This window comes from Bos indicus x Bos taurus, chromosome 28 (genome assembly GCF_003369695.1).
Source record: "Bos indicus x Bos taurus breed Angus x Brahman F1 hybrid chromosome 28, Bos_hybrid_MaternalHap_v2.0, whole genome shotgun sequence".
NCBI lineage: Eukaryota > Metazoa > Chordata > Mammalia > Artiodactyla > Bovidae > Bos > Bos indicus x Bos taurus.
In genome coordinates, this window is record NC_040103.1 from 419,862 (window position 1) to 491,950 (window position 72,089).

The 72,089-nt window shown below is 39.5% G+C and overlaps 4 pseudogenes; 3 read left to right on the forward strand and 1 right to left on the reverse strand.

Annotated features, from left to right (window-relative positions):
• The first annotated feature begins 9,218 nt into the window (after positions 1–9,218).
• On the forward strand, positions 9,219–10,131 carry LOC113885194 (annotated as a pseudogene).
• Positions 10,132–24,208: 14,077 nt separating this feature from the next.
• Positions 24,209–30,484, reverse strand: LOC113885195 (annotated as a pseudogene).
• Positions 30,485–32,450: 1,966 nt separating this feature from the next.
• On the forward strand, positions 32,451–36,141 carry LOC113885196 (annotated as a pseudogene).
• Positions 36,142–41,571: 5,430 nt separating this feature from the next.
• On the forward strand, positions 41,572–42,503 carry LOC113885158 (annotated as a pseudogene).
• The last annotated feature ends 29,586 nt before the right edge of the window (positions 42,504–72,089 follow it).

A 72,089-nucleotide genomic window follows, 5' to 3' on the forward strand; every position in this document is an offset into this window, starting at 1 on the left:
GTAGTCCAAGGGACTCTCAAGAGTCTTCTCCACCACAGTTCAAAAGCATCATTTCTTCAGTGCTCAGCTTTCTTTTAGTCCAACTCTCACATCCTTTATTTTAGTCCAACTCTCACATCCATAAATGACCACTGGAAAAACCATAGCCTTGACTAGACGGACCTTTGTTGGCAAAGTAATGTCTCTGCTTTTCAATATGCTATCTAGGTTGGTCATAATTTTCCTTCCAAGGAGTAAGCATCTTTTAAATTCATGGCTGCAATTACCATCTGCAGTGATTTTGGACTCCCCCCAAAATAAATTCTGACACTGTTTCCACTGTTTCCCCAACTATTTCACATGAAGTGATGGGACCAGATGCCATGATCTTCGTTTTCTGAATGTTGAGCTTTAAGCCAGGTTTTCACTCTCCTCTTTCCCTTTCATCAAGAGGCTTTTTAGTTCCTCTTCACTTCCTGCCATAAGGGTGGTGTCATCTGCATATATGAGGTTATTGTTATTTCTCCTGGCAATCTTGATTCCAGCTTGTGTTTCTTCCAGGCCAACATTTCTCATGATGTACTCTGCATATAAGTTAAATAAGCAGGGTAACAATATGCAGTCTTGACGTACTCCTTTTCCTATTTGGAACCAGTCTGTTGTTCCATGTCCAGTTCTAACTGTTGCTTCCTGACCTGCATACAGGTTTCTCAAGAGGCAGGTCAGGTGGTCTGGTATTCCCATTTCTTTCAGAATTTTCCACAATTGATTGTGATCCACACAGTCAAAGGCTTTGGCATAGTCAATAAAGCAGAAATATATGTTTTTCTGGAACTCTCTTGCTTTTTCAATGATCCAGTGGATGTTGGCAATTTGATCTCTGGTTCCTCTGCCTTTTCTAAAACCAGCTTGAACATCTAGAAGTTCACGGTTTTGAGCATTACTTTACTAGCATTTGAGATGAGTGCAATTGTGCAGTACTTTGAACATTCTTTAGCATTGCCTTTCTTTGGGATTGGAATGAAAACTGACCTTTTCCAGTCCTGTGGCCACTGCTGAGTTTTCCAAATTTGCTGGCATATTGAGTGCAACACTTTCACAGCATCATCTTGCAGGATTTGAAATAGCTCAACTGGAATGCCATCACCTCCACTAGCTTTGTTCGTAGTGATGCTTTCTAAGGCCCACTTGACTTCACATTCCAGGATGTCTGGCTCTAGGTGAGTAATCACACCATCGTGATTATCTGGGTCATGAAGATCTTTTTTGTACAGTTCTTCTGTGTATTCTTTTTTTTTTTTAATTTTATTTTTAAACTTTACAATATTGTATTAGTTTTGCCAAATATAGAAATGAATCCACCACAGGTATACCTGTGTTCCCCATCCTGAACCCTCCTCCTTCCTCCCTCCCCATACCCTCCCTCTGGGTCATCCCAGTGCACCAGCCCCAAGCATTCAGTATCATGCATCGAACCTGGACTGGCGACTCATTTCATACATGTTATTATACATGTTTCAATGCCATTCTCCCAAATCTCCCCACCCTCTCCCTCTCCCTCTCCCACAGAGTCCATAAGACTGATCTATACATCAGTGTCTCTTTTGCTGTCTCGTACACAGGGTTATTGTTACCATCTTCCTAAATTCCATATATATGCGTTTGTATACTGTATTGGTGTTTTTCTTTCTGGCTTACTTCACTCTGTATAATAGGTTCCAGTTTCATCCACCTCATTAGAACTGATTCAAATGTATTCTTTTTAATGGCTGAGTAATACTCCATTGTGTATATGTACCACTGCTTTCTTATCCATTCATCTGCTGATGGGCATCTAGGTTGCTTCCATGTCCTGGCTATTATAAACAGTGCTGCGATGAACATTGGGGTACACGTGTCTCTTTCCCTTCTGATTTCCTCAGTGTGTATGCCCAGCAGTGGGATTGCTGGATCATAAGGCAGTTCTATTTCCAGTTTTTTAAGGAATCTCCACACTGTTCTCCATAGTGGCTGTACTAGTTTGCATTCCCACCAACAATGTAAGAGAGTTCCCTTTTCTCCACACCCTCTCCAGCATGCATTTATTGCTTGTAGACTTATGGATTGCAGCCATTCTGACTGGCGTGAAATAGTACCTCATAGTGGTTTTGATTTGCATTTCTCTGATAATGAGTGATGTTAAGCATCTTTTCATGTGTTTGTTAGCCATCTGTATGTCTTCTTTGGAGAAATGTCTATTTAGGTCTTTGGCCCATTTTTTGATTGGGTCATTTATTTTTCTGGAGTTGAGCTGTAGGAGTTGCTTGTATATTTTTGAGATTAGTTGTTTGTCCGTTGCTTCATTTGCTATTATTTTCTCCCATTCTGAAGGCTGCCTTTTCACCTTGCTAATAGTTTCCTTTGTTGTGCAGAAGCTTTTAAGTTTAATTAGGTCCCATTTGTTTATTTTTTCTTTTATTTCCAATATTCTGGGAGGTGGGTCATAGAGGATCCTGCTGTGATGTATGTCGGAGAATGTTTTGCCTATGTTCTCCTCTAGGAGTTTTCTAGTTTCTGGTCTTACGTTGAGATCTTTAATCCATTTTGAGTTTATTTTTGTGTATGGTGTTAGAAAGTGTTCTAGTTTCATTCTTTTACAAGTGGTTGACCAGTTTTCCCAGCACCACTTGTTAAAGAGATTGTCTTTAATCCATTGTATATTCTTGCCTCCTTTGTCAAAGATAAGGTGCCCATATACACATGTGATTTTAGTGTAATGCATAATTCCACAGAGTATCTCTGTGCAGTATTCATTTTCATGTTATTAGAAATGCTGCCTTGCTTATACAAAAACACTGTCTGTATTCACACACTGACTCACCCAGTCATTCTCTTAGCTGCTGCTGCTGCTAAGTCGCTTCAGTCGTGTCCGACTCTGTGCCATCCCATGGACTGTAGCCCACCAGGCTCCGCCATCCCTGGGGTTCTCCAGGCAAGAAGACTGAAGTGGGTTGTCATTTTCGTCTCCAATGCATGAAAGTGAAAAGTGAAAGTGAAGTCACTCAGTCGTGTCTGACTCTTAGCGACCCCATGGACTGCAGCCCACCAGACTCCTCCGTCCATGGGATTTTCCAGGCAAGAGTACTGGAGTGGGTTGCCATTGCCCTCTCCATCTCTTAGCTGCAGTGAGACATAATGTATTTAGTACTGTATCAGCCAATGAATTCTGTGTCATAGTACTCTAGGTTTGAGGGACAGAAACTATATTCTGAAAAAAGTAATTTCCTCCTCAGTACACATTTGCCAATAGAGAACTCTCTTAATGTTACCAGGAGTACCAGGAAAACCCTAGAGACTTTTTCCCACTTGCTTATATATGAGGAAGACATTTTCTTCTAAAAGACATGCTTTTCAATTATTTAAGATCTCCATTTAAAATGAAACACAAATCCCATTGGGAGATATTTTATGTTATCCAATATAAAATAATAACTTATCTACCCAAACTCAGGTTTAAATTGCTGGGTGAGAGTAGATTGAAAAGTGTTAGTCAACATGGTCTTGATAACAGCACTGTTAAAAATCTAAAGCTGGGTTCTGGATGAATGAAGTACAACAGAAGGGATTTTTCCCAGAAGACAAGAATGTAGCTGAGGGGAAAATTAAAATGCATTGGAATAGAATGAGATGACTAAAACAATTCTATATATACCATATGTGTGACAGTGAAGTAAATAATGATAATAAAACTCTTTTGTAATACAAATGCATCAGTTTCTTGATTTTAGTGAGAAATGATTAACAGTTATGTGGTTTGATCTTTGCCTCAAAAATATCTCCATAGAGTACTGTACTTGATACCTTAGTATTGATGTAATTTGGCTTCACTAGTGGCTCTGTGGTAAAGAATCTGCCTGCTAATTCAGGATACACATGTTTTATCCCTGGGAGAAGATTCCCTGGAGAAGAAAAAGGCAATCCACGTCAGTATTCTTGCTTGGGAAATCCCACGTACAGAGGAGCTTGGTGGGCTACAGTCCATGGGGCCACAAAAGAGTCAGACTTGACTTAATGACAAAAGTAATAAACAACAGTTGGGATTATTATACCAAGAATGAGAATAAGAATTTAAAAAGCAACACAATTTTTCACTAGATATCTTTTCCTCCAAATTAAAAATGGACTAATTAAATGCAGTTTAACCTGATGAATTTTGTAGTTTTAGAGAAAATAACATAGATGAGAGCAAGAAACAAATAAAAGAAACAGTTAGAAAAGGAACCCAAACATTTGTGATTCTGTTTCTGTTTTGTAAAAAAGTTAGCTTGTACCATATTCTAGATTTCACATATAAGTGCTATTTTATGATATGTATCTTTCTCTGTCTGACTTGCTTCTCTCAATATGAAAATCTTTGGGTCCATTCATGGACCTATGCTGCAAAAGGCATTATATCTCTGTCAGATAAATATATGGTTTTCAAAGATTTTCTTCACTCATATATATATATATATATATATATATATATATATATATATATATGTGTGTGTGTGTGTGTGTGTGTGTATACATATATATATACATAATTATATATTTATATAATTTCCCTGGTAGCTCAGATAGTAAAGAATCTGCCTGCCCTGCAGGAGACCCTGGTTCAATGCCTGGGTGGGAAGATCCCCTGGAGAAGGGAATGACTACCAACTCCCATATTCTTACCTGGAGAATTCCATGGACAGAGGAGTCTGGCGGGCTATAGTCCATGGGGTCACAGAGAGTCAGACATGACTGAGTGACTAAGCATAGCACAACACACTTAAAATTTGTTTCTCTCTGATTTATTTCCCCACACAGTTCCTGTTATCTCTTACTACATACAACTGTATTTCAAACCTAAATAACTTAAAAGATTGACCATTGATTCATTATCTTTTTTTTTTTTTCTCATGTTAACTGAGGATACATGAAATATTCATGGAAAGAAGGGTTAGACTGCAAGGTCTTTCATAAATGCACAGGATGTAAATGACTATCAAGATAGACTCAAATTCTCCTCTTCCTAGTCCATGTTATCTTGGAACTTGTCAAATCTGTTATTCAGATGATTTGTTGGGTGTTCTGTACTGTAGGTCATGACTTTTAGATACTGCCTTTTAAAGGCTAGACTCAGAAGTGACTTACAATATTTCTGACCATTTTTGTTCATCAAAGCAGGTAGAGTATGGCAAAAATTCAAAAGAAAGATAAACAAGTACTCTATCTCTAAGGAAAATATGGGAAAAGTGTACAATTTGCTTTATTCTTCCCAAACTATCAATGAGTTCATTGTAGAACTCTGTTAATTTCTAAGTCCCAATTTGCTTATTAATAGGTTTTTTAAATGTTATTGTTATTAAATCTGTAATCAGGTGTGCAGTCTCTTCTTAATTTTGTTGTGCATATATGTACACAAAAGTGACTTTATGAAGCACTTCTTAAACAACACACATATAGAGGGTGAGTGACTGACATTTTGGTAATTCAGGTCATTTTGAAAAGAGAACTAGTTCTGGGATGCTGGAAAATAGTCCAGTAACATCAGAGATACCAAGATGTTAGATCAAATTTTAGATTCTTTATCATCTGAGCCCCCAGGGAACACATTATTTTAGGAATAAAATGGAACTCTGATGATTTAGAAAAATTATCATACCTTCAATTTTCTAAATGTGTCGTCTTTGCACATATTAGCCATATCAGTATTAAAATCCTCCAAACTGGTATATTTTATTTATTTTATATCACTTTGATAATAATAAATACTTAATAATAAGTGTTTAGAAAGCCCTACTTTTCATCTTCTTGTACCAGGGAGCTTAGGAAATTCAAAATAAGCTTTGATCATATTTCTGAGGTCTTAATTGTAGTAGAGAGATTCTCAAATGAACAAAATAAACATAATTCAAAAAAGAGTGCACAATTTAGAGAATGTGAGAGAGTCACAAAAATCAATGAAATATCCCTGGATGATACGTGGTTAGAGAATGAGAATAAGATGATATTTGGTGATGAGGGCTGCCTTGAAAGGTAGCATTGGCAAGAATGTTTATAGCGTCATTATTCACAACTAAATAGAAATAACCCAATGATCATCTAACTGAACAAAGGGTCAATAAAATGTGTTATAGCCTGAAAATGAATTATTATTGTATCACTTAATGAAACAAACTTATATGTTCAAGAACATAGATGAATATTGAACACAGTATACTGAAGAAAAGAAGCCTGACAGGATAAAAACACATACTACATGATTCTGTTTATATGCAAGGTCAAGAATAGGAAACCATGCCCTATCAGAAAGGAGTGGTTTCCAGGGCTCAGGGAAGGAAGAAAGGGGAATGACAGCTAATAAGCTGTGGTTTCCTATAGGAGTGATGAAAATGTTCTGAAGTAGATAGGTGATAACTGAACAATCTTGAAAATATACTAAAAGATAAGAACAGTATACATTAAAAAGGTGAACTTTATTTTATGTGCATTATAATTTAATAAAAAAGGTAATGCAAAGTATAATAATACTCCAAAATAAGATAGTAAAGGATAGTGTTTCAGAAGCAAAATGAACAATCAAAAGGAGCCAGAAATGATGGAGGGAGAATTTTTTTTGAGTTTCATTAGGTTTCCTCTTTGACTAGAGAAGGAGATAGTTTCCGGATAACTGTGAAGCACACCACAAAGACCATTTGCAGTTTTCATTCTACCATGAATCAATTTGTTGACAATAGTGAAGCAAAAATGCTTAGCCTTTGCTAAATTGTTCCTGAATTCATGTGGGGATATACAGAAGCAGAAATGTAGTTAAGAAAATATTTGAATAACATCAAAACCAAAGGGCAGTGGCACAGGGATTTAAATCCCAATGAATCTGGTTAAATAAAAAGCCATCTGCCTATTGTTTAGCTAACCAAGACCTGTTTATTTCAGGTAAGTTCCTAGACCCTATCTTAAGAAATATAAGAGAAAATACTTAACTTTTTGATAAAAAATGAGGCAAAACTAATACAATTATGTAAAGTTTAAAAATAAAATTAAAAAAAAAGAAAAAAGAGAAAGAAAAAAAAGAAAAATATATATGTAAATGAAGCATTGTATGCTTTGTTACTCACTAAAATCTGGGTCTAATGGCTAGAAATAGTGTTTTCTTCTCATAATTGAAAGGATCTGAGCTTGTTAATATCCATGATACAACATTTTATCTTATTTTGTTGTTGGTTCACACAAAAGCCTTTACTTTCTTTAGCATTGAGCAATGTATATATGAACTTAAGATATGTTTTGTTGTATTGAAAAATAGTGTAGGTGCCCGAATAAAAATAAAAATAGGTGCAAATGTATCCCCATGTGAACACATGCCATGTTAACTTAGGTCTAAAGAAAAAGTCCATAACTTGTACTCTTTCTCCATATACCTAAATGTATACATATGTTCACACATAAATACAAATGTATAACAGAGAGAGAAATCTATGTATTTTAGAAGTATGTATCGTCCCTAATCTCATTTTCAGTTTATTATATAAAAAGCCATTTAGAATATAAAGCGACACAAATGTGTGTGGTAAATTCTGTTGCTATGACAAACCTAGACAGTGTCTTAAAAAGCAAACTCATCATTTTGCTGACAAAGGTCTGTATAGTCAAAGTTACGGTTTTTCCAGCAGTCACATATGGCTGTCCGATCTGGACCATAAAGAAGGCAGAGTGCCAAAGAATTGATGCTTTTTTTTTTTAATTTAATTTATTTTTATTTTTTAACTTTACAATACTGTATTGGTTTTGCCATATATCAACATGCATCCACCACAGGTCTACACGTGTTCCCCATCCTGAACCCTCCTCCCTCCTCCGTCCCCATACCATCCCTCTGGGTTGTCCCAGTGCACCAGCCCCAAGCATCCAGTATCGTGCATCAAACCTGGACTGGCAACTCGTTTCATATATGATATTATACATATTTCAATGCCATTCTCCCAAATCATCCCACCATCTCCCTCTCCCACAGAGTCCAAAAGACTGTTCTATACATCAGTGTCTCTTTTGCTGTTGTAAGTGTCTTGGACAGCAAGGAGATCAAACCAGTCAGTCTTAAAGGAAATCAACCCCTAATACACCCTGGAAGGACTGTTGTTGGAGCTGAAACTCCGATACTTTGGCCACCTGATGCGAACAGACAACTCATTGGGAAAAACCCTGATGCTGGCAAAGATTGAAGGCAGAAGGAGAAGAGGGCGACAGAGGATGAGATGGTTGGATGGCAACCTGAACACATGTTTAAGCAAACTCCGGGAGATGGTGAGGGACAGGGAAGTGTGGCTTGCTGCAGTCCATAGGGTCGTGAAGAGTCAGACAAGACATGGCAACTCAACAATGAACAACATTGTCCCTCCTATCATTTCCATCATTTAGAATCTAAAGTGATGCAAATATGTGTGATTAATTTTGTTGCTTTCACTTCTTCTTAGCTCTTTTCTTCCACTGGTAGAAAGATTCATCCTTTGACAACAACCACTCCACAAAGAGATAATGAGCATTGTGGGAAAGCAATAGCAAATTTCTAGAAAACAGTTCAGTAATAATTATTTCATGTCTCACCAAAGGCTAAACACAGCATGAATTAAAATAAGTAACATATTTTTGTTGTTGTTGTTGCTGTTGTTGTTATTAGTCATTGATATACTCACCCTGTAGGGAACTAAGTCAAAAACTCTTAAACCAATCATGTTTTGTTTTTTTTGTTTTTTTTTGAGAAACACAAAAATTGTAATCATATGTTTTTTACCCAAGTGAATATTTTCAAGCATTGAAAATACTTAATACTAAGTGTTAGAGACTAGCCTCTCTATCATTGGAGTCTCTTTCATATGGTTTTCAAGAGGGGAAAAAAAGGTATATTACTCTAGATCTACTCCCTAAGCTTAAAAAAAATGTAAGGCTCAGAAAAGAGCTGGTAAAAAATGACAAAACTTGTGGATGGCATCTAGATTTACATCAATCTTTCAAAAAGGTTTTTCTCAAATTCATTTTATTCTTGCAGAATAGAGGGCTATGCCTCTTTAATTTGTGTGTGTGCATATTTTTCTGAATATAAAAACACAATTGCAGAAGAAAAAAAAAACATGTTCTGCCTTATGAATTTTACAGATGCGTAGAAGTGTTACACATGAATGTGCCATTTTTTTAAATCAATTTCTCAAGTGTTTATACAAGATCTAAAAATAATGGAAGGAGAGAATTGCTCCTTTGTGACTGAATTCATTTTCTTGGGAATTACTAATAACACTTTGAACAAAGTGACCCTATTTATCATATTCCTACTTGTTTATCTCATCAATCTTCTGGCAAACCTTGGAATGATAACCCTGAATAGGATGGATCCCTAGCTGCACACACCCATGTACTTTTTCCTCAGCCACCTCTCCTTCTGTGACCTCTGCAATTCCACAGGCATTGGCCCCAAGATGCTGGTGGACCTATTTTCCAAGAAAAAGTCAATCTCTATGACTGTGCCCTGCAATTTTTGGTCTTCTGTATCTTTGCTGATTCTGAGTGTCTCCTGCTGGCAGTGATGGCCTATGAGCAGTACAAGGCCATCAGCAGCCCCTTGTTCTATGCAGTCAGCATGTCCAGCGGGGTGTGCTCCTTGATCATGGCTGGGGTTTACCTGGTGGGAATGACAGATGCCTTGATCCACACGACATTAGCATTCCGCTTATGCTTCTGTGGGCCAAATGAGATTAACCACTTTTTTTGTGATGTTCCTCCTCTCCTGTTGATATCTTCTCAGATGCACAGGTCAATGAGTTAGTGACATTCATGGTTTTTGGCTTCATTGAACTCAGTACCATTTCAGGAATCCTTGTCTCTTGTTGTTATATTATCCTACCAGTCTTGAAGATCCACTCTGCTGAGGGGAAATTCAAAGCTTTCTCTACCTGCATCTCCCACCTAACTTCTGTGGCAATTTTCCAGGGAACTATGCTCTTTTTGTATTTCAGACGAAATTCTTCCTATTCTCTAGATCAAGACAAAATGACCTTGCTGTTTTACACCCTTGTGATTTCCATGTTAAACCCTCTGATTTACAGTCTATGAAAGAAGGATGTGAAAGAGGCCTTTGAAAAATTGAAAAATACTACACTTGATCTTAGCCAAAAGGTAACCCCACTACTGGGCATACACACTGAGGAAACCAGAATTGAAAGAGACACGTGTACCCCAATGTTCATCGCAGCACTGTTTATAATAGCCAGGACATGGAAGCAACCAAATGTCCATCAGCAGATGAATGGAAAAGAAAGCTATGGTACATATACACAAAGGAGTATTACTCAGCCATTAAAAAGAATACATTTGAATCAGTTCTAATGAGGTGGATGAAACTGGAGCCTATTATACAGGGTGAAGTTAGCCAGAAAGAAAAACACCAATACAGTATACTAACACATATATATGGAATTTAGAAAGATGGTAACAATAACCCTGTATACGAGACAGCAAAAGAGACAGTGATGTATAGAACAGTCTTTTGGACTCTGTGGGAAAGGAAGAGGGTGGGATGATTGGGGAGAATGGCATTGAAACATGTGTAATATCATATATGAAATGAATCACCAGTCCAGGTTCAATGCATGATACTGGATGCTTGGGTCTGGTGCACTGGGACGACCCAGAAGGATGGTATGGGGAGGGAGGAGGGAGGAGGGTTCAGGATGGGGAACACATGTATACCCGTGGTGGATTCATTTTGATATACAGCAAAACCAATACAATATTGTAAAGTTAAAAAATAAAATTTAGCTTTGAATAACATTCCTTTGTCTGGATGTACCACAGTTTATTTATCTGTTCACCTACTGAAGGACGTCTTGGTTGCTTCAAAATTTTAACGATTATGAATAAATCAGCCATAAATATCGTTATGCATATTTTTATGTAGATGCATGTTTTCAAGTCCTTTGGATAAATTGTTGATTTGTATGGTAAAAAAAATGTGTTTATTTATTTATTTTTTTAAGCATTCTTTTTTTTTTAAACTTTACATAATTGTATTAGTTTTGCCAAATATCAAAATGAATCCACCACAGGTATACATGTGTTCCCCATCCTGAACCCTCCCCCCTCCTCCCTCCCCGTACCATCCCTCTGGGTCGTCCCAGTGCACTAGCCCCAAGCATCCAGTATCGTGCATCGAACCTGGACTGGCAACTCGTTTCTTACATGATATTTTACATGTTTCAATGTCATTCTCCCAAATCTTCCCACCCTCTCCCTCTCCCACAGAGTCCATAAGACTGTTCTATACATCAGTGTCTCTTTTGCTGTCTCGTACATCGGGTTATTGTTACCATCTTTCTAAATTCCATATATATGCGTTAGTATACTGTATTGGTGTTTTTCCTTCTGGCTTACTTCACTCTGTATAATAGGCTCCAGTTTCATCCACCTCATTAGAACTGATTCTAATGTATTCTTTTTAATGGCTGAGTAATACTCCATCCAGACAAAGGAATGTTATTCAAAGCTAAAAAGAAATGGGCTATTAGCTCTGAAAAGACACAGAGGAACCTTAGATGCATGTTACTAAGTGAAAAAAGACAACCAGAAAAAGCTACATACTATATAATTACAACTCTATGACATTCTGGAAAAGGCAAAGCATCAGAGACAATCAGAAAATCCATGTTTGCCATGGGTGAGGGCATTGGGGACGAAATGAATAGACAGCAGAGAGGATCCTTAGGGCAGTGAAAATACTCTGTGCAGAAGTGCAATGAGGGATTAAGTCATTACACATTTGACCAGAATCACAGAATGCACAGTACCTAGAGTGACACCTAAGGTAAATTATGGACATTGCGTGATTAAGATACATCAATGAAGATTCATCTATTGGAACAAATGCACCATTTTGGTGAGTGGTGTTGATAACTGGGAGGTTATGCATCTGTGACAGTAAGGAGTATAAGATCAAAGCTCTGCATCTTCCTCTCAATTTTGTTGTAAATCTAAAATTTCTCTAAAAAATAAAACCTTTCAAAACATGCCCAATCATATAAATGTAACACTGTAAAGATAATAATAAGTTCATTTTACGGACATTAAAAAAAATAAATAAATAAAATTTTTAAAAAATGGATAATGCCAAAAATAAATAAATAAATAAATGAAAAAATAAAATTAAAAAAAGAAAACTTGAAAAATAAATGGCTTTAAATATTTATGTTAGGTGTATGTGAATAAACATGCATCCACACACATATAGTGACAGACGATTTATTAAAATTATATGGTAGAATACATGACAAACATAATTTTTCAACTTCTTAGAGTAGTACTACACTAAATCTCAATCATAAATCTATTATTGTTCCTCTCACATGTCATGTTTAATTATCTTTCCAGAATTTGTACATGGCCTTTAGTTTAAATGAAAAACATTTCTGACTTTTCCATTATGCTAATTTTTGTTTAGTTTTTATTCAAACATTATTTCAATTATGCTGAGCCTTATTGTGCATTTACTCAGTGATTTTTGAGCATGTAGATTCTTTATATACTATAGCACATCTTGTAGTTTAAATACTATTAAATATAAGCTAATGCAAATAACATATTAATTAAATGGTCAAGTAACTCATTATAACCTCAAATTCATCATGAAGTAATACATACAGGGCTATAATTTCAAAGCAAAAATATCTAAATCTTGTCCAAAATAAAATCATCTTTGAATAGAGATATTCAGTCAAATCTAAATAAGACTGAATTTGAGAGGTGGAAGAATAGTAGATAAAGGATTTGACAGTTATTCAGGTTCTGAAATATACAAGTCCATGTTTGTCAGAAGAAGTCATATTTGCTACAACATGGAAGACCCGTGAAGGCAACATACTAAGTGAAATAATTCATACAGAGGAAGATAAGTACTGCATGATCTCACATAGAGATAGAATCTAAAAGGTAAAACTCAGGAATTCCCTGGAAGTCCAATGAATAGGACTTGGTGCTTTCAATGCCCAGGCCCAGGTTTGATCTCTGGTCAGGGAACTAAGATCCTTGAAAGCCTTGTGGTGTAGCCTAAGTAAATAAATAAATTTCATACAAGTAGAGAGTAGATTGGTTGTTGCTAGGGGCTGAAAAACAGGAGAAAAGGGTTATGTTGGTCAAAGTGCACAAATTTTCTATTATTTATTCAATAAGTTTAGGGGATTTAATCTACATGATGACTCCAGTTAACAATACTGTAGTATAAACTTGAAGTTTGCTAAAACAGTAGATTTTAACTGTCCTCACCATACAGACACTCAAAATGGTAACTATGTGATGTTAGGAATATATTAATTAACCTTATTGTGATGATCATTTCACAAAGTATACATATATCACTTCATCACATTGTATACCTTATAACTATATGTGGTATCTATCAATTACATTTGAAGTAGCTATATTAAAAAATGAGAAGGAAAGAAGTCTAAAGATAAGATTATAAAGCCCTATGGAAAGTATAGAAAGAAACTTGCTAAAATACAATATTGTGTTTTTGTTATCAACTATCAATTCTTCTGCACTTCTTCCAAGATACTTTTCCTTCCTTATCTCTCATTCTCCACCCTAAGTGCCCCTTTTTTGTCTCTTTGTGTTTCACAAACATCCACTTATCTAAAGCATTATTTTATATCACACTATTTGTGCTCATTCTTTGGTAAAGAACAAGGCATTCCATCCTTGTTAAGCAAAGCACTGACAGTTGCCTGAAGCATAAAATAAGCAAATATATATTAATCTAAAAATACTAGACAACCTTTTTTGGCTATTACTTATATCTCAGAAACACAAAATTAACTGAAAGCTTGCTAAGTGCCTTAAATATATATATATATATATATATATATATATATATATGTGTGTGTGTGTGTGTGTGTGTGTGTGTGTGTGTGTATCACAATATGCAGGTGGATTCTTTACCAGCTGAGCCCCCATGGAAGCCCTATATATCACAATATAATATAACTATTGTATGCATATAACAACAGTTTTGGGAAGGTGCAGAAATGGTTGTCGACAAAAAGTTAACAGACTTTTATAAAGACATTAATTGTACTAGATGTAAGAAATTATAAGTTCTTGATATTTGATGCTTCATATACCTTGAATCTGGTTTCCTGAAGGATAAAGCACAGAAAGTGAGGATACAAACATATATTTGAAATACCATAAAGGACAGAACACTCTTATTTATTCATTAAAAGTATAAGGTTAAAAGACCTCTGATAGTCTTAAATTTTCTAGATGTCATTTTAAAAAGTCCTTATGTGAAATTATTTCAGAATGGAAATATAAACTTACAAAATTCCTTTGTTATTCAGAGTGGTATTTGTGAAACACCATAGCATGTTAAAAAGAGTTCTCATGGTGGAAACATCTTAGAATTATTGTATAATATAAAAGGTTAAAATGTTCTACTCCTGGTATATTTTATCAGTTCAGCCAAATATCTTTTGAATTGTTGCTTATGGGGAGAAACATGGCATAAAACACTGACAGGAATATATTAAAGTCAAGTAAAATAGGGAGTTGATGGATTGCCATTAATTAAGAGTTAATGAACACATTAATCATTCTTCATGCTTACGATATATATTTATTTCACCAACTAAAGACTGCATTGCAAATATTGGCTCATTTTATTGGCTCTAGTGGGAATGATATAAAGAGAAGGGAATTTTAAGCCCATTAAATGGAATTCCAAAAATAGTACTGATTTAGATGAAAATTTTCTATGTGTATATTATAATCTAAAACACTATTCCATAAACACAGTACATTCACTATGAGATTGTAGGAAACTATTAATTTTTATTTTTAATTCTAAAGGTTTCTTATAAAGGGTTTATTATATGTTTTTTTTTTAATTTTATTTTTAAACTTTACAATATGGTATTAGTTTTGCCAAATATAGAAATGAATCCACCACAGGTATACCTGTGTTCCCCATCCTGAACCCTCCTCCCTACTCCCTCCCCATACCATCCCTCTGGGTCATCCCAGTGCACCAGCCCCAAGCATCCTGTATCCTGCATTGAACCTGGACTGGTGACTCATTTCATACATGATATTATACATGTTTCAATGCCATTCTCCCAAATCTCCCCACCCTCTCCTTCTCCCACAGAGTCCATAAGACTGATCTATACATCAGTGTCTCTTTTGCTGTCTCGTACACAGGGTTATTGATACCATCTTTCTAAATTCCATATATATGCATTAGTATACTGTATTGGTGTTTTTCCTTCTGGCTTACTTCACTCTGTAAAATAGGCTCCAGTTTCATCCACCTCATTAGAACTGATTCAAATGCATTCTTTTTAATGGCCGAGTAATACTCCATTGTGTATATGTACCACTGCTTTCTTATCCATTCATCTCCTGATGGGCATCTAGGTTGTTTCCATGTCCTGGCTATTATAAACAGTGCTGCGATGAACATTGGGGTACACGTGTCTCTTTCCCTTCTGATTTCCTCAGTGTGTATGCCCAGCAGTGGGATTGCTGGATCATAAGGCAGTTCTATTTCCAGTTTTTTAAGGAATCTCCACACTGTTCTCCATAGTGGCTGTACTAGTTTGCATTCCCACCAACAGTGTTAGAGAGTTCCCTTTTCTCCACACCTCTCCAGCATTTATTGCTTGTAGACTTTTGGATCGCAGCCATTCTGACTGGCCTGAAATGGTACCTCATAGTGGTTTTGATTTGCATTTCTCTGATAATGAGTGATGTTGAGCATCTTTTCACGTGTTTGTTAGCCATCTGTATGTCTTCTTTGGAGAAATGTCTATTTAGGTCTTTGTCCCATTTTTTGATTGGGTCATTTATTTTTCTGGAGTTGAGCTGTAGGAGTTGCTAGTATATTTTTGAGATTAGTTGTTTGTCAGTTGCTTCATTTGCTATTATTTTCTCCCATTCTGAAGGCTGCCTTTTCACCTTGCTGATAGTTTCCTTTGTTGTGCAGAAGCTTTTAAGTTTAATTAGGTCCCATTTGTTTATTTTTGCTTTTATTTCCAATATTCTGGGAGATGGGTCATAGAGGATCCTGCTGTGATGTATGTTGGAGTGTTTTGCCTATGTTCTCCTCTAGGCGTTTTATAGTTTCTGGTCTTATGTTGAGATCTTTAATCCATTTTGAGTTTATTTTTGTGTATGGTGTTAGAAAGTGTTCTAGTTTCATTCTTTTACAAGTGGTTGACCAGATTTCCCAGCACCACTTGTTAAAGAGATTGTCTTTAATCCATTGTATATTCTTGCCTCCTTTGTCAAAGATAAGGTGTCCATAGGTGCATGGATTTATCTCTGGGTTTTCTATTTTGTTCCATTGATCTATATTTCTGCCTTTGTGCCAGTACCATACTCTCTTGATAACTGTGGCTTTGTAGTAGAGCCTGAAGTCAGGTAGGTTGATTCCTCCAGTTCCATTCTTCTTTCTCAAGATAGCTTTGGCTATTCGAGGTTTTTTGTATTTCCATACAAATTGTGAAATTATTTGTTCTAGCTCTGTGAAGAATACCATTGGTAGCTTGATGGGGATTGCGTTGAATCTATAAATTGCTTTGGGTAGTATACTCATTTTCACTATATTGATTCTTCCAGTCCATGAACATGGTATATTTCTCCATCTATTAGTGCCCTCTTTGATTTCTTTCACCAGTGCTTTATAGTTTTCTATATATAGGTCTTCAGTTTCTTTAGGTAGATATATTCCTAAGTATTTTATTCTTTCCATTGCAATGGTGAATGGAATTGTTTCCTTAATTTCTCTTTCTGTTTTCTCATTATTAGTGTATAGGAATGCAAGGGATTTCTGAGTGTTGATTTTATATCCTGCAACTTTACTATAATCATTGATTATAGTAATTTTCTGGTGGAGTCTTTAGGGTTTTCTATGTAGAGGATCATGTCATCTGCAAATAGTGAGAGTTTTACTTCTTTTTTTCCAATTTGGAATACTTTTACTTCTTTTTCTGCTCTGATTGCTGTGGCCAAAACTTCCAAAACTATGTTGAATAGTAATGGTGAAAGTGGGCACCCTTGTCTTGTTCCTGACTTCAGAGGAAATGCTTTCAATTTTTCACCATTGAGGATAATGTTTGCTGTGGGTTTTTCATATATAGCTTTTATTATGTTGAGGTATGTTCCTTCTATTCCTGCTTTCTGGAGAGTTTTCATCATAAATGGATGTTGAATTTTGTCAAAGGCTTTCTCTGCATCTATTGAGATAATCATATGGTTTTTATTTTTCAATTTGTTAATGTGGTATATTACATTGATTGATTTGTGGGTATTGAAGAATCCTTGCATCCCTGGGATAAAGCCCACTTGGTCATGGTGTATGATCTTTTTAATGTGTTGTTGGATTCTTTTTTTTTTTTTTTTTTTTTAAATAAAATGGCTTGCTTTTCCTACTATTGCCAAGAATGGTAGTTCCTGCCGGTCCTATCTTGGCACTCTCTCGTAACCAGTTGGCAGGTGGGAGTTTCAAGTCTGTTTTCTCTTCGAGGCGTGCAAATGCCGTCCAAGGAGGGGCAGAAGAGTATTTCACCACAGCTCGGCTCTGCACTTCATTGCCTCCGAGAAATAAAGCTGATCCCTGTGCAGAAGGTTCCTCAGACTCCCCTTGGGACAGGAGGCTGAGCCCTCCCCGAGCAGCGGCCCCGGCCGGCGGAGCCTCGGCCCCGGCCTCCTTAGAGTCCGCCATCACCTCGTTCCAGGGGAGGCCAGGCGAAGCTCGACCCGAGGAGCCGAGACGGATACCTGGGGCCCAGAGGCGCCACCGTAGACAGCAGAGCGAGCGCTAGCGAGGCCCCGCACTTCCGGCCTCTGACAGGAAGAACGAGAGCCTGGATTCTGATTGCTAGAATTTTGTTAAGGATTTTTGCATCTATGTTCATCAGTGATATTGGCCTGTAGTTTTCTTTTTTTGTGGGATCTTTGTCAGGTTTTGGTATTAGGGTGATGATGGCCTCATAGAATGAGTTTGGAAGTTTACCTCCCTCTGCAATTTTCTGGAAGAGTTTGAGCAGGATAGGTGTTAGCTCTCCTCTAAATTTTTGGTAGAATTCAGCTGTGAAGCCGTCTGGTCCTGAGCTTTTGTTTACTGGAAGGTTTTTTGATTACAGTTTCAATTTCCATGCTTGTGATGGGTCTGTTAAGATTTTCTATTTCTTCCTGGTCCAGTTTTGGAAAGTTGTACTTTTCTAAGAATTCGTCCATTTCTTCCACGTTGTCCATTTTATTGGCATATAATTGTTGATAGTAGTCTCTTATGATCCTTTCTATTTCTGTGTTGTCTGTTGTGATCTCTCCAGTTTCATTTCTAATTTTATTGATTTGATTTTTCTCCCTTTGTTTCTTGATGAGTCTGGCTAATGGTTTGTCAATTTTATTTATCCTTTCAAAGAACCAGCTTTTGGCTTTGTTGATTTTTGCTATGGTCTCTTTTGTTTCTTTTGCATTTATTTCTGCCCTAATTTTTAAGATTTCTTTCCTTCTACTACCCCTGGGGTTCTTCATTTCTTCCTTTTCTAGTTGCTTTAGGTGTAGGATTAGGTTATTTATTTAACTTTTTTCTTGTTTCTTGAGGTATGCCTATATTGCTATGAACTTTCCCCTTAGGACTGCTTTTAAAGTGTCCTATAGGATTTGGGTTGTTGTGTTTTCATTTTCATTAGTTTCTATGCAAATTTTGATTTCTTTTTTGATTTCTTCTGTGATTTGTTGGTTATTCAGCAGCGTGTTGTTCAGCCTCCATATGTTGGAATTTTTAATAGTTTTTCTCCGGTAATTGAGATCTAATCTTACTGCATTGTGGTCAGAGAAGATGCTTGGAATGGTTTCTATTTTTCTGAATTAACCAAGGCTATATTTATGGCCCAGGATGTGGTCTATCCTGGAGAAGGTTCCATGTGTGCTTGAGAAAAAGGTGAAATTCATTGTTTTGGGGTGAAATGTCCTATAGATATCAATTAGGTCTAACTGGTCTATTGTATCATTTAAAGTTTGTTTTTCCTTGTTAATTTTCTGTTTAGTTGATCTATCCATAGGTGTGAGTGGGATATTAAAGTCTCCCACTATTATTGTGTTATTGTTAATTTCTCCGTTCATACTTATTAGCATTTGTCTTACATATTGTGGCACTCCTGTGTTGGGTGCATATATATTTGTAATTGTTATATCTTCTTCTTGGATTGATCCTTTGATCATTATGTAGTGACCATCTTTGTCTCTTTTCACAGCCTTTGTTTTAAAGTCTGTTTTATCTGATATAAGTATTGCTACTCCTGCTTTCTTTTGGTCCCTATTTGCATGGAAAATCTTTTTCCAGCCCTTCACTTTCAGTCTGTATGTGTCCCGTTTTGAGGTGGGTCTCTTGTAGACAACATATGTAGGGGTCTTGCTTTTGTATCCATTCAGCCAGTCTTTGTCTTCTGGTTGGGGCATTCAACCCATTTACGTTTAAGGTAATTATTGATAAGTATGATCCTGTTGCCATTTACTTTATTGTTTTGGGTTCGATTTTATACACCATTTTTGTGTTTCCTGTCTAGAGAATATCCTTTAGTATTTGTTGGTGAGCTGGTTTGGTGGTGCTTAATTCTCTCAGCTTTTGCTTGTCTGAAAAGCTTTTGATTTCTCCTTCATACTTGAATGAGATCCTTGCTGGGTACAATAATCTGGGCTGTAGGTTATTTTCTTTCATCACTTTAAGTATGTCTTGCCATTCCCTCCTGGCTTGAAGAGTTTCTATTGAAAGATCAGCTGTTATCCTTATGGGAATTCCCTTGTGTGTTATTTATTGTTTTTCCCTTGCTGCTTTTAATATTTGTTCTTTGTGTTTGATCTTTGTTAATTTGATTAATATGTGTCTTGGGGTGTTTCGCCTTGGGTTTATCCTGTTTGGGACTCTCTGAGTTTCTTGGACTTGGGTGATTATTTCCTTCCTCATTTTAGGGAAGTTTTCAACTATTATCTCTTCAAGTATTTTCTCATGGTCTTTCTTTTTGTCTTCTTCTTCTGGGACCCCTATGATTCGAATGCTGTAGCATTTAATATTGTCCTGGTGGTCTCTGAGATTGTCCTCATTTCTTTTAATTCGTTTTTCTTTTATCATCTCTGATTCATTTATTTCTACCATTCTATTTTCTAATTCACTAATCCTATCTTCTGCCTCTATTATTCTACTATTTGTTGCCTCCAGAGTGTTTTTAATTTCATTTATTGCATTATTCATTATATATTGACTCTCTTTTACTTCTTCTAGGTCCTTGTTAAACCTTTCTTGCATCTTCTCAATCCTTGTCTCCAGGTTATTTATCTGTGATTCCATTTTGATTTCAAGATTTTTGATCAATTTCACTATCATTATTCGGAATTCTTTATCAGGTAGATTCCCTATCTCTTCCTCTTTTGTTTGGTTTGGTGGGCATTTATCCTGTTCCTTTATCTGCTGGGTATTCCTCTGTCTCTTCATCTTGTTTAAATTGCTGAGTTTGGGGTGTCCTTTCTGTATTCTGGCAGTTTGTGGAGTTCTCTTTATTGTGGCATTTCCTCGTTCTGTGTGAGTTTGTACAGGTGGCTTGTCAAGGTTTCCTGGTTAGGGAAGCTTGTGTTGGTGTTCTGGTGGGTGGAGCTGTATTTCTTCTCTCTGGAGTGCAATGAAATGTCCAGTAATGTGTTATGGGATGTCTATGGTTTTGGGGTGACTTTGGGCTTCCTGTATCTTGGAGCTCAGGGCGCTGTTCCTTGTTGCTGGAGAATTTGCTTGGTATGTCTTGCCCTGAAACTTGTTGGTCCTTTTGTGGTGCTTGGTTTCAGTGCAAGTATGGAGGCATTTGATGAGCTCCTGTCAATTAATGTTCCTTGGAGTCAGGAGTTCCCTGGAGTCAGGGTTAGGACTTAAGCCTCCTGTTTCCAGTTATCGGTCTTATTTTTACAGTAGTTTCAAAGCTTCTCCTTCTATACAGCACCATTGATAAAACATCTACGTTAAAGATGAAAAGTTTCTCTACCATGCGAGTCACCCAGAGAGGTTCACAGCGTTACATGGAGAAGAGAAGAGGGAGGAGGGAGTTAGAGGTGACCCAAATGAGATGAGGTTGAATCAATAGAGGAGAGGGTGGGCTAGCCAGTAATCTCTTCCTTATGTGCACTCCACAACTGGACCGCTCAGAGTTGTTCACGGAGTTATACAGAGAAGAGAAGAAGGAGGAAGGTGACAGAGGTGGCCAGGAGGATAAAAATGGGGAATGAAAAGGAGGGAGACAGATCCAGCCAGTAATCAGTTCCCTAAGTGTTCTCCACCGTCTGGAACACACAGAAATTCACAGAGTTGGGTAGATTAGAGAGGGGTTAGGGAGGAGACACAGGTGACCTGGTGGAGAAAAAGGAGTCCAAAGGGAGAGAGAGCAGTCAAGCCAGTAATCTTGCTCCCTAGTGAGAAATGGGTACTAAAGATTGGGTCCTTAAAGGTAAAAAATTGGTAACAAATACATAAAAGCAAAAATTAAAAATCTAGAGTAGAGTTTGGAATTTCAAAAATACGATGTTAAAGAAAAGAAGAAGGAAAAGAAATAGAGAAAAAATGAAGAAACAAAAACAAACAAGATCGCATAAATTATAAAGAAAATACAGGTACAAAATTGATAACAAATACCAAAAAGGTAAAATTAAAAATTTAGAGTAGAGTTTGGAATTTCAAAAATACAATGTTAAAGAAAAGAAGGAAAAAAAAAAAAAAAAAACAAGGTCAAAAAAACTATAAAAAAAATATATATGAAGTTTGCTTTAAAAAAATAGGGTCTTTTTTTTTTTTGCAAAATAATCGGTTATAAAAGCGGAAATTAAAGGAATAATCGAGGACTTAAATTTTTTTTAAAAAATTAAAAAAATAAAAATAAAGAAAGAAAGAATGATCGTAAAAATAGTAAAAATATATCTAGGACTTTTCTCTGGTTTTGTTGTGAGTAGTGTGGGTTCAGTTCATTTTTGGCTAGTTCCTTGGTCTGACTTATATTTCTCAAGATCTATAGGCCCCTTCCTATGTAGTTGGTACTAACCACAGGGTTTTAATCTATTGCCTGTAGCTTCCAAGGTGGTTCCCTCTGTTATAGCTTCTTCTGTTTGCTGGTCTCTTCAGTGTCTGGTTTCCGCCCTGACACAAAGGGGACGGTGGAGGACACTTTTTCTTGTTTTTTTTTAGGCTCACTTGTTCAGTCGCGCTGTGGGGAGGTAAGGAGGGATGCTGCAAACAAATAACACTGGCCTGTGCTCGCAGTGCCTCAGCCACACTGGGTCTGCCCCCGTTCATGGCACGTGTAGCCTCCCTGCCCAGGATGCTCCGGCTCTAGGTTGCTCCACCGGGAACCATCCGTGGCCGGCCCTGGGCTGCCTGCACTTCCCAGGTCCAAGCCGCTCAGGTTCAGGCACTTGGGTAGTCCTCAGAGGTGCAGACTCGGTTGGGCCTGCGTTTTGTGCCCTTCCCAGATCCGAGCAGCTCAGGTGATGAAGTGTTTGGCTCGCGTGATTGCTGCGACTTATCGCCTCCCCGCCACTCGGTTATCTGGGTGTGCAACCGGCGCACCTTCTCAGGCAGATGTTGACCGTCCAGACCCCCAAGAAGTTTTAGCTAGCAAAGAAGCCTGCTTACAGTTTTATAGATAATGTCTCTCTGGGGCTGCGATTGTCCCCTTCCGGCTCTGGCTGCCTGTCACCAGAGGGGGATGGTCTGCCACTGGCTATCTCTGTTCAGTCCTTTGTTCCGTGCGTGGGCCTGGTGGTATCTTAGGTTAGGGCTGGATTTTCGCGTGGTAGATATCCCACAGTCTGGTTTGCTAGCCCAAATTATTTCCCTCAGATAGTGCTCGGGGTATTCAGGCCAGATCTTTACTCTAAGCAATGCAGCCCGCGCCGTGCCTCCCCGCCCAGCCCCTGCTTGCTAGTGGCGTGTGCAGGCGTCTGCGCTGCTTCTCCGCTGAGGGAGTTACCTTAGGGCTTGCAATATGCGGATTTTAATTGTTTATTTATTTTTCCTCCCTGTTATGTTGCCCTCTGTGCTTCCAAGGCTCAGAACAGATTTGGCAGTGAGAAGGTTTCCTGGTGTTTGGAAACTTCTCTCTTTTTAAGACTCCCTTCCCAGGATGGAACTCCGTCCCTCCCTCTTTTGTCTCTTTTTTTGTCTTTTATATTTTTTCCTACCTCCTTTCGAAGACTCGGGTTGCTTTTCTGGGTGCCTGATGTCCTCTGCCAGCATTCAGAAGTTGTTTTGTGGAATTTACTCAGCGTTTAAATGTACTTTTGATAAATTTGTGGGGGAGAAAGTGTTCTTCCCGTCCTACTCCTCCACCATCTTAGCTCCTCCCCCTTTTATATGTTTATATAATGGATATTATATGTTTATGTAAGGGGCTTCCCTGGTGGCTCAGACAGTAAACAATGTGTCTGCAATGCAGGAGACCCGGGTTTGATCCCTGGGTTGGGAAGATCCCCTGGAGAAGGAAATGGCAGCCTACTCCAGTATTCTTGTATAGAAAATCCCGTGGACAGTGCAGCCTGGTAGGCTACCATCCATGGGGTCGCAAAGAGTCGGACACGACTGAGCAACTTCACTTATGTAATGGATATAAGTGCATATTTTCTAGAGTATCTCAGTACATTATTAATCTTTATGTTACTAAAAGTGCCACCCTGCTTGTAGAACAACACTATCTTTATCCACCCACTGGTTCTCCCCTCATTTTCACAGCACCTGGAAGCTATAAAATACTTCAATACCATACCATGCAATGAACTCCATGTCATAATAGGTTGGAAGAAGAGACAACCGTATTTTGAAGAAGATCGTCTGGGTAGTATGTGTCTGCCTAAAATTGTTTTAGTGTCTTCAAAGCACCAGGAAAACTAAATATAGATCCTTTCTCTCACTTGCTTAGTCTATACTTTCTCTTTAAAAGATGTTTTATAGTTATTCAAGCTCTCCATTTTTAATGAAACACAAATCCCATTGGAAGATTTTCCCCTCTTAGGTTACCCAGCTTGTAATAACAAGGTAGTTGTTGGGGTTTTTCTCCCCGGGACTTGGAAATGACGAACCTGAAAGAATGACACTCGGACAGTCTCTTGCAAGGACTGACAAGTTTATTTCTGCAGTCAAGTTTTTTTATAGAAGCAGGAACAAAGAGCTTAAAGTATACGGCCAGCAGAGCGCATGCCGAGTTAACACATAATCAGTAAAAACATTTCAAGGACAGCGTGCTCTAAATGACTCATGGGCTTATCCCACAACCCACTCTCACAAGTAACATCCTTATTTATTATTAACTCTTAGTGCCAAGCATAACCAAAGGCAGGAGATGTTTTTCTGTCCGCAGTGCAAAGCCGAGTACTTCTGGCCCTTTGCCATTTTCCCAAGGACTTTCTCCTTTTACGGCTATTTTGCACTATGCTTCCCAACATATCCTCCTTTTGTTTTTAAATTAAGCACGGTGGCTGCTAGTTGAACTCCATTGTGGGAGGCATGGAGTCTTGAGTTGAGACTTCTGTATCCTATAATCAATGACAAAAAGAGCAGGGTGATTAATACATATATAAAAATATTGCTTCTTGAAAGCCAAGCTCTAGGGTCTAGAGACGATAGGGTTTTGGTTAAAGTATCATAGAATTGAGTGCTATACAATTCCCTAGGTACCCTAACTTGAAAATTAGCAACTTGTTGTTTCAACAAATTGATGTCTAAATTTGAGTTACTTGTGAGATCCTGCAAATGTACCTTAAGCTTATTCCAAGGATATTCAGTGCTATTATAGGGCATGTTAGTCAGACAAAAAGAATGTAAAATTCCAGTGACAGCGTATACATGTTTGGAAAGTCAGTTGCTGCATTTGATCTCCTAAGTAGATAACCACGGTTTGTTACTCATTAATTTGTGTTGTAATTGCTGATCTATTTGAGCTTGTAGAGTCCACAGATCATGAGTCTTTGTGCCAAGCAGTGATAAAATCATAATTTTGTATAGAATTATGTAAAGCCATACCAGACAAAGTTCCTACAGTCACAATGGAGATAAGGCTTAAGATGCCTGCAATAATCCACCCAAGGATGTGCTTAGATCGCCTAAACCCAGTTTTCAACAGTACAGAAAGAAATACAGAATCAGTCCAAGGCTCAGTTAAGTTTACAGGAAGCCATAACTCAGATCTTTGTTTAACTAGCGCAATGCTAGCATTGTGATATGAAATGGGGTGATTAAGGCCGGTATACAATGCACATGCAGTACAATTGACAATCTTGGCCGGTAAGTCAATATCAAAATGCCCTACAATAAACAAGTACAGAAGGTGAACACACGATTGAATATAGCCAGTACTATTGTATAGGAAGGTATAATTAAAAGGACGAAACACATCCATAGTCCCATAAACATTAGCAAAGTGCTCTAAAGCTGCTGGAATTTTCCAAGTGTGCCATTGATTTGGCCCCACAATGGGGACGACAATCCTGGGCCATGGGGGTGATAAGCCCCCATTATACCAATTCAGCAATATGTCCTTATTGGTCCAGAAACTTGTCTTAGATTTATGAAAGCTTCCAATGCTTGATCTATTAAACCAGGAGCAATTATGATGTTCCTCCTGCTCTTCAGAACAGTTTACATTGCCAGAAACAGTTTATCTGGAGTTATAGGAGTTCCAGTACTCTTCAGTGTCTGCTCAGCCTGACGAGTGATGTTTTCATTTGAGCCCATGTTGGGTAAGGATTCAGACAATGGCGTTTCCTCATTGGCTCCTCCAGGGTCATTGACCAGACCCTTCGTGTCAACTACGTCACTTCCTGAGGGAGTCCGGTCTTGAGGTCCTTCTCGGTAGCAGACATGGTGAAGGGGAACCCAGATTTCCTCTTCATCTGCAATGACAAGACCATAACCCTTGCCTAGGAGTCTTAATATTCCTGGCAGCCACTGATTAAATTGCTTATACCATATTGGTGTATTGATTTCTAATTTGCTGTTTTTGTCTTCTGCAAAATGTCTATCTGCACGAGTATCAGAATTATTTTTTGTTAAGTTTAAAAAATTCAGGGAATAAAGAGTTAAAGATAATAGTAATTGAGGGTTAATGGGATAAGAAGTGTATCTCCTCTTCCATATTCCCCCTTTCTGTTTTAATAAATGAGTTTTTAGGGGGCAGTGGGCTGTTTCAATAATGGCTTGACTTTGAGGATTATAGGGTATTCCTGTAATGTGTGTGATGTTCCATTCTGATAAAAATGAACGAAACAAATGTGAGGTGAATGCAGGTCCATTGTCTGTTTTCAAGACAGAAGGAATCCCCGTAATGGGGAAGGTGAGTAAGAGTGCGGAAATGGAGTGTTTATTGGATTCTGAAGAGACAGGTACTATCCAGATAAAGTTGGAAAATGTATCTATTGAGATAGAAAGTAAAGAAAATTTTCTTTAAGGAGCAGTGAGTGAAGTCAGATTGCTAAAGGGAATTAGGGTGTTGCCCCTGGAGATTAACTCCTGAAATCGTAGTTCATAAGTGCAGAGGGGCACAGACATCATAGGTTTTAATACTATGCCGTGTTTCAGTGAAAGGAATATGGTATTTAGAGTGCAATCTGTTAGCATTGGTATGAAGATTAGTACGTTCGTCATTGGCAGATGTAAAAATGGGAGCTATGAGGCTGTCAACAGCATCATTTCTTGCGATCAGAAGGCCAGGTAAACTTGAATGAGCATGTATATGTGCAACAAAGAAAGGTTCCGTAAGTGAATGAATTAAAGCCTGAGTCTGTGAAAAGAGAGTATATAATTCTTCATCTAGGTTGTATAAAAAGGCGGTAACAAAATCAGGAAAAAGGGAAGCAAGGTATTTGGAATCAGTATATACGTTGAAGGATAGTGGTTAAAGTGACAAAAGAGGATATAAAGCATACAATTTGATTCTTTGTATTGAAGAATAGGTAGTGGGTAATTTCTCTTTGATATTAGGGCTGACAATCCCTGTTATGCCTTTCTTGTTGCCATCAATGAAATAGGTGGGTGCATTGGAAATAGGCTGGGATGCAATGATATTAGTTATAATGAATTTAGTACATTGTAGAAAGTCCTATAATTTTCCTTTCGGTAAATGAAATGAGATAACATTCTGAAAATCACCTAATGCCATTTGCATGGTCAGGTTATACTGTAAGGCAATTTGTAATTCCTTTTTTGTCAAGGCAACATGTATTGCATATGGATCAAATCCAGTCAAAGTTTGTATATGGCTTCTTCCTGACACAATTAAGTGCCCTATTTTCTCAATATATGTTACAATTTTTTTAGACTGTTTAGTGTATAAATATACCCATTCTATTGGGCTATGTTGAGCTATAATTGCAGTGGGTGGATGTTCAGTGGGGAATATATCTAAAGAAACTGGTTGATCATAATCTAGCCGAGTTGAAAAAGATTGTTGAATGCATTTCTCCATTAAGGCCAGTTCTTCTTTGGCCTCTTTTGTTATCTGCCTAGGGCTATTAGGGTTGGGGGATCCCTTTAAAATTTTAAATAGATTTTGTAAGGCATAGGTGGTGATGCTGACAGATGGCTGCAGCCAATTAATATCTCCTAGCAATTTTTGAAAATCATTCAGCGTGCATAGAGACTGCACAGAAATTTGAGTTTTTTGAGGTTTGATTTTAGATTCTTCCATAACATGTCCTAAATAATTAAAGGCTGATTTCCATTGAATTTTACTTGGTGCTACAAGCAGGCTATGATTTTGAAAAGTAGTAGTAACTTCATTATATAACTGTTGCAAACAGAATTCAGATTCCATAGAAAGAAGTATATCATCCATGTAATGAATTATAAATGTAGTAAGCTATTTATCTCTAATGGATTGTAATAAAACAGATATGAGATATTGGCAAATGGTAGGGGAGTTCATCCTTCCCTGAGGTAGTACCTTCCATTGAAATCTTTTAACAGAGCCATGTGATTTATAGAAGGAACTGAAAAGGCAAAACGTTTTCTATCTTTAGGGTGCAAAGGTATAGTAAAAAAAAAAAAAAAAGCAGTCTTGTAAGTCAATAATAACTACAGACCATCCTTTTGGTACCATAGAAGGGGAGGGCAATCTGGGTTGTAAGGGCCTCATAGGTGACATGGTATTATTAACATTTCTTAAATCTATCAACATTTGCCATTTTCCTGATTTCTTTTTTATTACAAAAACAGGGGAATTCCACGGGTGAAAATGAAGGTTCTATATGAGCTTTCTGTAATTATTCATTAACTAATTGTGTAAGAGTTGCCAATTTTTCTTTAGTTAGGGGCCACTGAGGTGTCCATACTGGGGTATCAGATTCCCAATCGAGGGACAGCGGTGTTAACTCGATGGCCCGCATTAAAAGGTTCATTTAAAGAAATTGTGACTTTTGTTTGTTCAAGAAAATCCTGTCCCCATAAATTGATAGGGATATAGTAATATATGGTTTAAGATAAGCTACAATTTGATTAGGGCCATACATTTGTAAATAGGATGCACTGACAAAAGTTTGTGTGGCATTAGCTTCACCCATCCCTAATAGTCTAGAAGGAGCCATAACCTTACTCCAATCGAGGGGCCATTCTGCAGCTCTAATGATTGAAATGTTAGCTCCAGTATTTAACATGCCTGTGAAATTCTTTCCCCGTATGTGTAAAGTAAGCATGGGTTTCTGATGTTCCTTTAATAAGGTGGATAGTGCAGCAGTAAGGTTGGTCTGCCAAAGCCTCCCTACTGAACTTTATTAGATGCCTTCATTGGTTTAACATATGGCAAAAGTAATAATTGTGCAAAATGTTTTTTAAGTATGCATTTCCCATTTTCACAACATTTACCATAACATGTATTTCCCCTTCATAATCTTCGTCCATAACATCGGTTAATACCATTAAACCTCTCATTGTGCAGTTATTACGTCCCAAAATTAGTCCCATTGTCCCAGGTGAAATTGGCCATAATATCCAGTGGGAATTTTGTGGGGGTTGTATAATTCTATTAGTTCCATATCAATGCAAACACTCTTAGATGTAGTTGCTTGTAGCGTCATATCATTAGGTTCTCCTTTTGTAGTGGGGCTAGAGGATGGCCCCTTTATTAGTTCCCCTGTTGTTTTTGCTGTGCATCGGGGTTCAAAGTGTTTCCATCCTTATCAAATTTAGAATGACATTCATTCAGCCAGTGAAACCCCCTTTTACATCTTGGACATACTCCTGGGGGGGTCTCTTCCTATTAGAAGTAGTATTATTTTTTTGGCCTGTGTTGGCAGGTGACATTGTTTTTTCATATGGCCGGGCTTCTCACAGTTAAAACATTTGGTATTAGCAGGCTTTTGTACATTAAAGGTTCCCAATGTTGCCAGTTTTGCTCTATGGGACATAGATCCGATGTTCCTATATGCTTTCAAATATTCCATAAGAGAGCTAGTCTCTAGAATAGGTCTAAGCATGGATTGACATTCCTCATTAGCATTTTCAAAAGCAAGTTGTTTTAAAATAATATTTTGTAAAGTCACATCCTTAATAGATTTTTCAATTGCATCCTTTAATTTTCCTATAAATTGAGAATATTCCTCCTCATGTCCTTGAATAATCTTAACAAATGAACCATCAGAGTTAGTGCTATCAACCTTTGCTTATGCCCTGCAGGCAGTTTCTGTAATGAGATGTAACATCTCAAGGGTAATATTAGCTAGTTGTGCAATCATATTGGCTATGGCTCTTGTTTCCAGTGAGTATATCATAGGTTAAACTGGCAGGGTTACCATGAGATTGCTTGTCAATCATCAGTTGTCGGGCCTCATCATTAACCCACATTTGCCATTGCAGTAATTGTTGAGGATTTAAAACCATCTTTGCTACTTGAAAAAAAAAATTATATGGTATCCAACGGTTAGCCCATCCTCTGAGAAATTCTATACAGTAAGGAGAAGTAGGTCCATACACAGTGCATGCTTTCTTAAAGCTAGACAACATGCCAAAATCTAGATTAGCCCAAGTATTTTGGCCTTGGGCAGGTTGATTAAATTGCATTGGGAAAGCGAAAGTGCAAGCAGGCATCTCCCGAGGAGGAGTGAAATGATTAGTATGAGCAAAGTTAGCAATTGCTGTTAAAGGTGGAGCAGAAGGAAAAACCTTAGATTTGGGCTGTCCGTTGAATGAAATGACCTCCGTTCTAAGTGGCTTCAGTTTTGACATATCCTGTATACATATGTCTCTAAGTTGTTTTTCTAAGGATTGTGTCTGATTGAGCATAACATTCTTATATTTCAAAGCACCTTGCATATCTTGCTCCTTAAGCTCATATTCATGTAAAGATTGAATAGTTTTTACTTCCAAATCAACGTTATGTCCTTCAATTTGTTCTATGATAGCCTGTATGAGTGACCAGGTAACCCTTGCTGACATGCTCGCAAAACATTATTTTTAACCCTTTTCTATATGTCTAGATTGAGTGTCCCCTCTTCTGGGAACCATGAATTGTTCCAGTAAAATATGATAGCAGTTGTTCAATTGATCTCTTGAAACATTAATACTGTTTTGTTTCAAAAAATGATGCATTATAGAAATGAAAGGAATTTTACTGCTATGTTGTCCCATCCTGCTTACCTCTTTCTGCAGGGGCTCATCGCTTTGTTTAGCCTTCCTCTCAAGTCCCTGTTCGGGTGCCATTTCTTGGGGTTTTTCTCCCCGGGACTTGGAAATGACAAACCTGAAAGAATGACACTCGGACAGTCTCTTGCAAGGACTGGCAAGTTTATTTCTGCAGTCAAGCTTTCTTATAGAAGCAGGAACAAAGAGCTTAGAGTATACAGCCAGCAGAGCGCATGCAGAGTTAACACATAATCAGTAAAAACATTTCATGAACAGCGCACTCTAAATGACTCATGGGCTTATCCCACAACCCGCTCTCACAAGTGACATCCCTATTTATTATTAACTCTTGGCGCTGAGCATAACCAAAGGCAGGAGATGTTTTTCTGTCCGCAGGGCAAAGCCGAGTACTTCTGGCCCTTTGCCATTTTCCCAAGGACTTTCTCCTTTTATGGCTATTTTGCACTACGCTTCCCAACAGTAGTTACCCACACTCAGTTAAATTGTTCAGATCAGATCAGTCGCTTAGTCGTGTCCAACTCTTTGTGACCCTATGAATCACAGCACGCCAGGCCTCCCTGTCCATCACCAACTCCCGGAGTTCACTGAGACTCAAGTCCAACAAGTCAGTGATGCCATCCAGCCATCTCATCCTCTGTTGTCCCTTTCTCCTCCTGCCCCCAATCCCTGGTTGGGGGAATATTGAAAGGATGTTAATCTACATGTGTTTGAGGAGCAGCCCTGTTAAGAAGCTAAAGCTGGGTTCTGGCTGAACAAATAGTTGTTGCAAGAAGTAGTTGCATCCCAGAAGACAGGGATTCCTGAGGGAAACATTTGGATTGGAGTATAATTAGAGCTTCCTTGGTGGCTCAGACAGTAAAGAATTTTCCTGTAATACAGGAGACCCAGGTTTGACCCCTGAGTCAGGAAGATCCCCTGGAGAAGGGAATGGCAACCCACTAAAGTATTCTTGCCTGGAGAATCCCATGGACAGATGAGTCTGGCAAATAGAGACCACAGGATAGCAAAGAGTTGGACACAACTGAGTGACTAACCACCATAATTAGGTGACCAAGAACAATTCCACATATGCAATATGTGTAACAGAGAAGTAGAATGATAGTAAAATTCTTCTGAAACATAAATGTATCAATTTCTTGATTTTCCTGGGAAAACATTAGCAATTAGTTTTGGTTTGAACTTTGCCTCACCAATAGCTCCAAAGGAGCACAACTGGTGTTTCAGTGTTGAGATCCTCACAACCAAGAATAACAATGACATATAAAAGGCATCAAAAGTTGCAATGAAAAATCACATTTCAAAAAAAGAATCACATTTCCAAAATTAAATATGAAATAATTATATGGAATTAAGCTAAATGATTTCCCAGATTTGTAGAAAATAAAAGTAGAAAAAAAAAAAAAAAACAAATGAAAAGAACAAAGAAAAACACCCAAACTGATAAGAAAACCTGTCCCTGTTAGTTCTCAAATGATATTTTCGATGAATTAGGGAATTTGTTATGCTCAGAATATTAATTTCAGTCCATTTGACATTATTTTATGTTATTGTGTTGTGGCTTTATCCTCATTGCCTTAATAACTAATGGTTCTGAGTAAACTCTCGTGCATTAACTTGTTGCTTATGTATCTTCTTTTTGACAATTTCTGTTAATTTTTATTTGGGGGGGGGTCATTTTTTGTTTAAGTCTTTTCTTTTCCCAATGAGGAAAGCTATTAGTGTATTGTGGATACGAATTCTTTGTCATATATATGGATAAATGGTTTTGAAATACTTCCTATTTTTTGGAAATACTTCTCTCCGATTATACTTGTTTTTTGTTGTGAGTGAGTGAAATTTGCTCAGTTATGTCTGAATCTTTGTGACCCATAACTGTAGCCCCCCAGGCTCATCTGTCCATGGGATTTCCCAGGCCAATATACTGGAGTGGGTTGCCATTCCCTTCTACAGGGGATTTTCCAGACCCAGAGATTGAACCCAGCTCTCCCGCATTGCAGGAGAATTCTTTACCATCTGTGTCACCAGGGAAGGCCAATCGTTTACTACATAAACACTATTCCAAAATTCAGTTCAGTTCAGTTACTCAAATGTGTCTGACTCTTTGGGACTCCATGGACTGTAGCTTCCCTGTCCATCACCAACTCCCGAATCTTGCTCAAACTCATGTCCATCTATTTGGTGATGTCATCCAACCATCTCATCCTCTATAGTCCCCTTCTCCTTCTGCCTTTAATCTTTCCCAGCATCTGAGTCTTTTTCAATGAGTCAGTTCTTCGCATCAGGTGGCCAAACTATTAGAGCTTCACTTCAGCATCAGTTCTTCCAATGAACATTCAGGACCGATTTCCTGTAGGATTGACTGGTTGGATCTCCTTGCTGTCCAAGGAACTCTCAAGAATCTTCTCCAATGCCACAGTTCAAAAGCATCAATTCTTTCATGCTCAGCTTTCTTTTTGTCCAACTCTCATATCCATACATGACTACTGGAAAAACCATAGCTTTTACTAGATGGACATTTGTTAACAAAGTAATGTCTCTGCTTTTTAATATGGTGTCTAGGTTGGTCATAGCTTTTCTTCCAAGGAGCAAGTGTCTTTTAATTTCATGACTGCAGTCACTCTCCACAGTGATTTTGGAGCACAAAAAAATAAAGTCTGTCACCATCTCCATTGTTTCCACATCTATTTGCAATGAAGTGTTGAGACAGGATGCCATGATCTTAGTTTTTTGAATGTTGAATTTTAAGCCAACTTTTTTACTCTCCTCTTTCACTTTCATCAAGAGGCTCTTTAGTGCTTCTTTGCTTTCTGCCATAAGGGTGGTGTTATCTGCATATCTGAGGTTATTAATAAAGAGCTTATGGATAGTATCATATTTCAGGAATGGCATAAAGATTCATACAGAAGTTTTTCAACTGCCTATCTCAGACATTTTTATAATTATCAGATAGATAGCAACATCTCTTTAAAGAGTGCCATTTAATCGAGACTTTTCTGAATGTAAAAAGAAAATAGAACAAATAAGTTATGTCTTTTCTTATAAATATGCTGTGAATGTCCAGAAGTGGTTCACAGATATATATGATTTTCTCCATAATTTCTTCAAAACTTTAGACAACAACCCCAAAGAATGGAAAGAGAAAATTGCTCTTCCTTAACTGAATTCATATTTAGGGGAATTACTGATAAGTCTGGGATTAAAGTGACCCTATTTATGATGTTTTTTGTTGTTTATCTTATTAACATTCTGGCAAATCTTGGAATGATTATTTTAATTAGGATGGCTCTCTAGTTGCATATACCCTTGTATTTTCTCCTCTGTCACCTCTCTTTCTCTGACCTCTGCTGTTCCACAGCCATTGGCCCCAAGATGCTGGTGGACCTATTTGCCAGTTCAGTTCAGTTCAGCCACTCAGTCATGTCCAACTCTTTGTGACCCCAAGGACTGCAGCATGCCAGGCCTCCCTGTCCATCACCAACTCCCAGTGTTTACCCAAACATATGTTCATCGAGTCAGTGGTGCCATCCAACATCTCATCCTCTGTCATCTTTTCTCCTCTTGCCTTTAATCTTTCCCAGCATCAGAGTCTTTTTCAATGAGTCAGTTCTTCATGTAATGTGGCCAAAGTATTGGAGTTTCAGCTTCAGCATCAGTCCTTCCAATGAACACTCAGGACTGATCTCCTTTAGGATGGACTGGTTGCATCTCCATGCAGTCCAAGGGGCTCACAAGAGTCTTCTCCAACACCACAGTTAAAAGCATCAATGCTTTCGTGCTCAGCTTTCTTTATAGTCCAAATCTCACATCCATACATGACTATCAGAAAAACCATAGCCTTGACTAGATGGATCTTTTTTGGCAAAGTAATGTCTGTGCTCTTTAATATGCTGTCTAGGTTGATCAGAGCTTTTCTTCCAAGGAGAAAGCATCTTTTAATTTCTTGGCTGAAGGCACCATCTGCAGAGATTCTGGAGCCCCCCAAAATAAAGTCAGCCACCATTACCACTGTTTCCCCATATATTTGCCATGAAGTGATGGGGCCAGATGCCATAATGTTAGTTATCTGAATGTTGAATTTTAAGCCAACTTTTTCACTCTCATCTTTCACTTTCCTCAAGAGGCTCTTTAGTTCTTCTTCACTTTCTGCCATAAGGGTGGTATTATCCGCATATCTGAGGTTATTGATAATTCTTCCTATTTGCCAAGAAAAAGTCAATCTCTTTCTATGGCTGTGCTCTGCAATTCTTGGTCTTCTGTATCTTTGCCGATTCTGAGTGTCTCCTGCTTGCACTGATGGCCTATGACCAGTACAAGACCGTCAGCAGCCCCTTGCTCTATGTGGTCTGCATGTCCAGCGGGGTGTGCTCCCTGCTTATGCCTGGGGTTTTCCTGGTGGGGATAGCAGTTTCTCAGATACACACAGCATTAGCACTCCATTTATGTTTCTGTGGGTCAAATGTGATTAACCACTTTTTCTGTGATTTACCTCTGCTTTTTTTTTTTTTTTTTTTTTTCCCCTGTCCTGCTCAGATACACAGGTCAATGAATTAGTGATATTCCCTGCTTTGGGTTTTATTGAACTGAGTACTATTTCAGGAGTCCTTGCTCTTATTTTTATATCCTCCTTTCAGTCTTGAAGATCCACTCTGCTGAGGGGAGAGTCAAAGGTTTTACCGCCTGCACCTTTGAGTTAACTGCAATGTCAATTTTCCAGGGAACTATGCTCTTTATGTGGGAGAAGGCAATGGCACCCCACTTCAGTACTCTTGCCTGGAAAATCCCATGGACGGAGGAGCCTGGTAGGCTGCAGTCCATGGGGTCACTGGGAGTCGGAGGCTACTGGGTGACTTCACTTTCATTTTTCACTTTCATGCATTGGAGGAGGAGATGGCGGCCCACTCCAGTGTTCTTGCCTGGAGAGAACAGGGATGGCGGGGCCTGGTGGGCTGCCGCATATGGGGTCGCACGGAGTCAGACGCGACTGAAGTGACTTAGCAGCAGCAGCACTGCATAGATATGGGAAAAGGCAATGGCACCCTACTCCAGTATTCTTGCCTGGAAAATCCCATGGACAGAGGAGCCTGGTAGGCTGCAGTCCATGGGGTCACTGGGAGTCGGACGTGACTGGGTGACTTAACTTTCACTTTTCACTGTCATGCATTAGTGGAGGAAATGGCAACCCACTCCAGTGTTCTTGCCTGGAGAATCTCAGGGACGGCGGGGCCTGGTGGGCTGCCGTCTATGGGGTCGCACAGAGTCAGACACGACTGAAGTGACTTAGCAGCAGCAGCATGCTCCTTATGTATTTCAGGCCAAGTTCATCCTACTCTCTAGATGAAAACAAAGTGAACTCTTTATTTTACACTCTTGTGATTCTCCTGCTAAATCCTCTGATATTTAGCCTATGGAACAAGGATGTAAAAGAGGCCTTAGTAAAATTGGAAGCCTAACTATATTTTTAAATATTTGTATTATGCATATGTGCACACAACCACACACTTATAATAATTGTGTAATTAAAATTTTATGGCATGACACATGAGAAACAATTTTCTTGAATTCCTAAGTGAATAATTATTTGCATTAAACTCCACTGTTAAGACTGGAAGAGGAAATGGCAACCCGCTCTAATATTCTTGCCTGGAGAATCTCTATAGAGAGAAGAGCCTGGTGGGCTACAATCCATGGAGTCACAAAGAGTCAGATACCACTGAGTGACTAAGCACATCTTCACTGTTGGTTTCCTCAGATATCATGCTTAGTATGTGGGCAGGGTTTATATATGGCACTTACTGTTTTTGAAAAATCTTTTGACTTTTCTACTTATGCTAATTTTTGCTTCATTTGTCATTCAAACATTATTTCAGTCTCACTAAAACATTATGCAATGTCTTAAAGGTTTTGTCATAAAGTAAATCAAAGATTTACTGAGCGATCTTTCATAACTCAGGTTTTTTATATTTTATAGTACATCTTACAGATTCTATACTAATTAATTTAAGCTGATACTAGTAGTAGACATTAATGAACCAAGCAGTTTAGTAATAAATGATCCACAAAATTATCATGGGATAAAAAATTTAAGGGCATTTTTGAGACATTATGGCATGTTAGGAAAACTTTTCATTGTGGAAAAAGCTAAAAACTTATAAAATTCTTATTTTATATAAAATGTTTCTATTCCTACCATATTTTATCAATTCACCAAACTCTTTTGGAACTGTTGCTCATAAAACACAGCCTAATAAAAAATATTGTCTGAAAATTAAAGTCTAAGACAAACAGGGCATCAGTGGATTGGCAGATATTGATAGTAAATAAACATGTAATCTAGTTAATTTGTCTCCATTCAAATGTCAGATGTATATTACAGCATCTAAAGACTGATTTGACCTACATATTGGTCCATTTTATTGGAATTAACAAATATGATATGAATAAAAGAAAAAAAAATAACCCCCTTAAATGGAAGTCAAAAATAGTATTGCAGCAGACAACATTTGATTAAAATAGGCTTCCATGTCTAGAATCGGATAACTTAAAGAAGAACTGAGTATTTTTTTAGGAAATTCACAATTCAAATCCAAGTTGTGGCAATGGCATGGAGATACTCTTCTATTCCACAAAAATTCTTGAAATTCCACAAAAATAGGGAACAGCATATCAAAAGACTCTAATGTATTCTAGGCTGTCTACTTTAGTCCTCATCACTAACTTTCCTTCTTCTTTCCATAGCACATCCCTCTTACACATCATCAGTGACTGATGGAAAATATCTGTAATGTCAGTTGTTACTTCTCATCTTTCATTTCTAATTTTATTGACTTGGGTCTTCTCTTTTCTTCTCTTGATGAATCTGACCGAAGGTTTATCAACTTTATATTCTCAAAGAACCAATTTTTAGTTTCACTGATCTTTGCTATTATTTTCCTTATATTTTTCATTTATTTATGCTCTGATCTTTATGTTTTGGTTCCTTCTATTAACTTCAGGTTTTGTTTATTTTTTCTCTAGTTGCTTTAGATGTAATGTGAGGTTGTTTATTTGTGATTTTTCTTGTTTCCTGAGGTAAAACTGTATTGAAATAAACCTCCTTCTTAAAACTGCTTTTGCCGAGCAACTTAGGTTTTGGATTGTCATGTTTTGATTGTCATTTGTCTCTAGGTTTTTTTTTTTTTTTTTTTTTTCCTCTTTGTTTTCTTCAGTGATCTGTTGGTTGTTTAGTCACATATTGTTCAGCCTGCATATGTTTGTGTTTTTTACAGCTTTATCTTGTAATGGATTTATCATATTGTCTTTGGAAACAGATGCTTGTTACTATTTCAATTTTTAAAAATTTACCAATTCTTGGTTTGTGACCCATGATATGATCTATTGTGGAAAATGTTCCATGTTTACTTGAGATGAAAGTGTATTCTGCTTCTTTCAGATGGAATGTCCTACAAATGTCAAATCTATCTGGTCTATTGTGTCATTTAAGAATTGGTTTACTTACTAATTTTCTGCCTGCGTGATTTGTCCATTGGTATAATTTGAGTGCTAAAGTTCCCCACTATTTTTATGTTACTGCCAATTTCCCCTTTTATAGATATTAGCACTTGCCTTGTATATTGAAGTGTTCCTCTGTTGGATGCATATATATTTACAATTGTTATGTCTTCTTCATGGATTGATCCCTTGGTCATTGTGTAGTGTCTTTCCTTGTCTCTTTTAACATTTGTTATTTTAAAAGTCTATCTTGACTGATAAGAGTATTGCTTTTCCAGCTTTCTTTTGATTTTCATTTGCATGGAATATCTCCTTACATCCCCTCATGTTCCATCTGTATGTGTCTCTAGGTCTGAAGTGGGTTTCTTTGTATATATCATCTTGATGAGACTTAATTTGTTCAAATTCTTTGTTCAAATTTTATTAGGTTGTTTGTTGTCTTACTGTCTGTGAAGATTCTTCATATACTTTGGCTACAAGTCATTTGTCATATCTACATCTATCTATCTATGTATATGGTTTTCAAACATTTTTCCTCAATCTTTGAATATACATGATTTATGTATATATTCAAAAATTTTCTTCTTTGACTTATTTTTACACACTGTCCCACATATCTCTTGCTACATAAACTGCATTTCATAACTAGATAACTTAAGAGAATGACCACTGACCATGAGTGCTCAGTCATGTCTGACTTTTTGCCACCCCGTGGATGGTAACCTGCCAGGCTCCTCTGCCCAAGAAATTTTCCAGGCAAGAATACTGGAGTGAGTTGCCATTTCCTACTCCAGGGGATCTTCCCAACCCAGGGATCGAACTCACATCTCCTGCTAGACAGTCAGATTCTTTTCTACTGAGCCACCTGGGAAACCCTTGAATATACATTAATTTATGTATATTCAAAAGCTTGTTTCTCTGATTTGTTTTTGTACACTGTTCTAGTTATCTCTTCCTACATAAATTGCATTTCAAAACTAAATAACTTAAGAGGATGATGACTGACTCCTTATTTTGTTCTTTCACATGTTTACTGAGATTGCATGAAATATTCAGTGGAAAGATGGTCTAGGTTGCGAGTTCTTTAATAATTGACACTAGATGAAAATGTCTATAAAGATTAACCCAAATTCTCCCCTTTCAGTTCATGTAATCTCAGAATGTGCCACATTGTAAAATCAGATGGCTAGTTGGAATTTCATGGTAATTCATAGCTTTCACACACTGTCTTCTTCAAGACAAGATCCAGAAATGACTTACGATATTTCTGCTAATTTTATTTGTCAAAACAGATGAAGTATGGCAAAAATTCAAAGAATGATGAATATGCAATGCATGCAGTATAGATAAACCTTGAAAATATTTAATTGATGACAAGAAGGCTGATGAAAAGAATAACAACAAAACAAACAAACAAACAAAAAAGCATGTTACATAATTCTGTTTAAAAGGAGGCCAGGAATTGGAAAGTGCAAAGAATCAGAAAGTAAATTAGTAGTTGCCAGGGCTTAGGGAGGAAGGAATGGAAAGTGACAACTAATAAATATGGATATCTTTTCATAGTGATGAAAATGCTGTGGAAATAAATACTGATGATAATCTAAGAACCTTGAAAACATAGTGAAAAACAAAGAACTGTATACATTAGAAGGGTGAATTTTATGATGTACCATTACATTTTAGTAAAAAAGAAAACATGGACCAAGTGTGGTAAGATCCTTAAATGAGATGTGAAGGAGACTCTAAAACACTATGAACAAATCTAAGGAAATGGAAATAATGAAGGGAGGATCTTTTTGAGTTCCAGTATGTTTACTCTAAAGAAGGACAAAACCATTTCAGGATAACTGTGAATCACATCATACAAAAAAAAAAAAAAAATGCAGTTTTCTTTTTACTATAGATCAATTTGATGACAGTAGGAAGGCATGAAAATTCAGCCTGTGCTAAGTAGCTTCTGAATTCTCAGTGGGAAATACTGAAGCAGAAATATAATTAATTAAATGTTTGCATAACATCAAAGCCGAGGGGCAGGAACACAGAGATTTCAGTCCCAATGTACCTGGTAAAATAAGAGGTCATCTGCTTATTGTTCAACTAGCCAAGACCTGTTCATCTCAGGTAGGTTTCCAGTTCCTAACTTAAAGAATATAGAAGAAAATACTTACCATTTTGAGGAAACAAATTGTAAATGAACGATTTTGTGCCGGCTTACTCATTAAAATCAGAAATTAATGGTTAGAAATATTTCAATCTCAGAATCACAAGAATCTGAACTTGTTAATATACACAATGCAACTGTTTATTTGTTTTATTTTGCTCTTTATTCACAGGGAATATTTACTCTTTTTATCTTTGGAAAAATGTATACATGAATTTAAAGCATGTTTTGTTTTATTAAAATAGAAGAGGTACCACAATAAAAATAAAAACATGTACAAATTCATCTCCATGTGAACCACATGCCATGTTTACTTAGTTCTGAGGGAAAAAAGTTCATTGCTTACATTCTATTCTTACAAACATTAACACGTATACACATACACATATATTACAAACAGAAAAGTCTATGCAGTTTAGAAACATCATTGTCCCTCATCTTATTTCCAATTTAGTAACTAATAGGCCATTTAAAATCTAAAACAATGCTAAACATACAATAAATTCTGTTGTTTTCACTTCCTTTTAGCTCTTTTTTCCTACTCATTAAGAGATTCACCTTTCGACAACTACCACTACACAAAGAGGTAATGAGCACTGTGGGAAATTGAGAATAAATTTCTAGAATACCAGGTCAATAATACTTAATTCATGTCTCAGCAAATACTGAACATAACATAAACTAAAACAAGTAATATAATTATTTTTATTAATAGTCATTTATATACTCACTGTTCTGGAACTGAGTCAAATTCTCTGAAACCAATAATGCTTTTTTGAGAAACATAAAAATTGTTATTGTTTTTTTGTATCTAAGTGACTATTTTCAGCCCTCATAAATGCTCAGTCCTATGTCTTACAGTCTGGCCTCTCTAACAGTGGTGTCTTCTAGGTTTTTCTCAAGATGTAAGGAGTTAAATTTCTCTAAATCTATTCCCTGGGATGAAGAAACTAACACTCAGAGAAGAGCTTGTAGAAAGTAACAAATCTTATGAATGACATCTAGATTTGCATCCAATTTCTCAAAGGTCTTTCTCAGATACTTTATTATTGCAGAATAGATAGCTATGCCTCTTTAAAGACTGGGTGCATGACTGAATAATTTTCTAAGTATAAAAAGACAGTTTTGGAAAAATATATTCTGTCTTATGACATTTTGTAGATGCTAAAAAGTGTTACACATGCAAGTGTACATTTCTTGATCATTTTCTCAAAAGTTTACATCAGAAAGAAGGATGGATAGAGGGAATTGCTCCCTCATGACTGAATTCATTTTCTTGGGAATTACTGATAATGCTGTGAACAAAGTGATCCTATTTACCATATTTCTCCTTGTTTATCTCATTATTCTTCTGGCAAACCTTGGAATGATAACCCTGATCAGAATGGATCCCCAGCTGCACACACCCATGTACTTTTTCCTCAGTCACCTCTCCTTCAGTGACCTCAGCATTTCCACAGCAGTTGGCCCCAAGATGCTGGTGGACCTATTTGCTAAGAACAAATCAATTCCCTTCTATGGCTGTGCTCTGCAATTACTGGTGCTCTATACCTTTATAGATTGTGAGTGTCTCCTGCTGGCATTGATGGCCTATGACTGGTACAAAGCCATCAGCAGCCCCTTGATCTATGCGGTCAGCATGTCCAACGGGGTGTGCTCCCTGCTCGTGGCTGGGGTTTACTTGGTGGGAATGGCAGATGCTCTGATACACACGACATTAGCATTCCGCTTATGCTTCTGTGGGTCAAATGAGATTAACCACTTTTTTTGTGATGTTGCTCCTTTCCTATTGCTATCTTGCTCAGATACACAGGTCAATGAGTTACTAATATTTACTGCTTTTGGCTTCATTGAACTGAGTACAATTTCAGGAGTCCTTGTCTCTTATTGTTATATCATCCTATCGGTCTTGAAGACCACTCTGCCAAAGGGGGGTTCAAAGCTTTCTCTACCTGCATCTCTCACCTAACTTCTGTGGCCATTTTCCAGGGACTAATGCTCTTCATGTATTTCAGGCCGAGTTCTTCCTACTCTCTAGATGAAGACAAAATTACCTCTTTGTTTTATACCCTTGTGATTCCCATGTTAAACCCTCTGATTTATAGCCTAAGGAATAAGGATGTGAAACAGACCCTGAAAAAATTGAAGAATAAATGGTTTTAAAAATTTATATTTTGTATATGTGCACATATACACATCCATACATATATGGTGATTGATGGTTTATTAAAATTAAATGGTAGGTTACATGAGAAATATAATTTCTATTGAAGTGTATTGCTATTTCCCCCACCTGTCATGCTTCTTTTTATTTCCAGAATTTGTATATGGCATTAGTTTCTGGGAAAATGTTTTCTGACTTTTTCAATATGTTAGTTTTTGTTCAGTTTTTTTCAAGCACTATTACACTAAGATTTATAGTGCGTTTTATTCATTGATCTTTGTGCTTTGCAGTTCTTTATGTACTACAACATATCTTGTAGTTTAAATACTACTAAATATAAGCTAGTATTAATAATGTATTAACTGAACAGTCAAGTAATTCATAATAAGCCTGAAATTCATCATGAGATAACACATAGTGGTCTATTATTCAAGATTAAAAATATCTAAAACCAGTCTAAAGGAAGGACATCTTTGGATACTCAGTCAAATCAGAAAAGGATTCAATTTGGGAGATGAAAAAATATCAGGCAGAGGATCTGGCAGTTACTCAGATCCTGAAGTGTATGAGTCCATGCCTGTTAGAAGGCATATTGGGTACAACAGGGAAGAACCACAAGGGGCATGTGCTAAATGAAATAATTCATACAGAAGAAGACAAGTACTGTACGGTCTCATATGCATGTAGAATCTAATTGGTCAAACACATAGAAATAGAGAATAGATTGGCTGTTGCTACAGGCTGAAAGGTGGGAGCAATGGGTGATGTTGGTCAAAGTTCACAGTCTTTCTGTTACTCGATGATAAATTCTGGGGGTCCAGTATGCACTGTGACTCTAGTTAACAGTTGTGTATTATAAGATTGAAATTTGCTGAGAGAGTAGACCTTAACTGTTTGGTTTTCATGGTATGCACACTCAAAGTGATAGCTATGTAAATTGATGAATGTGTTAACTAACTTTATAGTAGTAATTATTTCACAATGTAAACATACATTAAATCTTCATGCCCTGTACCATATGCATGTTATTTGTCTATTTTATCTGAATACAGCTAAAAAAAAAAAAAAAAAAAAACAGTAAAAAAGGTAAGGGACAGTGGACACAATCATGGTAAAGTACATAATCGTGCTTCATTACCAACTCTCGATTCTTCTGTAACTCTCTGCACACCAATCTCCTTCCTTTTTTTTCTTATGCTTAGCTCTGGTTAAATACCCTCTTTGTCTTTTGTGGTTCATGAAAAAAAAAAAAAAACACCACAGTTTTAAAAGATTATATCATCCTGTTTATCAGAGTTCTTTGCTAAGGTATGAGCATTGCATTATGTAAATAAACCACTACATGTTGCCTGGAAGATGAAATAAACAAATATGTAATAAACTAAAAATAGAAGACAACACTTTTTCACTGCTAATTGTATGTCGATTATATGTCAATACAAAATTGGGCATCCTGGTGGCTCAAGATGGTAAAGTGTCTGCCTTCAATGCGGGAGACACGGGTTTGATCCCTGGGTTGGGAAGATCCCCTGGAGAAGGAAATGACAATCCACTCCAGTATTCTTAACTGGAAAATTCCATGGACTGAGGAGCCTGGTAGGCTCCAGTCCATGGGGTCACAAAGAGTCAGACACAACTGAATGACTTCACTTTCACTTTCCTTGACACAAAATTAAATGAGGGTTTGATAACTAGCTTAAAATGTATATCAGAACACAGTTAACATATTGAACACATATACACAGGTTTGTTTGGAAGGTGCATAAAATGGTTTTGGACATTAAGATAATATACTTATAAAGACATGCTTTTTAACTTCACTAGAAAGAATAAACTCTAAGTTCTTGCTATTTGACTATTGCATCTGCCTTTGATCTGATGTCCTGAAGGCTAAAGCACTAAATTAGTTTGTTGAGAAAGCTAAGATGTGACAATGTATTTTAAATACCATAATGTACTGAAAGAGACTGATATTTATCCATTACAATTATAAAATTAAAGCTTCTGATGGTCTTCAATTTTCTACCTGCCATTGTAAAATCTTCTTATGTGACAATATTTTAGAATGGAAAATAAAGCCTACATAATTCCTCTGTTCCCTGGTGACTCAGACAGTAAAGCGTCTGTCTACAATGTGGGAGACCCAGGTTCGATCCCTGGGTCAGGAAGATCCCCTGGAGAAGGAAAAGGCAATCCACTCCAGTACTACTGCCTGGAAAATCCCATGGACAGAGGGGCCTGGTAGGCTACAGTCCATGGGGACGCAAAGAGTCAGACATGACAGTGACTTCACTTTCACTATGACATGTTAAGAAAAACTCTAAATTCTTGAATAATATAAAAGACTTAAATATGCATACTCCTGGCGTACATTCACTCAAACTTCTTTTGACTTGTTGCAACAGCAAGGCAGCAATATGACAGCAAACATGATCAGAAATATAGCTAATCAAAATGGATGTCAATGGATTACCATTAATTCAGAGATTAATAAACATGGATCTAATTAATCCATCTTCATATATATAATCAGTTTTATATAAGTATTTAAAAATTGATTCAATATGAATACTAGCCCATTTTATTGTATCTTGTGAGTAATATGTAAAGAGAAGAAAAATTTAAGCCCATTAAATGGATTTTCAAAAATAGAACTGATTCAATTGATTGTAGGCTTCCTCTCCTTGAGTTGAAGAAATTAATGAGAAATTATGGAAATTTTTAAAGATAATTTCTATGTCAGATAGGAATTTGGGGAAAATGATTCTTCTTTCCTAATATTAATCTGAAAAAAAAAATGGAACAATACAACATAAAATTTATTCTAGCCTGTCAATTTCAGTATTCTTCATTCTTTACCATTTTAATGTCTTCACATCATATTCTCCTTATATGTGCACCAATGACTCATGGAAAATATCATCGTACAAATGCACAATGACATTATCAATGACAAATGTAATGTTTTAATATTACAGTCAAATTCCTATATCTTGACCTCTTTCTTCATCCTTGCCACTGAAATACTTTAGCATAAACATGGCAATCACTGACTCAATGGCATGAGTTTGAGCAAGCTCCAGGAGTTGGTGATGGGCAGGGAAGCCTGGCATGCTGTAGTCCATGGGGTTGCAGAGTCGGACATGACTGAGTGACTGAAATGAACTGAACTGAAACATGGCAAGGCAATGTTAGATTTGGTAAATGTCTGTCTAATGCAGAGGACAGACACACTCATACTTGTTATAGGCTGTACAAGTACACTTGTTACAAATAGAACAGCAGTAATGTTCAATACACCAAAAAGTAGGAGGATCTGGGCTAAAGCTAGAGGCAGAAATCTTTAACTTCCCTGGATGGCTTTCTCTTTAGTTAGAACCATGCTATGAACCAGGCAGGAACACCACTCTAAATACCTCACTCTTGCTTTCTATTCTTCACATCACCCTGTGTAGAAGAGCGATTTAAGCTAGATTACCTCTAAGGTTCTTTTCAGGTGATATGATCTGCCTCTATAAAATATGACTTTACTGTTGTGTAAATCCATCCATACCATTGAAAACAATATGAAAAAAAAAAGTCACTTCACATTCAATCAAAGAATTGATCTGAACATATAGAACATATAGACCGATTATCTTAGCTGGTAAAAAATCCACTTGCAGTGCAGAAGACCCTAGTTAGATTCCTGGGTTGGGAGGATACCATGGAGAAGGGATAGGCTACCCACTACAGTATTCTAGGGCTTCCCTTGTGGTTCAGCTGGTAAAGAATCCACCTGAAATGCAGGCAACCTGGATTCATTCCCTCGATTGGGAAGATCCCCTGAAAAAGGGAAAGGCTACCCACTTCAGTATTCTGGCCTTGAGAATTCCATGCAATGTATAGTCCATGGGGTTGCAAAGAATTGGACATGACTGAGTGACTTTCACTTACTCACTCAACCTGAAATGTAAGTTACATGAATCCATTTTTGCCATTTTGGAAAGAAGCAGACCCTTACCCTTGTCCAAGTAGGCATGGGTCCTAGTTTAAATGGAAATGCAATAGCTAAGCTGAGGCCAGTCAGGCACCAGTCCCGTCTCCCACACTCCAGCAGCCTGCTCCTTCCCAGGCAGGAACGCTAGAAGCTAGGCATGTGTTGGTGAGGCTCGCCCAGGGCAGAGCATTCTCTGGGCCGGGGTTCTGTGCTATCACACCTGGGAGCAGATCTGGAGCTCCGCCATTGTGGAAGCTCACTCAGTCCTTCCCAATAAAGGCTTGCAAGCACCCACCGGCAGGCTGCCTCTTCTCCTGAAAGTAGGCTCGCTTCCCCGCGTGCTGTGAACTGGGCTTCCCCGCCTGGGCGCAAAGTGCTTCCTGGAGGTCTTTGCTCAAGGGCTGGTTCCCCTGAGCTGGGGCAGTGCTAGGGATTCCAAACACACAGGGGAAGGCCCCAAACCACATCAACACGTCCGGCCGAGAGGCTGCTCTGTCCTCGGTGCCTTACTGGCCTCAGTTCTTCTATGGCCTTTGCATTGGAACTATGACCCAGGCCTACTTAGAGAAAGATATGGGTGCAGATTTTTACAAACTGCCAAAGGCTCCAGCAATGAGAACTATCTCAAGGGAGGGAGAGTATTGTATGGACTCTCAGGCTGTGGCTTGAACAAGAGCTTCAAAGCTGCACAGAGAGAATCAGGTTCTCTGTGCCAATATGTTTGGTATGCAGCTTCACACACAGAGGTGTCTCCAGAGGAGCCAAGAATGTTCCTCACAGACTGAGGTTCACTAGAGCTCTCCTACAGAGCAAAGACTTCTCCATGTGGTTTTGCCTTTCCCTGTCAGTATGGTTCCCCGAGCTCAGCCCCAGCTCTGGGGAAACAGCCTCTGAGAAAAGATCTCCAGGAACCGCATTTTCACCCAGCCTGGGAAGTGCACGTCAGAAGAGGTGAAGAAAGTGAGCCTCCTGCGGGCAAGAAGAGGCACCCAATTGGACTATGTTTGGAAGCCTCTATTTGGAAGTAATGGGTTAGCTTCTCCAAAAGGAGACCTCTAAATCTGCTCAGAAGATGGAAATTCCAGAGTCTGGATCGATTCTCACCTGCTCTTTGCCAGCATTGCAAAGATATTCCTAGATTCTAGAATTATTGTACATGAAGGATTAAGCTTCGCACACCAGTCAATATGACTGGTGTGTTACTGGCTTCAGCTGAGATATTGCCTTTCCATTCATACTAGGACAAAGACCTTCTTGGGGAAGGGCAAGGGTCTGCTTCTTTCCAAACTGCCAAGGGCTACAGCAATGAGACCTCTGTCAGAGGTAAGGGAAGAGTAAGGGATGGTTTCTCAAGCAGGTGCTTGGTCGCGCATTTCAACACCCCACGGAGAGAATCAGGCTCTCTGTGCCCCTATGTTGAGTATGTAGCTTCTAACACAGAGGTGTCTCCATAGGAGCCAAGAATTTTCCTGACAGACTGAGGTTAACTAGAGCTTTCCTACAGACCATAGACCTATCCATGTGGTTTTGCCTTCACCTGTGAGTGTGGGTTCCCAAGCTCCACCCCAACTCCCAGAAACAGCCCCTGAGAAAAGATCTCCAGGAACCGCATTTTCCCCAGGCAGGGAGGTGCAGTTCACAGTAGGCAAGGCAAGCGAGCTTCCTGCAGGGAAGAAGAGGCCTTACTGTCCATGAAGGAGCAGGCTGCCAGAGTTTGTGAGACCTGACTGGTGCCTTAATGGCCTCAGTTCTACTATGGCCTTTGCATTGGAACTAGGACCCAGGCCTACTTGGAGAAGGGTTTGGGTGCGGATTTCTACAAACTGCCAAGCGTTACAGCAATGAGAATTCTCTCAGCGGTAAGGGAGAGCATTGTATGGATTCTCAAGCCATTTTCTGAACAACAGCTTCAAAGCTGCACAGAGAGAATCAGGCTCTCTGTGCCCCTATGTTGGGTACACAGATTCGCACACAAAGGTGTCTCCATAGGAACCAAGAACTTTGCTGACAGGGTGAGGTTCACTAGAGCTCTCCTAGAGAGCAAAGACTTGTGCATGTGGGTTTGCCTTCCCCTGTGCTTGTGGGTCTCCGGGCTTGGCCTCAGCTCCTTGGAAACAGCCCCTGAGAAAAGATCTCCAAGAACTGCTTTTCCCCCAGGCTGGGAAGCGTAGTTCACAGGAGGCGGGACAAGCAAGCCTCCTTTGGGCAAGAAGAGGCAGCCAACCGGCCTGTGTTTGCAAACCTCTATTTGGAAAGAATGGGTTAGCTTCTCCAATAGGAGACTTCCAGATCTGCTGAGAAGATGGAAATTCCAGAGGCAGGGTCCAGGTTCCTGACTGCCCTTTGGCAGCCTTGCAAAGACATTCTTAGATTCTAGCGTTATTGTCCGTGAAGGAGCAGGCTTGGGGAATATGTCAGATTTGACTGGTGCCTTATTGGCCTCAGATCAGCTATTGCCTTTCCATTCAAACTAGGACAAAGGCCTACTTGGTGAAGGGTAAGGGTCTGTTTCTTACCAAACTGTGAAGGACTATGGCTATGAGACCTCTGTCAAGGTGAGGGAAGCCTATGCGGATGGATTCTCCAGAAGGTGCTTTGCCACAAAGTATCAGCACCCCACCAAGAGAATCAGGCTCCCTGTGCCCCTATGTTGGGTGTGTAGCTTCACACACAGAGGTGTCTCTATAGGAGCCAAGAATGTTCCTGAGAATTGAGGTTCACTAGAGCTCTCCTAAAGTGCAAAGACTTGTCCATGTGGGTTTGCTTTCCCCTGTGCATGTGGGTCTCTGGGCTCAGCTCCAGCTCCATGGAAACAGCCCCTGAGAAAAGATCTCCAAGGACCGCTTTTCCCCCAGGCTGGGAAGCGGAGGTTGCAGGAGGCGGGGGAAGCAAGCCTCCTTCGGGCAAGAAGAGGCAGCCAACCGGCCTGTTTGGAAGCCTCTATTTGGAAGGAATTGGTTAGCTTCTGCAAAAGGAGACCTTCAGAACTGCTCAGAAGACAGAAATTCCAGAGGTAGGGTCCAGATTCCAGACTGCCCTTTGCCAGCCTTGCAAAGACATTCCTAGATTCTAGCGTTAATCTAGATTCTCTGCTGTATGAAAGAGCAGGCTTCCGGAATATGTCAGACTTGACTGGCGCCTTACTGGCCTCAGCTCAGCAATTGCCTTTCCATTCAAACTAGGACAGGGCCTACTTGGTGAAGGGTAAGGGTCTGCTTCTTTCCAAACTGCCAAGGGCTACAGTCATGAGACCTCTGTCAAGGCGAGGGAAGCGTAAGCGGATGGATTCTCAAGCAGGTTCTTTCCCACAAGCATCAGCACCCCACAGAAAGAATCAGGCTCCCTGTGCCCCTATGTTGGGTGTGTAGCTTCAGGCACAGAGGTGTCTCTATAGGAGCCAAGAGTGTTCCTGACAGATGAGGTTCACTAGAGCTCTCCTACAGAGCATAGACCTGTCCTTTGGTTTTCTTTCACCTGTGAGTTGGGACCTCAAGGTTCCCCCCAGCTCTGGGGAAACAGCCCCTGAGAAAAGATCTCCAGGAACTGCTTTTCCCCCAGGCTGGGAAACGCAGCTCACAGGAGGCAAGGCAAGCGAGACTCCTGCAGGGAAAAAGAGGCCTTACTGTCCCTGGAGGAGCAGGCTGCCAGAGTGTGTGAGACCTGACTTGTGCCTTACTGGCCTCAGCTCTGCCATTGCATATTTATCCGAACTAGGACCCAGGCCTACTTGGAGAAGGGTTTGGGTGCGGATTTCTACAAACTGCCAAGGGCTACAGCAATGAGAATTCTCTCAGAGGTAAGGGAGAGCATTGTATGGATTCTCAAGCTGTTTTCTGAATGACAGCGTCAAAGCTGCACAGAGAGAATCAGGCTCTCTGTGCCCCCATGTTGGGTACACAGCTTCACACACAGGGGTGTCTCCGTAGTAATCAAGAACGTTCCTGACAGAGTGAGGTTCATTAGAGCTCTCCTAGAGAGCAAAGACTTGTACACATGGTTTTGCCTTCCCATGTGCATGTGGGTCTCTGGGCTCGGCCCCAGCTCTGTGGAAACAGCCCCTGAGAAAAGATCTCCAAGGACCGCTTTTCCCCCAGGCTGGGAATCGGAGTTCTTAGGAGGCGGGACAAGCAAGCCTCCATCGGGCAAGTACAGGCAGCCAGCCAGTCTGTGTTAGGAAGCCTGTATTTGGAAGGAATGGGTTAGCTTCTACAATGGGAGAACCTCAGATCTGCTCAGGGGACTGAAAAACTAGATTCAGGGTCGAGGTCCTCCCCTGTCCTTTGCGCACCTTGGAAAGATATTCCTAGCTTCTAGTGTTAGTGTACTTGAAGTAGCAGGCTGTGGGAGCAAGTGATAAATGACTGGTGCGTTTCTGTCCTCAGCTCCGCTATTACCTTTCTATTCGAACTAGAACCCAGGCCTACTTTGAGAGGGGTTAGGGTCCAGTGTTTCCAAACTGCCAAGGGCTACAGCAATGCGAGCTCTGTCAGAGGTTAAAAAAAAAAAAAAAAAAAGAGCAATTGGTTGGATTCTCCAGCTGCTGCTTCACCGCACAGCTTCCTCGCCACATGGAGAGCATGAGGCTCCTTGTGGCCCTATTTTGGGAATGCAGCAACATGCACACAGAGTGTCTGTGTTCGTGTCGAAAACTTCCTGACAGACTTAGGTACACTAGATCTCTCCTACAGAGCAAAGATGTGTGGATGTGGTTTTGCCTTTCCTTATGAGTTTGGGTCCCTTACCTCGGCCCCAGCCCCGGGGAAACACCCCTGAGAAAATACGTACAATAATTGGTTTGTCTGTCAGCTGGGAAGCGAAGTTCACAGAATGCGGGTAAATGAAGCCTCCCTTGTGGAAGGAGAGGCAGCCAACTGGTGTGTGTTTGCAAGCATGTATTTGGTAGGAACGGGTTAGCTTCTACAATGGGAGACATCCAGATCTGCTCAGAGGACCAAAACTCAGGGTCAGGGCTGAGATCAGTGTCAGGGCTGAGCATCTCACATGCCATTTGTGAACCTTGTAATGACATTCCTAGGTTACAGTGGCATGGCCCATGAAGGAGCAGGCTGTGGCACTGTGTCAGACATGTTTCGGTGCATTACTCTGGTCAGCTCCAGTATTTCCTTTCATGTACATTTTGGTCTCTAGGCCCAGTATCGAGGGGCACACACAGGGTGTTTTCCTGCAAGATCCAAGAAAGTTCCAGAAAGTCCTAGGCTCATTAGCTGTTGCTAGGTCACACATTATGCTATACTTATTGCTAACAGTAAAAACATTACTGGAGCACTAATTTTTTTTCTTTTTATTTGCAATGCTAGTGATAGAACCAAAGGCTGACATCTATATCAAACAGGAGAAACGTAAAGGAAACTAAACAATTTTATGTAATCCCATTGCTGTGATCCTATACAGTAAAATGAAAATTCAAAGGACATGACTTTTCTGAATGCAGGAGACTCCGGTTTGATTCCTGGGTCGGGAAGATTTCCTGGAGAAGGGACAAGCTACCCACTCCAGTATTCTGGCCTAGAGAATGCCATGGACTGTATACTCCATGGGGTCACAAAGAGTCAGGCACCACTGAGCCACTTTCACTTTCACATGTGAATATTATTTTTAAAAAATGTGGTAACAAATCTAGAACCTTTGGCAAGCTAACGAATGAGTAATATAAATATGAATAATCAACTTTGTCTTTCATGGTGATTACCGTCTGGTATTTGCTTTGAGAGCAGTTGAACACCTCATTGTTAAAGAGAAATAATCCTTTCCTCTCTGAAACATTTGTGAAGCATTCATTGGGTGTGGTGAATAAAATACTTAAGGATCTAATACATAAAAATGCAATAGGCAAAGCACATTATTTTTTCGCTCCCTTTCTCAAAGGATGGAATATTTAGTATTTGCCCTGATTTTGTTTCTTGACTTCATGTACCATTGTATAGTGACTTTTTAGTTGAAATATAGTAGGACTAAAAATATTGATATAATACTAATAAATCATGTTGGTATGTGTGGTTGTCACATAGGATTCACAGGAGAATTAAATTCACAGTTGTCAATGTAAAGGATTCATGCTATTTAGCTTCTTCATGAATCTATACCACAAAGGAAGAGCATTTCGCAACATATTTCACTGAGGGAACTACAAGGATGATAGGCGTAATTCTATGTGTCAACTCATGGATTTCTAAGCATTGCTCACAATACAGATCTGATTTTCAACATCAGGGTTCTTTCAGTGTCCTTGAACAGCATTTGTTTTTCTGTTCAGTTCAGTTCAGTTCTGTTCATTCGCTTGGTCGTGTCTGACTTTTTGTGACCCCCATTGAACCGCAGCATGCCAGGCCTCCCTGTCCATCACCAACTCCCAGACTTTACCCAAACTCGTGATCATTGGGTCGCTGGTGCCATCTATCCATCTCATCCACTGTCGTCCCCTTCTCCTCCTGTCTTCAATCTTTCCCAACATCAGGGTCTTTTCAGATGAGTCAGCTCTTCAAAAACTGGAGTTTCAGCTTCAACATCAGTCCTTCCGATGAACACTCAGAACGGATTTCCTTTAGAATGGACTGGTTGGATTTCCTTGCAGTCCAAGGGACTCTCAAGAGTCTTCTCCAACACCACAGTTCAAAAGCATCCATTCTTCTGCGCTCAGCTTTCTTTATAGTTCACCTATATATTCTGTATACAGAAGAAAAACACTCATGAGTATAAAACTTGTTCACATAAAATGAGTGTATGAATTTTTATCTTCCCGACCCAGGGATCAAACCCACATCACTTCCATATTCTGCACTGGTAGGCAGATTATTTATTGACTGTGCCACCTAGGAATCGATATACATTTCAAGAACCACTGCCATCAGCTTCTCCTGCTCATGACCGAAGTAGGAGAAAGAACACTGGAAGAAGTACCCGTAAGCATATTATTTAGTCAAGGAACTTTTGTTATACTGGATACTCCAGTTGTTACTGGGACAAGTCAGTTCCTCCAATGATGATGGGTATACCTGAAAAATTCTTACAAATTCATGGGATGCGATGTCTATATGATCAATGTGTTCATTTTATGCTACTGCTTCAGGTAAACCTGCTTCAGCATGAAGGACTGCACTTAAAGGGATGCCTACTATTCCAGCTCAAGCAACAGATACTGAAGTGCAGATCACTGTCCTTTGTTGAACAGGATCAGCAGTTTGTCAACATATGTAACATGGCAGAGCAAGCCTTGGGATGCAACTCTGAAAACAGGCTAGGCCTTCTTTTTCCCAAGCCCTGCAATAAAATACAAATCCAAAAAAGAAAAATAGCAAAGATTCTGTCAGGACCTCCTCACTTTTTCTTTCTGGATGGCAGGAAGCAGACACTGAGGCCAAATGACTGCAGGATTTAATTGTGAGCTAACATTGGGTGGGGTGGAAGCTCATCACTCTAGGAAGAATGTGGCTCAATTAAACCATTTGACTTTCATTTACTTCATGTACATAGAGTTCCATAATCCTTTGTTAAGGAAATCAGTAAGTTATACTTCCTTACACTTTCACCATCTCTTGATTTACATGAATGTCAATTCCTAGTCCAGCACTTATTTATACAATGAGTGCTACAGGTAGTAATAGTGCATAAATGATGATGAGCAATGAAAGGAAGTTTATTTCTTTTCTGTTTGACTTCTCTATTTTTATACAACCAAGCAGTGAAATATACTTACGGATGTGAATATTTTAGTGGTGTGTAGAAATACATAGTATTCACACAATAATTATCATGGTATTGTGTCTCTTTCATATATTCCTTTGGAGATTCTGTTCCATTATACGTTATCATAAGATATTCAATACAGTTTTCAAAACTATAGAGTAGGTCTTTGTGGTTTATTTCATACATAGTATTATGTAGTTGTTAATAATTCAAACAAAAACTGGTACACAAATATTCATAGCGACCTTATTCACAATAGCCCAAAGGTAGAATCCATTCAAGTGTCCATCGGTGGGTGAATGAATGTGCAACACAGGGAATATTCAAAAGCTTGAACAGTATTCTACCATACAAAAAGATAAACTGAAATGGTTCTTCCACAGTGCAAGACACTACAGAAATTACTCCAAAACGAACACATGGAACAAACAGATATTTCAAATCTAATTCATGCTATGTACCCAAAAGGTTTGGAAAAGGGGGCTGAAAAAAATGCATATTTCTGCAGGCATACTCACAACAGCATGATTCACACTGGCCAACAAACAGAGGCAATCTAAGTGTCCATGGACAGCCAATTCCATAAACAAACTGTTGTAGACACACAATGGAATCTGATTTGGCCCTTCAAAGTCGGTAATTCTGACAATGCTACAATGAGGACGAACCTTATGGTCATTATATTAAGTGAAATAAACCAGACCAAAAAAGGAGAAACATTCTGTGATTCCACTAGTATGAGATATCCAAACAAGTCAAATCCAAAGCCAGAAAAACAGAAAATAATTCCCAGGGATCAAAGACAGATCATGTTTCACAGAACCCGCCCAGTTTCCCTTGGGGAAACTGACTTCTCATGACATCTTCAAAACCAATTATACAAATAATTGGAAGCCATATCCAGTCAAATGAATGTAGACATAATTTTACAGTTTATACCAACCTCACTCAAACTTCTCAACAGACAAAAGGCAAAATTGTACCTATGGTACCTCAGCTTTGCTTAAAACTGTATCTACAGTACCATAGCTCTGCTTATGAAATTTAACCAAAAACAAAACAAAACACTAAATTCTATCCAAAAAAGGACATAAAAATTATAACATAAACTTTAAAAAATTATAAATTTAAACTGTGAAAAACCTTATTCACAAAACTTAAACACAAGCCACAGAAAAATATATTGACAAAATACATATATGATAAAGGATCATACTCCAAATATACCAAAATGTCTGGAACAAACAACCTATTAAAAGTGTATAAATCTGAACTCATTGCCAAAGAAAAGATACAGATAGTAAATCAGCATATCAAAAATACTCAAAATCATATATCATTAGGAAATTACAATCTAAAACAGCAGTGAAGTAGCACTGCACACCTATTAGATCCAGTAAGTTCAAAAAAGGGGGAAGGGGGTGCGGGGCTTCTCTGGTGGCTCAGTGGTAAAGAATCTGCATGATGATGCAAGACACTCTGGTTCCATCCCTTACCCAGGAAGATCCCACGTGCCAGAGAAACTTAGCTGGATTTTTCCACAGCTAAACAAGGCCTGTGACCTGAACACTACATGCCTAACACTTACTAAACAGCTTTGAAAAAGTGTCCAGACAAAAAGTATCACACAATTCTACACAGCTCTACTTCTAACAGCTAAAATCTTTCAAATATCAGGATGTCTTTGGGCGATGACTGTGTAAGCAAATTGGGATACATCCAAAGTGAAGGGGACCAAATGCTACCCCAAAATATACCTCTTCAGCATGAGAATTAGTTGGACCTAATTAATTTTCTTTCTTTCTTTTTTTTTTTTTTTTTTGAGAGGACACATGCTCATCTCTGAAACCCAAGTTCAAGATGGCTCTTCTGTGAGTCACATTTACAAGAGAAATCTCATTTCAAAGGAATCCTCTGTACATACCAGATAGAAGGATGAGTCTTGTGAAACTCTCTCTCTCTTTTTTTTTTATCAATAGGGAAAGCTAAGATGTAAATCTGTACAACAATCATACCCTTCCTTTCCTTTGGTTTGATTTTTTTTAATAATGTTGTTTTTTTGTTTGTTTGTTTGTTTTGTTTTTTGTTTTTTGTTTTTGTTTTTTTTTTTTTTTGTATTTGGCTGCACCAGATCGACCTTCGTTGAGGCCAGCCAGATATTTAGCTAAAGCATGCAACTCTTCCTTGTGGCATGGGAGATCTAGTTCTCGGATCAGGGATTGAACCTGGGCCACCTTCTTTGGGAGTGTCCAGTCTTAGCTACTGGACCACCAGGAAGCCCCTGATTTGGTTTTAGATGAAGATGGTATCTAAGGTGATATCTTGGGCCATTTCAGTCACTGACTCAGTTTCCTGAGTTTCTTCAAAGCACGCACAAGGTACGCATTATTAAGCTGGTTTGCAAAACAAGGAAAGGTAGTTCATACTACAACACTGTATGCTTACAAATATCTAAATGGTAAATGGCATGTTATTTATTTTTAATTACTATGGAGAAAAAAAAGAATGCAGGATTCACACATTTTATAACATGAATAAACATTAAAACCATCTTTAGTGAAAAATATCCATATAGAAAAGGCCACGCAGATCCCATATTCACCGTCTGCTTTAAGTCCATCAAGTTTGTCCAAATCAATGAACATCTCGGTAACATTCTAAAAAAAAAAAAAAAAAATGGTAAGAAAAGATATATTCCTACAATTGAACAATTGCTGAAAGGGAAGTGGGGCTGTGAATTACATTATACTGTAGAAACCATATGATGTTCTGATTTTGGAGATTATGTGCAGGTCCTGCAGGAGAATCCACCCATTTTGGATAAAACACATAGAGTGTTTTAGATGATGTGGCAAATGCGAGCACTTTTTCCCTTTGCTAGGAGTTTTTTGTACATTTTACCCAGAATGGAAATTATGTTTCAAAACAAACAAGTCAATACCATAAAAGAAAATCAGATTAGACAGGCATGAAAATTTTTTATAGAGTTCAGACTCACCCAGGAGAAGTTCAAGGGAAGCTGTGATGCTCCACTGTCCTTGAAGGAGTCCACATGGAATGAAGAAGTACTGTGGGAAGTCTACAAACAGATTTTACAAATAAAATTTTCCCCATAATTTCACAAAGAGTTGTTAGACTACATTCAGTAAAGTTGAATAATTTCCGATCAATTTACAATCATAGAAACTACTACAACTTACAATCCCAATCAATATGTAAAAATCACTTGCGTTTCTATACCCTAATAACAAACAGAAACAAACATTAAGAAAATCCCACTTATAACTGCATCCAAAAGAATAAAACATTTAGCAACAAACTTAATCAAGGACATAAAAGACCAGTAGTCAGAAAACTAGAAAGCACTGATAAAGAAACCAAAGAAAACACAAATAAACAGAAAACGACACCATGCTCAAACACTGGAAAACTGAGGAATTCAAATGTCCATTCCAAACAAAGCCATCAACAAATACACTGACTGCAATCACAAAATGATACTCAATGGCCTTTTTCACAGAAAGAGAAATACTCCTACTAGTAGGCTGCTAATATTGAACAGGACCTTAAAGGGCCAAGAAGACTCAGAAAGAAGAACACAGCTGGAGGCATCTTCCTCTCCGATTTAAAACTACAGCATGGCCCTGTAGTAACCACCACAGTGAGGAACTGGCAGGAACACAGACACATGGACTCCAGGAAAGAAGAGAGAGCCCAGGAATGAACCCATATGGACGTGGTCAGTTCATGAAAATCAAACCAAGAACGAGCCAAGAGGAAAGGACAGTCTTCTGAAGAAACAGGGACAGGAAAACTGGCCACCTACTCGGAAGAACACCCGTGAAGGTCATCCTCTAGGCCATCGAACAGAAATCGAACTGAAAACCCGCCATTTGCACATGGAGCTCTCCCCAACCCACCCCCACCCACCCCCCAAGCGCTCTGAGATGGACCTCCGGTCAGCACTCAGCTGGACACAGGAAACGTCTACTTCGTCCTCATTTTCCCCTCTTGCAGCGCCTCCCTGCTGGCGAGCACTGGGGCAACCCCGCTCCTCTCAGTCGGGACACAGCCCCGTGACCCCAGAGCCCGAGCCCTGAGGGCCCTGAGGAGACAAAGCTCCCGCCAGGGAAGAGCGGGCAGCCCGGTGCTCACAGACCTCAGAGGGCTCACCCACAAGCAGCTCGGCTGTGAGCACTCAGACTGGAAGCCCAAACTGAAATGGAGCACAATGGCTCCATGACCCTCCTCAAAACACTGCTAAGGAACAGTCAGAGCCTGGATGGAATGCAGCCATAAAAAGGAACAATTTGAGTCCGTTCTAAGGAAGGGGATGAACCGAGAGCGTATTAAACAGGCAAGTCAGTCAGAAAGAGAAAAACATGGAATCGAGAAGGATGGGTCTGACGAATCTGTTCACATAGCAGCACCGGAGATGCAGACATAGAGAACAGACTTACGGAACAGGGTGGGGAACAAGAGGGGGAGGGTGACATGAATGGAGAGAGCAGCATGGATGCATGTACACCAACATTTGTAAATAGACAACCAGTGGGAATTTGCAGTTAGGACTCAGGGAACTCAAACTGGGGCTCTGTAATAACCTAGAGAGGTGGGGATGGATGGGATGTGGGAGGGAGATACCAGAGCGAGGGGACACACGTACACCTATGGTTCATTAGTGTGGATGTATGACAAATCAAAGTGATATTGTAAAGCAGTGATCAATCAACTAGAAATAAATAACTTTATTAAAAAAAGAAAAAAAGAAAGAAAGAAATAAACAGAAGCACAAACTTTGCAACTAACACCAGAATTCCATTTAAAAAACTATATAATTTGAGAAAACAACAAAAGATCTACATGACCTTTGGTCTGGTGATGAGTTCTAACACACAACAAAAAAGCCAATTTACCAAATTAGGAATATACATTATTTCAAACATTGACTTTTACAATTTCATACATTTACTCTGTGAAGTACATTATTCCAGAGAACCAAAAGACACTCTGTTAAATGAACCAGTGACCACCCACCCTTGCCAGGCAACAGAGAAGAGAGAACACTCGCAGGAGTCATCTTACAACAGGAGGTCCTGGTAAGGAACATGGAACTAACAAGCTCCCACCAACCAGGATTCTGGAGAGGTCAACAAGAGACGGGAGACTGCAGTCCAGAGGTCCTAGCAACTTCCACCTAGCAACAAAGACCCAGCATAGTCAAAACGAATTCAATGTTACAAAAAATAAATAAATAAAAGGACAGAAGTTCTTTGAACACATGACTGAGATTAGGGGTGAGGCAGTACATATATGTGCCAGGATAATCTTAAAGTACGAGAAAGGAAAGAAAGTAAACACAACTATCAAGCTGTCCAAAGTGATAAAAATGAATGATTACACAGTTTTATCTGTATACACTAGCAGATAATCATCTGAAAAGGAATTTTAAAAAATTCCCTTTCAATAATGTCAACATGAATAAAATGCTTTGCCATGGATGTAACGAGGATGACAAGACTGACACACTGGAAATTGTACAGCATGGCTGAAAAATATCCTGAATACATGGACAGATATTCCATAGCCATGGAAAGACTTAAGATGGCAATACCATGGAATGCATCTTCAATCTGAAATGAAGATTCGATATGACTTAATCGCTCAGAGCTTTTGTGTCATCAAGTGTTTATTAAAGTATAAAAGAGATAGAGAAAGCTGCTGACATAGACTTGCGGTGGGGTGGGGGTGGGGGGGCAGTAAGAGTACCCCCTGCTGGTCTTTAACCAGATGTTATACAGCCACTAGCAGTCTGCTAAGGAAAGAAAGGCACTGTCTCAGAGCATGGCACCAGGCCCCCTCACCCACGATATGCATTGAGATAACATGGGCAGCAGGTGAGTCATCCCAGGCCAAAAAATGATTGACATGAATCTTGAAGAAAGGCAGATTTCCAGGCAAATATATCATTTCCTTAACATAGATTAGGAGAACAAGGTAAGAGGAAAACATACTGTTTTGTTCAAGTCGCTTTCTGAGCCTTTTGGGGGAACCGACCTGAAGCCAGTCTAGCGGAAATACGTAGGATATTAACATAGCTTAAGACAAACATTTCCTTGGGAAAAAATGCATTGCTTAGCTCAAGGTTTGTCTGGGAAATTCTTACACATCAGGAGATGGCTCCAAGCTGGATTTCCACAAACAAGAACATGCATGCAAAGGACAAGCCTGCACAGCTCTGTGCCCATCTGCCCCCCCCCCCCCCCGAGCCAGCAGCATTTACAAGTGACCTCCAAACTACAGGGGCACCTCCAGGTTTCCTCTTTCCCTCATTTTTAATTGTGAGCTAACATTGGGTGGGGTGGAAGCTCATCACTCTAGGAAGAATGTGGCTCAATTAAACCATTTGACTTTCATTTACTTCATGTACATAGAGTTCCATAATCCTTCGTTAAGGAAATCAGTAAGTTCAACTTCCTTACACCTTCACCATCTCTTGATTTACATGAATGCCAATTCCTAGTCCAGCACTTATTTATACAATGAGTGCTACAGGTAGTAATAGTGCATAAATGATGATGAGCAATGACAGGAAGTTTATTTCTTCTCTGTTTGACTTCTCTATTTTTGTACAACCAAGCAGTGAAATATACTTACGGATGTGAATATTTTAGTGGCGTGTAGAAATACACAGTGTTGGCACAATACTTATCATGGTATTGTGTCTCTTTCATATATTCCTTTGGAGATTCTGTTCCATTATACATTATCATAAGATACTCAATACAGTTTCCGAAACTATAGAGTAGATCCTTGTGGTTTCTTTCATACATAGTACTATGTAGTTGTTAATAATTCAAACAAAAACTGGTACACAAATATTCATAGCGACCTTATTCACAATAGCCCAAAGGTAGAACCCATTCAAGTGTCCATCGGTGGGTGAATGAATGTGCAACACAGGGTATATTCAAAAGCTTGAACAGTATTCTACCATACAAAAAGATAAACTGAAATGGTTCTGCCACTGTGCAAGACACTACAGAAATTACTCCAAAACTAACACATGGGACAAACAGATATTTCGATTCTAATTCATGCTATGTACCCAAAAGGTTTGGAAAAGGGGGCTGAAAAAAATGCATATTTCTGCACGCATACTCACAACAGCATGATTCACACTGGCCAACAAACAGAGGCAATCTAAATGTCCATGGACAGCCAATTCCATAAACAAACTGTGGTAGACACACAATGGAATCTGATTTGGCCCTTCAAAGTCGGTAATTCTGACAATGCTACAATGAGGACGAACCTTATGGTCATTATATTAAGTGAAATAAACCAGACCAAAAACGGAGAAACGTTCTGTGATTCCACTAGTATGAGATATCCAAACAAATCAAATCCAAAGCCAGAAAAATAGAAAGTAATTCCCAGGGATCGAAGACAGTTCATGTTTCACAGAACCCGCCCAGTTTCCCTTGGGGAAACTGACTTCTCATGACATCTCCAAAACCAATTATACAAATAATTGGAAGCCATATCCAGTCAAATGAGTGTAGTCAAAATTTTACAATGTATACCAACCTCACTCAAACTTCTCAACAGACAAAAGGCAAAATTGTATCTATGGTACCTCAGCTTTGCTTAAAACTGTATCTACGGTACCTTAGCTCTGCTTATGAATTTTAACAACAACAACGACAACAAAAACACACACTAAAGTCTATCCAAAAAAGGACATAAAAATTATAACATGAACTTTAAAAAATTATAAATTTAAACTGTGAAAAACCTTATTCACAAAACTTAAACGCAAGCCACAGAAAAATATATTGACAAAATACATATACGATAAAGGATCGTACTCTGAATATACCAAAACATCTGGAACAAACAACCTCATTAAAAGTGTATAAATCTGAACTCCTGGCCAAAGAAAAGATACAGATAGTAAATCAGCATATCAAAAATACTCAAAATCATATATCATTAGGAAATTAGAAACTAAAACATCAGTGAAGTAGCACTGCACGCCTATTAGATCCAGTAAGCTCAAAAAAGGGGGAGGGGGTGCAGGGTTTCTCTGGTGGCTCAGTGGTAAAGAATCTGCGTGACGATGCAAGACACTCAAGTTCGATCCCTTACCCAGGAAGATCCCACATGCCAGAGAAATTTAGCTGGAGTTTTCTACAGCTAAACAAGGCTCACCTGTGACCTGAACACTACACGCCTAGCACTTACTAAACAGCTTTGAAAAAGTGTCCAGACAAAAAGTATCACACAATTCTACACAGCTCTACTTCTAACAGCTAAAACTTTCAAATATCAGGATGTCTTCGGGCGATGACTGTGTAAGCAATTTGGGATAAATCCACAGTGAAGGGGAGCAAATGCTACCCCAAAATATACCTCTTCAGCATGAGAATTAGTTGGACCTAATTAACTTTCTTTTTTTTTTTTTAAGAGGACAAATGCTCATCTCTGAAACCCAAGTTCAAGACGGCTCTTCTGTGAGTCACATTTACAAGAGAAGTCTCATTTCAAAGGAATCCTCGGTATATACCAGATAGAAAGATGAGAGTCTTGTGAAACTCTTTTTTTTTTTTTTTTTTATCAAGAGGGAACCCTAAGATGTAAATCTGTACAACGACCATATCCTTCCTTTCCTTTCATTTACATATATATATATATATACACTACAACTTACAATCCCAATCAATATGTAAAAATCACTTGCGTTTCTATACACTAATAACAAACAGAAACAAACATTAAGAAAATCCCACTTATAATTGCACCCAAAAGAATAAAACATCTAGCAACAGACTTAATCAAGGACATAAAAGACCAGTAGTCAGAAAACCAGAAAGCACTGAAAAAGAAACCAAAGAAAACACAAATAAACAGAAAACGACACCACGCTAAAACACTGGAACAATGAGGAATTCAAATGTCCACTCCAAGCAAAGCCATCAACAAATACACTGACTGCAATCACAAAATGATATGCAATGGCCTTTTTCACAGAAAAGAAATACTCCTACTAGTAGACTGCTAATATTGAACACGACCTTAAAGGGCCAAGAAGACTCTGAGAGAGAAGAACACAGCTGGAGGCATCTTCCTCTCTGACTTCAAACTACATCATGGCCCTGTAGTAACCACCACAGTGAGGAACTGGCAGGAACACAGACACATGGACTCCAGGAAAGAAGAGAGAGCCCAGGAATGAACCCACATGGAACATGGTTAGTTCATGAAAATCAAACCAGGAATGAGCCAAGAGGAAAGGACAGTCTTCTGAAGAAACAGGGACAGGAAAACTGGCCACCTACTCGGAAGAACACCCGTGAAGGTCATCCTCTAGGCCATCGAACAGAAATCGAACTGAAAACCCGCCATTTGCACATGGAGCTCTCCTCACCGCCCCCTACCCCCCGAGTGCTCTGAGATGGACCTCTGGTCAGCGTTCAGCTGGACACAGGAAACGTCTACTTCGTTCTCATTTTCCCCTCTTGCAGCGCCTCCCTGCTGGCGGGCATTGAGGCAACCCCGCTCCTCTCAGCCAGGACGCAGCCCCGTGACCCCAGAGCCCGAGCCCTGAGGGCCCTGAGGAGACAAAGGTCCCGCCAGGGAAGAGTGGGCAGCCCCGCGCTCACAGACCTCAGAGGGCTCACCCACAAGCAGCTCTGACTGGAAGCCCAAACTGAAATGGAGCACAATGGCTCCATGACCCTCCTCAAAACACGGCTAAGGAACAGTCAGAGCCTGGATGGAATGCAGCCATAAAAAGGAACACGTTTGAGTCCGTTCTAAGGAAGGGGATGAACCGAGAGCGTATTAAACAGGCAAGTCAGTCAGAAAGAGAAAAACATGGAATCGAGAAGGATGGGTATGACGAATCTGTTCACATAGCAGCACCGGAGATGCAGACATAGAGAACAGACTTACGGACCAGGGTGGGGAACAAGAGGGGGAGGGTGACATGAATGGAGAGAGCAGCATGGATGCATGTACACCAACATTTGTAAATAGACAGCCAGTGAGAATTTGCTGTTATGACTCAGGGAACTCAAACTGGGGCTCTGTAATAACCTAGAGAGGTGGGGATGGATGGGATGTTTGAGGGAGATTCCAGAGTGAGGGGACACACATACACCTATGGTTCGTTAGTGTGGATGTATGACAAATCAAACCAATATTGTAAAGCAGTGATCAATCAACTAGAAATAAATAACTGTTTAATAAACAAAACAAAAAAAGGTGCAATGAACAGAAGCACAAACTTTGCAACTAACACCGGAATTCCTTTTTAAAAACTATACAATTTGAGAAAACAACAAAAGATCTACATGACCTTTGGTCTGGTGATGAGTTCTAACACACAACAAAAAAGCCAACTTACCAAATTAGGAATATGCATTATTTCAAACATTGCCCTTTACAATTTTATACATTTACTCTGTGAAGGACCTTATTCCAGAGAACCAAAAGATACTCTGTTAAATGAACCAGTGACCACCCACCCTTGCCAGGCAACAGAGAAAAGAAAACACTTGCAGGAGTCATCTTACAACAGGAGGTCCTGGTAAGGAGTAAGGAACTAACAAGCTCCCACCAATCAGGATTCTGGAGAGGTCAACGAGAGATGGGAGACTACAGTACAGAGGTCCTAGCAACTTCCCAGGATCTTCCTCGCTGGAATCCATCTCGGCTGAGTGATGCATGTGCCCCCAGGAAGCATCCCAACTCAGAATGACTGGCAAGAGACAAACCAGAAACTAACCCAATGACCGTAAACCCTGAGACGGTGAGCCACGTGGCAGAACAGTTTTCTCTGTTTCCCTCGCCCTCCTGCCCTCTGCCCCAGCAGCCCTTCCCAATGAAGTCTGTCGCTTGCACGGCACTCCTTTCCTCTCCTCTCCTCGGACAATTCATTTCCAAGTGTCAGACACGAATCCACTCTCAAGCCCTGGAAGGGATCCCCCTTCCTTCATCAAGGACCACAATCCAGGAGAAAATTATCTTCCAAATGCTACCTTGTAGAGAAGGCAATGGTACCCCCTCCAGTATTCTGGCCTCAGAAATCCCAGGGACAGAGGAGCTTGGTGGGCTACAGTCCAACAGTAGGGCATTTCTGAGGGGAGGAAACAGCCCAGGGAAGCTGAGGAGCCCGCCAAAGACCCCAGAGCTATGGATGGCACAGCCAGAACTGTGGCTGAGGACCCCCAGTGGCCAAGCCTCTCGAACCTGGCCTCTCTCCCCAGGTACATGTGTGGAAAACTAGAAACAAAAAGATGCTTGAGGGCTTCCCTGGTGGCTCCGTCATAAAGAATCCGCCTGCCAGTGCCAGAAATGCAGCTGTGATCCTCGCTATGGGAAGATCCCACATGCTGTGGAGCCCCTGTGCCACAACTGCTGCAATGAGAAGCCAGAGCAGGGCCACTAGAGGGCAGCCTCGGCTCACCTGAGCCAGGGTAATCTTAAAGTATGAGAAAGTAAAGAAAATAAAGACAACTATCAAGCTGTCCAAACTGATAAACATGAATGATTACACAATTTTATCTGTATACACTAGCAGATAATAATCTGAAAAGGAATTTAAAAAAATTTCCTTTCAATAATGTCAACATGAATAAAATACTTTGCATGGATGTAACGAGGATGACAAGACTGGCACACTGGAAATTATACACCATGGCTGAAAAATATCCTGAATACATGGACAGATATTCCATAGCGATGGAAAGACTTAAGATGGCAATACCATGGAATCCATCTTCAATCTGAAATGAAGATTCGATATGACTTAATCACTCAGAGCTTTTGTGTCATCAAGTGTTACTAAGTATAACAGAGATAGAGAAAGCTGCTGACATAGTCTTCAGATGGGGGTGGGGTGGGCAGTAAGACTACCCCCTGCTGGTCTTAAGCCAGATGTTATACAGCCACTAGCAGTCTGCTAAGGAAATAAAGGCAGTGTCTCAGAGAATGGCCCCAGGCCCTTCACCCACAACATGCATTGAGATAACATTGGCAGCAGGTGAGTCATTCTGGGCCGAAAAATGATTGACATGAATCTTGAAGAAAGGCAGTATTCCAGGCAAATATATTGTTTCCTTAACATAGATTAGGAGAACAAGGTAGGAGTAAAACATACTGTTTTGTTCAAGTCACTTCTGAGCCTTCTGGGGGAACCGACCTGAAGCCAGAGTCTAGTGGAAATACATAGGATATTAACATCGCTTAAGACAAACATTTCCTTAGAAAAAAATGCATTGCTTAGCTCAAGGTTAGTCTGGGAAATTCTTACATATCAGGAGATGGCTCCGAGCTGGATTTACACAAACAAGAACATCCATGCAAAGGACAAGCCTGCACAGCTCTGTGCCCATCTGCTCCCCCCCGCCTCGCCCCCGGCCAGCAGCATTTACAAGTGACCTCCAAACTACAGGGGCACCTCCAGGTTTCCTGTTTCCCTCATTTTTCAGACTCTTTTCTTAAAAAAAGAAAAACAAAAAACAAAGAAACAAACAAACAAAAAAAAACCCATGCACATTTCTTCATAGAATGCCACAGTGTAAGGAAAAGAGCCTTCAACTGTTAGACCTCAATTTGCAATTTGTTGGTCGGAGCTTGTTAGTTCCTTGTTCCTTACCAGGACCTCCTGTTTTAAGATGACTCCTGCAGGTGTTTTCTCTTCTCTGTTGCCTGGCAAGGGTGGGCAGTCATTGGTTCATTTAACAGTGTCTTTTGGTTCTCTCAAATAAGGTCCTTTACACAGTAAATGGATAAATTTGTAAAAGTCAATGTTTGAAATAATGTATATTCCTAATTTGGTAAGTTGGCTTTTTTGTGTGTGTTAGAACTCATCAGCGGACCAAAGGTCATGTAGATGTTTTGTTGTTTTCTCAAATTGTACAGTTTTTTAAATTGAATTCCACGGTTAGTTGCAAAGTTTGTGCTTCTGTTCATTGCATCTTTTTTTTCTTTAAGAGTTATTTATTTCTAGTTGATTGATCACTGCTTTACAATATCAGTTTGATTTGTCATATATCCACACGAACGAACCATGGTGTACATGTGTCTCCACACTCTAGAATCTCCCTCCCACATCCCATCCATTCCCACCTCTCTAGGTTATTACAGGGCCTCAGTTTGAGTTCCCTGAGTCATAACAGCAAATTCCCACTGGTTGTCTATTTACAAATGTTGGTGTACATGCATCCATGCTGCTCTCTCCATTCATGTCACCCTCTCCCTCTTGTTCCCCACCCTGGTCCGTAAGTCTGTCCTCTATGTCTGCATCTCCGGTGCTGCTATGTGAACAGATTCGTCAGACCCATCCTTCTCGATTCCATGTTTTTCTCTTTCTGACTGACTTGCCTGTTTAATACGCTCTCGGTTCATCCCCTTCCTTAGAACGGACCCAAATATGTTCCTTTTTATGGCTGCATTCCATCCAGGCTCTGACTGTTCCTTAGCCGTGTTTTGAGGAGGGTCATGGAGCCATTGTGCTCCATTTCAGTTTGGGCTTCCAGTCAGAGCTGCTTGTGGGTGAGCCCTCTGAGGTCTGTGAGTGCAGGGCTGCCCGCTCTTCCCTGGCGGGACCTTTGTCTCCTCAGGGCCCTCAGGGCTCGGGCTCTGGGGTCACGGGGCTGCGTCCCGGCTGAGAGGAGCAGGGTTGCCTCAATGCCCGCCAGCAGAGAGGCGCTGCAAGAGGGGAAAATGAGGACGAAGTAGACATTTCCTGTGTCCAGCTGAGCGCTGATCAGAAGTCCATCTCAGAGCACTCGGGGGGTGGGGGGTGGTGAGGAGAGCTCCATGTGCAAATGGAGGGTTTTCAGTTCGATTTCTGTTCGATGGCCTAGAGGATGACCTTCACGGATGTTCTTCTGAGTAGGTGGCCAGTTTTCCTGCCCCTGTTTCTTCAGAAGATTGTCCTTTCCTCTTGGCTCGTTCCTGGTTTGATTTTCATGAACTGACCACGTTCCATGTGAGCTCTTTCCTGGGCTCTCTCTTCTTTCCTGGAGTGCATGTGTCTGTGTTCCTGCCAGTTCCTCACTGTGGTGGTTACTACAGGGCCATGATGTAGTTTGAAGTCAGAGAGGAAGATGCCTCCAGCTGTGTTCTTCTTTCTGAGTCTTCTTGGCCCTTTAAGGTCCTGTTCAATATTAGCAGTCTACTAGTAGGAGTATTTCTTTTCTGTGAAAAAGGCCATTGCATATCATTTTGTGATTGTAGTCAGTGGGACTTATCAACCCCTGCCCAACTACAAATTCCATCTTGCTCTCCTCCTTTTCTACCTCGGCTCAAACTATACCTTCCTGTAATATCCAGCATATAATATAACTTGGGGAGATTCATCCCTCTTTCTGAGAGCACTTCCTATGAAGTTTCACATGCCAAATGAACTCAGGTTGTTTAATGTCTCTCTTTGAGAGATCTCAGGGCCCTCTGAAGCATTCCAAAGTTAGCTAGAAGTCAATCATTAGACAGGCTTGTGCATAGATATACAAAGCGTTTAGAACAGTCAGGTAGGATCACATAAGTCACCGTGAAACAATACTTCTCCACTTAGCCAAAGCTAACAAAATATTTCAAAGGTCATCTTAGAACAGATCACTTAAGAGATAAACAAAATTAAAATCTATTAGCAACGGCAGTTCAACATCTCAAGGAAACTTGTGTTAGGCAGACAACAATTTTCTGGGGGTCCACTTTCCATACAATCTCCTTATCCCATTCTGTACCCATTCCTTTGCTTCTCCCATCCTGAAACTGCCACCTGTAGGACAGAACTACTTCGGTTTCCTTCATAAAATGCGATTTCATTCCACATACCTTCTTTTAATAACAAGTCAGACATTTCCCTTAAGTAACCCAGAACTGACTTTTATATTGGCATTATATAGATTGGCGAACATACATATCAGTGATAATATCCACCCCCCCCCCGGCCCCAAGAACAAAAGAAAAAACACAAAAAAATTGCTTTTACACTGAACATGTCAGGATCGTGCCAGACACTATTCATGGATAGTCAAAAATCTCTTTTGTTTCTGTGTCCTTTCAAGTTGTGAATGTTTCAGAACTTTAATTTATTTGGAAATGACCTAGCTATTCAATACACTGTTGTCACTTAGTTTAGCACAAGGATAGAAACTCAGGTACCCAAAAAACCTGGAGAAACGATTGTAAGTTCAGTTCAGTTCAGTTGCTCAGTCGTGTCTGACTCTTTGGGACCCCGTGGACTGCAGGACGCCAGGCTTCCGTGTCCATCACCAACTCTAGGGTCTTACTCAAACTCATGTCCCTTGAGCAGTGATGCCATCCAACCATCTTATCCTCTGTCATCCCCTTCTCTTCTGCCTTTAATCAAGACAATTATAGACAGATATTTTAGAGTATAATTATTGTGAATGGTTTCTCTAAAAGCTCATATCACAGTTACATTTTTTAGCCTTGTTGTTTAGAGACACTTTCTTGTTGACAAGCTTGTGACAGATATAACAGTATAGCAATTTTTAAAGTAGAATAAACCTAAGCACTATGAACATTTTGTGCTTAATGTTGATGACTCTTCAGTTCAGTTCAGTTCATTTCCATCGCTCAGTCGTGTCCGACTCTGCGAACCCATGAATCGCAGCACGCCAGGCGTCCCTGTCCATCACCAACTCCCGGAGTTCACTCAGACTCACGTCCATCGAGTCAGTGATGCCATCCAGCCATCTCATCCTCTGTTGTCCCCTTCTCCTCCTGCCCCCAATCCCTCCCAGCATCAGAGTCTTTTCCAATGAGTTAACTCTTCACATGAGGTGGCCAAGTGCTGGAGTTTCAGCTTCAGCATCATTCCCTCCAAAGGAATCCAAGGGCTGATCTCCTTCAGAATGGACTGGTTCGACCTCCTTGCAGTCCAAGGGACTCTCAAGAGTCTTCTCCAACACCACAGTTCAAAAGCATCAATTCTTCGGCGCTCAGCCTTCTTCTCGGTCCAACTGTCACAGCCATAAATGACCACAGGAAAAACCATAGCCTTGACTAAATGGACCTTTGTTGGCAAAGTAATGTCTCTGCTTTTGAATATGCTATCTAGGTCGGTCATAACTTTCCTTCCAAGGAGTAAGCGTCTTTTAATTTCATGGCTGCAGTCACCATCTGCAGTGATTTGGGAGCCCCCCAAAATACAGCCTGACACTGTTTCCCCTGTTTCCCCATCTATTTCCCATGAAGTGATGGCACTGGATGCCATGATCTCTGTTTTCTGAATGTTGAGCTTTAAGCCAACTTTTTCACTCTCCACTTTCACTTTCATCAAGAGGCTTTTGAGTTCCTCTTCACTTTCTGCCATAAGGATGGTGTCATCTGCATATCTGAGGTTATTGATATTTCTCCCAGCAATCTTGATTCCCGCTTGTGTTTCTTCCAGTCTGGCGTTTCTCATGATGTACTCTGCATGTAAGTTAAATAAGCAGGGTGATGATATACAGCCTGGACATACTCCTTTTCCTATTTGGAACCAGTCTGTTGTTCCATGTCCAGTTCTATCTGTTGCTTCCTGACCTGCATACAGATTTCTCAAGAGGCAGGTCAGGTGGTCTGGTATTCCCATCTCTTTCAGAATTTCCCACAGTTTACTGTGATCCACACAGTCAAAGGCTTTGGCATAGTCAACGAAGCAGAAATAGATGTTTTTCTCGAACTTTCTTGTTTTTTCCATGATCCAGCGGATGTTGGCAATTTGATCTCTGGTTCCTCTGCCTTTTCTAAAACCAGCTTGAACATCAGGGAGTTCACAGTTCACGTATTGCTGAAGCCTGGCTTGCAGAATTTTGAGCATGACTTTACTAGCATGTGAGATGAGTGCAACTGTGAGGTCGTTTGGGCATTCTTTGGCATTGCCTTTCTTTGGGATTGGAATGAAAACTGCCCTTTTCCAGTCCTGTGGCCACTGCTGAGTTTTCCAAATTTGCTGGCATATTGAGTGCAGCACTTTCACAGCATCATCTTTCAGGATTTGAAATAGTTTAACTGGAATTCCATCACCTCCACTAGCTTTGTTTGTAGTGATGCCTTCTAAGACCTACTTGACTTCACGTTCCAGGATGTCTGGCTCTAGGTCAGTGATCACACCATCATTATTATCTGGGTCGTGAAGACTCTTAGACATGTCTAGAGTAGAGTAGCGAAAACAAAAATACTAGATATTTAATATTGACTATTTCCCAGTTCACGGGACTCTGACATTCATGTAGGTCAATGTTTTTTTGTATTTCCAACAGTTTGATATGTAAGGGCTTCCCTTTCTGGAGACCATTTAAATAAGAACTCAGAACTTGAGCAATATTATCAAAAACCACAAGGCTCACAGTGAGACATACATAAATCCAGACAGACAGACAAGAGATCTTGCAGTTTTCCACCTGAGATTTAAAGTATTTCTTTGAGCCATTTTCCTGGGGGGTTGGGGGGTGGCGGTGAGGCAGGCTTTAGTAACAAGCCCATTGTTTGTAATTGCATATGGAAAGAACCAGCTTTCTGGGGTCCAAGAAAAAAAGTTTCCTTGGTAACCAAGTTTGTCTGGATCTATAGAATATCATGGCCCTCCTAGGTCAGGTCATCTTTCTTTCTGTAGTCATCGTTTTATCCCTAAATCATAGACAGCTTGGATTGTCTCTGTGGGGGTGGGTTTATTGTCCTCCTGTTTCACCTGGCGGCAGTAGCGAGGTCAGAGTGCCTCTCCTGGAACCGGGCATGGGGGTGGGGCTCACCAGGAGCCTGTGGTGAAGGTGGGGAGCACACTGGGAGCGCGCCAGGGGCCGGGCGGACACAGGCGGCGCGGGTCGGGGTTCCAGTCGGGGCGGGGTGGGGGGGTCCCATTTGTGCTCTCGGGGGT